The following is a 70,404-nucleotide window of genomic DNA, read 5'->3' as shown; positions in this document are numbered from 1 at the left end:
GTCACCAAGGCCACGGCAGAGCTCTTTGCTGTCCCTGCTGCCACGCCCTGCCTCACGGACCAGTTCTCTATTGAGACACTCCTCTGTAGTTCTATTGGTCACCTGAGACTGCTGATCATCTAAGAATCTACAGTTCCTGGCAGGCCTCTGGCCAGCTCCTCTGGTCACTGTGCAATGGTACACTGACTGATGGCCTCCCTGTTCCTGTCCTCAGGCCACCACGCAGGATTTAGCCTGTCCTGTGACCTTGCTTCCTCCCACTCAGCCTCCTCTCTGCAGTGATGACTGAGATTTGCTGTTCATTGGTGCTGCTGGGAGACTGGGAACCGCTAGGGCCAGACCACAAAGTTGAACATGCTGTTCAGCGGTACCCCTCCCATGGACCGGGGTGGAATGAATTTCCCATCATGCTTCTCTTCTCACAGAGACTGACTTCAGGTCCTTTCTGGGTATGTGGTGTCGGGGAGGCCATGCTACCTGGGGGACTGCCAGTAAAGCTGCCAGCAGGGTGTTCCTCCGCAGGGTGCTGCACTGGGTCCCTCGGAAGGCTCATCTCATTGCCGTGGCCCAGCTGCACACGGCGGAGCAAGGACTTTTCCATGTGGATGTGCTGAGCTCCCCAGGCACCAGGTGGGGTGTTCTGAGAAGAGGGGTCATCTGGAGCAGGTCGCAGGAGAGGATGGTGGGGGCTGGGACCTGGGAAGGGCAGAGCATTGAATTTGCTAGAGACGATTCTAGATTGTTCTGTCCTGAGGCTGGGGAACCTGTGGTTGGCAGCTGGGCTCAGGGTACTGTTGGGGTACTGCAGATCCAGGGAACACATGCCACCTGCCTCCTGGCTCTGCACAACCTTTGACCCCCATCAAAAGAAAGTCCCCTGCGTGGGAACGAGTCCTCCATGCCTCTTGACAAGACAGTTCGGGTCTTCACCCCCGTTTTTTTTTTTTTTTCCTGGTACACAACTTCAGACTCATTGTTATGGTTTTCAAATTAAAGGAAGGCAAAAGCTTTTCAACACATTTGGGTCTGAAAAAAATGGCGAACTGCTTCCCATCATAAGTAAAATAGACAGGATGGCTATCAGAACCAGGAGAGTCATGGCAGGGGAAACTGAGGCCTGGGGCAGAGCAGACTTCTCCCAAGGATTGGTGCATAGAGAGAATCTAGATTGGGAGCTGATGCTCTCGTTCGTGGGTGACAGGACTAGAGTGTGAGGTGGCCCCACACCCTCTAAGACACAAAGCCTATTACAGAGGAAACATTCTCCAGACAGCTCCAACCTTCATCAAAACCAGGATGCTAAGGCTGGGGGATGGCTGGGAGTAGGTAAGAGCATTGCTGTGCAAACATAGGACCTGAGTGTGGATCTGAGCACCCACATAGTAAGCCAGGCATGGGCACGTGGACCTGCACCCCTCATGCTGGGTGACACAGACGGGGTCACTGGGGCTTACTGTCTGCAAGGCTCGCTCCAGGTTCTGTGTGGCACCCCTCTGGGGGGAGTAAGGTGGGAATTGATGTGGGAGTGATTTCTTATTAATAAAGAAACTGCCTAGACCCATTTGATAGGCTAACCCTTAGGTAGGCTGAGTAAACAGAACAGAATGCTGGGAGAAAGGAGCTGAGTCAAGGAGTCGCCATGATTCTCCCACTCCAGGCAGACGCAGGTTAAGATCATTCCTGGTAAGCCAGCTCGTGGGCTACACAGATTAATAGAAATGGGTTAGATCGATATATAAGAGCTAGCCAATAAGAAACTGAAACTAATGGGTCAGGCAGTGTTTAAAAGAATATAGTTTCCGTGTAATTATTTCGGGGCATAAGCTAGCCATGTGGGCGGCCGGGTGCCAGGGACGCAGCCCCGCCGCTCCTATTTCAACAGGGAATGACAGAACAGGACACCTGATATCCTTCTCCGGTTCTGAATAGACTTCAGTAAACACACACACACACACACACACACACACACACAGAGAGAGAGAGAGAGAGAGACAGAGAGAGAGAGAGAGACAGAGAGAGAGAGAGAGAGAGAGAGACAGAGAGAGAGAGAGAGAGAAAGCCACTGAGTACACGGATGACCCCATCTTTTCAGGGCAGCTACGTGAGGGAGAGAATGGCAGTTACCCTCCCACCACATCCTGATGAGAGGAGGGAGGAGGGAGCTGAATTGTTCTCTCTCTCACACACAGATTAGATCTCATCAAGCAGAAGGAAAACAAAGGGATTCCAGGTGAGGTGTGCTCCAGGCTTCTGAGAAGAGCCAGGCCTGAGGCCTTGTACTCCTTCCTCACTTTCTCCCCCGACTTGGGCACAACAGCAGTCCCAGCAAGGCCCCTCCTCTTACCTCTCTGAGCATAGGCTATCTGCCTTAGCATGGTGTTCCCATGCCCGATCTGGATGGCTTCTGACTCAGAGATGGAGATATGGTTGTTGGCTCCTTGTTGGCAGATCATGTTGATGGGATTCTGCTGGTAAATGATCGCAGCGCACTCTTGTCTCGTTCCAGAGTGAGCTAGAGAATAATATTCCATTGAGTCCCCGTGCTTTACATCCTCACTGTCACTCTTCCTCCAGCAGCCGGAAGCCCTATGGGCACCGGGAGCGAGGCAGGCAGGCGAGCCAAGGCCAATAGCTGGGTGGCCTTCCCTCCCTAAGCCTGCAACCATCTCTGCCTCCTGGAACCCCTCCCAAAAGAGTATCCATAAAATCTGACCCTAAGGGAGAGATCGCTAAGTGGTTAGAGCATTGGCTGCTCTGCCAGAGGGTGCAGCACTCGGTACCCACATGGCAGCTCACAGCCATCTGTCACTCCAAATCCAGCCAGGAGATCCAGTTTCCTCTTCTGGCCTCTGCAGGCACTGCATCCATGTGGTGCATTTACATACATGCAGGCAAACACTCATAACACGTAAAATAAAAGACATAAATCTAAAAGCAAAACGAAACAATCTCACACTAAACCATCTAATCCTTACCCTTGACATTTTCAACCTGACCCCAGATGGTCCGGTCTTGATCCTTAACCTTCCTGACCTGAACTTTGAACTCTCCAACCTGTCCATAGAACATCCACCCCTGACCCCTGACCCCCCCCCGAAAAAAAAACAATTTTGACCTCTCATACCCAGCCCTTGACCTTTCCGACTTGAGTCATAGATCATCCACACCTTCCCGTCATAGCTCAGAAGGTGACTGTTTCTCATCCTGTACAGGTCTGGGTTCACCTCTTTGGCCGTATTCATGCCCAGAGCCTTGGCAATATGCAGGGCCCTACAAGGTCCATTGGCCTCCAGGAATCTGAAAATTCTATCATCTGCAAAGTTAATAGGGCAGGCATTAGTAGGGCCCTGGGCTTGCAAGGGTCTACCACCCGCTGGCTGTAGCCTGGGACACGTATGAAGCCCAGGGCCTCTGTCCTGTTTTATCAGAGGGACATGGTGATACAGTGGTCATCTGGAGACCAGATACATGAATGAGGCTCTCACCCTAGCGGCTGGCTCAGGCGTATCAGCACCTGGAGAAGAAATCACTTCTTGGCCATTTAGAGCCTTTGGCTTCTAACAGTGAGTCTGGCCTCTGAGATGCCGCCGTGGTGGATGTGATCCCAAATTCCCCTTGTGCCCCTTAGAATGGTTTGGGGGGGGAGGGGGCTATGGTGTACACTGAGCTGAAGGCCAGGACTCTCTGGAGCTGTGCCTACATCTTGGGGCTGGACGATGAAAGATGTGTCCGTTGGAGACAGGCGACACTCTGCTCCACTGAGCCCCCGGAACACTTCTACTGGAGAACTAGGGGACAGTACATTAGGGGTCCCAGGGTTGCCTGTCTGCTTGGGTCACAGCCGCTGGCTGCCGAAGGGTGAGGTCTTGAGACTGATTCCTTTTGTCTCCAGCTGTGGGAGTTACTGAAGGCAAGGTGGCCTTGGGTACAACATCAGCATTTGGAACTGTGGGCCCTCTGCTCAATGGCTGTCAAAGTCACCCGAGGGCTCTGAGTGAATCCCTGCCTCTGTACTCACTGTGGCTGTGACTTTTGCCTGGACTGTGTCTTTGCTATTGCTGGTGTCTATTGTACCCCTACCATGTGCAAGCCCTAGGCTCTACCTTAGTTCCACTGGCCAGAAGGAATCAAGGGACAGAGGAAGACAGAGCTCAGATTTGAAACCAAGCCTGAACCTCAACTTGCCCATTGCCAAGATGGCTCTTGAGGGGAGTCTACTCTGCCCCTAAATGACAGATTACCGAGACTTGGCTGAGCGGTGGGGTCCTCAGGGACTGCGGGAGCCTCGTCTGCAGAAGTGCTCCCGCCTAAGCACCAGGTTGAAGGGGCTGGGGAGGATACTTTGCCCTCCTTCTTCAGGCGGTAAAGGATTGAGTTGACTATTTTCTTGGGCGCTTGGCACTTCTTTACCAGCTGGCCAATCTTCACAGAGCCACCGACTTCACTCAGTGCCTCTAGGATCTTTTGCTCCAGATTGTCTCAGGAAGGAACAGAGAGAAGAGCTAAGTCAAGCCTGGTCCCCTTGGGAGGCTAGCATGTAAGCTCCAGAGGCAAGGAATATCTGAGAGCCCAGAGCAGAGGAGGCACCCATGACCTGGGCCAAGCAGACAGCATCGAGGACATCACTCAGATGCAAGAGTGTCAGTCAGAGTGGCCCTGGCCCCACAGCTGGATGGCCGGATGATCATGGGGCAGAGGAGTGTGCAGGTTGTCCTGTGTGCAGGTGTGGAACCCCCTGAGGGAAGGAACCCTCAGCTCTCGGATGATGGAGCAAGAAGGAGCAGTACGGAGCCAAGCCTGGCCCAGAACTCCTCCATGGTGTCTAATGCCTGTCCCAGATTGCCCAGGGAGCCTCTTTCTCTCCAGTTTAGTACCCACATAGATGATAAGGGTATTCCCAGGTCAGGAGCCCAGTAGACATGAGAAACAGGTCTCCCTTCCCATGCCTAGTGCATCAAAAACCCTGAAAATCAAAACCCAGCTCAGATATCACCCACTTTCTTTTTCTCCCCAACCCCAGCCTCAATGCCATCTTCCTGATGGCATTACTAATCTCTCAGGTGACCATCAACTCCAGAAGGGTTCCCTCCAGTACCCTCTACCGAGCGGTCAGATGTACCTCTGCTAGCCTCCTCCGTGTTAGCCACCTCTGTGCCCCACCCCAAGAGCCACCCAATTTCCTCATGTTCCTCTGGCCCCTTCTGTTTTCCTGCTTACCCATGTGCCTGCTTTTACTGTTCTTTTTCCCTCTTGAGACAAGGTCCCACCTAATATCTCAGGCTGGCCTAGAACTCACAGCAATCCTCCTGCCTCAGCTGCCTCCCCCTCCAACCCTGATGGGATTATTGGGCTGAGCTTCCACTCCTAGCTTGACTTTGCCTTGTCTTGCAAAACCTTTTCTCTGCTGGGGCCTGTGCCCTGCTGTGGGCTCTCCTGCCTTCCTCGCCCCACTGGCCCCTAAGGGCATGCAGGCAGAGCTTTTTCTGAAAAGGGAAAAGGAAGGGCTGGGTGGAGCTGATTGGCTGGCAAGGATAGTATTAGGGAGTCGCAGTGGCCAGGTGAGGGTTAGTTCCTGGTCTTCTCTGCCTGGCCCTGATCCTGCCACACAGCCCAGTCTCTCCGTAACAACTTTGAGCATAGTGTTAGGGATTGAAAGAGGTAATTTTGGGGGCTGGAGAGATGGCTCAGGGTTTAAGAGCACTGAGTGCTCTTCCAGAGGTTCTGAGTTCAATTTTCAGCAACCACATGGTGGCTCACAACCACCTAGATGAGATCTGGTGGTGTTCTCTTCTGGAATGCAGGCAGAACACTGTATATATAGTAAATAAACGAATTTTTTTTTAAAAAAAGTTTAAAAACAATGAAGAAAAGTGGCAAAGTAAATCCTGTCTACAGTCTCACAGTCTTGCCTTGTACAGTCCTGCACAATAGCCTGGTCTAGCACAGCCCCATAGCCTGGTCTAGCACAGCCCCATAGCCTGGTCTAGCACAGCCCCATAGCCTGGTCTAGCATAGCCTGCACCCAGGAGAAGAGCAAGAACATAGAATCAGGGCCAAATCTTATCAAAACAAAGTCCCCTCTCACAGCTCAGAGCCCGAGGCCTGTCACAGGCCTTAGTGACCTCATCTATGAGGTGAGAGTGTCCACTTTTGCCTGAGGACTGTTACCATGTCAAGAGCCAAAGCATGAGATGAAGGATCTGGGACACAGGATCCCTGAAGCAAGCTGGCTTCCTGTAATGCCCCTCTTCCTGAGTTCTGATGTCCTCAGAGGACTGCTGCTGTCTGAGCCAAGGAAAGTACTAGAAGGCGTCATAGAAACCCCACCCAGTGCCACCGCTGCTGGGTGGGAAGAAAGAGGCCCGGCTTACCTCCTGTGCTCAGGTCAGCAGCAGCTTCTGCCATGGTCACAGCAACCTCAGGGCACTGTTAGGGCTGGGGTGACCGGCTCCCGTACTGTGGCCAGGTCTGTGACGGAGTCTACAGGAGAAGAATGGCTTCTCAGACCTGAGAGACACCATCTGTTTCCACCCCGGAAACAAGAACCCATCTGGCTCCATCCACCCAGCTTTCTGCAGAAACAGAAAATGAAACTTTGGTGCGGTTCTCGAAAGTCGTGTTGAAATCAGGGTGGACAAAGCAAGTTGGAGCCGAACTGTGTGACATGGGAGAGAGGAGCCTTGGCCTCTGGGGTGGGGACTGCCCACCTAGGCTCCCACCTGGAGGGCAAGACCTTGAGCAGAGCCCTATGGGAGCCCCAGAAGGATGAGAATGGTGACCTAGGAAAAGGCGCCTATTGTTAAGTCCCCTACTTGCCCACAGGGCAGGGCTAGTACTGCCTACCCCCACACCGTCTAGAAAAAGAGCCCCTCACTTTTATAACTTCTCAGAGAGGTTAGTGATCTTCCAACAGCTCAGACGTCACTGTTCCAATTACAGACGAAGAGATCGAACTCACAGCTCAACCTACAATATCCCGGCATCTGGGTCCCAGCTGCAGGTGGGGGCTGGGGTGCACAGGGCAGGACGAGAGCAATAAATGGAGACCAGAAGGAGGTATGGGTGTGCCTACAAAATGTTTGCAAAGCAAGCAGCAGGTGGTAAGCCTCCTCTTAAGGAGCCTGGAAGTCACCGGACAGGCCAGGACCAGGCCACTTCCACACAGCCGATTCCATGAGCCTACGCCTGGGGAAACTTTAAAATTTCCAAGTATTTTTATGACTTCCAGGGGAAAACCAGAGCCTGCAGAAGCAGCCAAGGAAAACAGCAAACTGTGCCGCCCGTTGCGGCCCAAAATAAATTGGTCACCATTTTAACCGCTCTCAGCTGAGCCCTTTCAGGGACTTTTCTCAGGCTCCCTAGAGGGGCTATTCGGAGACAGGCCACCAGGTGGCGCCTACGCATAAACTGGCTCTTGCCTGAGGGTCTCGCTTGGTCCCTGGACAGTGGCGCTGGGCTTCAGGACTTGCCTGCCCTGCTGGCTTCTTTCGTCAGCATGCTTTATTTCCCTACCCTCCTCTTCCTTATGTTAGCTGTCCTAAAAGGAGCTGGAGTCTAGTGCTTCTCAAGCTTTCTACGGCCAGTACCCTTTAATACAGTTTCTCATGCTGTGGTGACCCCAACCATAGAATTATTTTCGTTGTTACTTCATAACTGTAATTTTGCTACTGTTATGAATTGTAATATAAATATCTGTGTTTTCCACTGGTCTTAGGCAACCCTGTGAGAGGGTCAGTCTACCCCAAGGAGTCGTAACCCACATGTTGGGAAATGCTGGCCTAGCTGGATTTTTGTCCAGCCCCAGGAGTCAGCTCCCCACTGGGCCTCATTCCCTGAGCTCTGCCCTTGCTTGGTGATGGCCTCTGTGTGCTGACACCCCCGCCATGCAGCAGGCCAGGCAGGGACTTAGGGTTACTTACCTGTTTCGTCCAGGACTCTTATATGCTGACAACGTGTGGATGGCCCCTTCCTGTCTCTGAGGTCCCCAGCGTGAAGCCCCACCATGCCTCTTTTGGTTTCTCTGACATGTTCCTGGGGAACAGCAGCAGACTCCACAGTGGGGTCCGGTGGGGAGCCCAGGAAGAGGATGGGCAAGGAGTGGGCTGGGCCTCCTTCCAAAGCTGGCTGGAGCGGGGACCTGCTCCTTTGATGCTGTGGGAAGCTGAGCCTCAGTTTCCTTAACTAGAAAAACAGATAATGAGAAAGAAAAGGCATTCTAACCCACACCCTGCGTGTGCTCGCAAAATTCGCACGAGCAGAGATTATATCTGGTGCTTCTCCACAGCCGGACTGCAGGCTCCAGACTAGGCAAACGCTCTCGCACCGGAAATGGGGGTAGATGAAGCTTAGGTTCTCAAGTACCTGGCCTTCCTGGCTTCCACCAAGTCAGAACCCAACCCGGGGGCTCTGCTGCGAACACCCAGCACTCGCTGCTCTTTTCTCTTTTTCATTTTTGAGACGGGGTCCCACTCTGTCATCAAGCCTGGCTTCGAATTCTTGATCCTCCTAGGTCACCTCTCGGGTCTCAAGACTGAATCATAATGCCTACTGGGAGTTCTTCTCCTTTCTCCTCTTCCTTCTTTTTTTGTTCTATCTATCTATCTATCTATCTATCTATCTATCTATCTATCCATCCATCCATCCATCCATTTATCTATCTATTGAGACAGGGTTTCTCTGTGCAGCTCTGTCTGTCCTGGAACTTGTTCTGTAGACCAGGCTGGCCTTGAATTCAGAGATCCACCTACCTCTGTCTCTCAAGAGCTGCGATTAAAGGTGTGTGCCACCACTGCCTGGCCAGAATTCTTACTTCTAAAGGTTTGGATTATCTTATATTCTTCGTCTTTGTTTAAGAAAACTTTCAAGATAATTTCCAATACTGGAGTTACACTAGCTTCCTCAGCAGTAGACTAGGCAGATGCACCTTTCTTTCTCGTGCATGGAGCAGGTGGCAGGAACCCGGATTTGGTGCAACCACCCAGCTTCTTTTCAAACTGTTGCTCTGCCATTTGTAGCCCATGTGCCTGGGCTTGCCTTATGTTTCAGAAGGGTTGCTGGAGTTTCACCTATCACACGTGCATTCCTTCTCACAGGAAGGAGTAAAGGACAGGTATCCTTGGCAGCTTCAGGGGTCAGCTGAATACAGAGCTATCTGAGGGAGCATCTGTAGGGAGATTGCCCAGATCTGATTCCTGATGATTGACGTGCGAGGACCCAGACCACTGTGGGAGGCATCACTCCTAGGCTGCTTGTCCTGGGCTGTCTATGAGAAGCTGATTGAGCATGAGCCAGGAAGCAGCACCCTCTCTGGTCTCTGCTCCAGGTTCTCACATGGCGTCTCTCTGGGACGGGCTAGGACGTACAGGCTGAAACAAACCTTTCCCTCTCCAGCTGTTTGTTTGTTAGCTTTTTTACAATGTTGATCACAGCAGCAGAACCAAACAAATGCAGTAGGTAGCCCCTTTTAGAGAACACATCTTGCAGGCTCCACATACATCCTAACCGACAGGACTATGATGCTGACACAAAAGGAATTCTGCGAAAGGCGGTCTGTATTCTGGACCACTGTGTGCCCAGATAAAATCGGGGTCACAGTACTCCAGATCACAACAATATCTATCACAATGGATATCGGCAGAGACCCGGGTGTCCTTGCCAATTCAAGGCTCTTCCTCAAAGACAGAGCAAGGACATGCCCCTTTGTGTCTGCCCTGAGGTCATCCCCTGCCTCACCCAGCAGTGCCCAGCCTCTTTCTCTAGCAGACGCTAAGCTGAGTCCTAAGAAGCTGCCTTCGCAGCTCTGCACACTCAGAGCCTCTGGTGGGGTTCAAGGCCAATGGGGAAGAAAGGAAGGGGCTTCCTCCTCCAGGCTAGGAAGGGCCCTGAGATACAAGATGACCGGCCAAGCTGATCTCCTTTTTCTCCTGAAGAGCAAGAGTACACTCCTTCCAAATGGCTCCTGTTTTTCTAGAAACTATTAGAACTCTCCGCCCAAAGCTGGGGATAATTACATGTTACTGATCCCAAGTCTTTAGGTTTTGTGATCTCTCTTTTAAAAGAGATATATTTTTACCACATACTGTGTTGGCGAAACCCATCTCCTTCCTCCCCATAACCAGACTCTGGGGAAGAAGGAAGGCCGCCAGCTAGGTTTGGTCGGAGATCAGACATGGAAGACGACAGAAAGTGGACTGCCAGGTGTCTCTGGTCCCTGTCTAGAGCAAAGAAAAAAGATCTTTTATGACATGTGAGATGACACCCTCTTCAAGTCCCTGGGGGTGCAGCTCCTGCAAGATAGAGCAATTCGGTATCCTCCTCTGTCCACTGGAGTTGGGCACGCGTGGGCATCTCCACTTGTTAGCCCTGGGCCATGAACAAGGCTCTGCTCTTTATGGGTCTCGGTTTCCCTTTGACAGTGGGATCCCACAGTTTTTACCCTGGGGCTGGTTGCACCAGGTCTCTTTGGGGAGCTAAGGATGTGGTATAGGTCGCTTGCCTTTCTATCACCGTCCCCAGCTGTCTCGCAGAGGAACAAAGCCCTATTTGTCTGGTCATGTACCAGGTTAGACCACAACTGGCCATCTGCCAGTTTAGACACCTGGTTTGTGTCAGCAGTGTGTGACACCTGGGTTGGAAGGCCAGGCACCCATCCAGGCTCTCAGAGAAGCCATTTCCCAGGGAGTCATACAAGGCTAGAGAAGGCAATAGGGATAGTCATCTGCAGGAAGTGGGCCAGAGGACAGGGAAGGTGGTCACTGGTCAGACCTCGTGTCTGAGGTTTTATCCCCTTCCTCACCGCTGATCGTGTTTCAGAATCTCTTTTCCATATTTCCCATACCCAGGCAACTGCCCTATACCTGACTCATACCTGAATTTGAATTTTATAGTTGCAACATCGTGTTTGACTTATTTTATTTTTTTGTGTTGCTTTGAGACGAGGTCTCTCTCTCTTCCGGCTTCAGATTTGCAGTAAATCTTCAGCCTCAGCCTCTAGAGCACAGGGATCACAGGGATACACATCTGGATTTCACTGAGTGCGTGTGTGTGGCATGGAGTGTCGGGTGTCCTCTAGATCACTGAGTGTGTGTGTGATCACTGAGTGTGTGTGTGCGTGCACACAGAATGTCGGGTGTCTTCTAGAATTCTCCACTTTATTTTTGAGACATGATCTGTCACCGACCGCAAAGCCCACTGATTTGCCAGACTAGCTGGCGAGCAAGTTCTAGGATCTCCACATTTTGCCAGTCCCAAACACTGGCGTGCTGGAGCTGCAGGTGTGAGTTGCCACATCTGCTTTTATGTGGGTTCTGGGGATTTGAACTCAGGTCCTTATGCTTGTATGGCAGGCACTTTACTACCGAGTCATCTCCAGCACCCCCCCCCCCCCCATGGACTGTTAAAAAAACCCAACATTTTATTTTACAAATTATCTGCCCACTAGAAATTCACTTCGTCAAAGGTGGCCATGGTCTCCTCGCCAAGTATCACTCTTGGGAATGCTTACTGGGTGAGAATATCCCACTATAAATTCTCTTCAACTATAGCTAAGTATCATGAAGTTTTCATGACAACTAACGGAACGATTAATGAATTTGACATGATGCTTGGGTTTCCAGACGGTTAATTAAACATTTATTGTGGTATTTTTTTCTTCCTCTCCATAGTTTGAGGTCCAAACTCCTCCCTCTCTCTCACCTGTGGGTGCTGTAGGATTGGAGGCACTCAATCCTAAGTCACTCACTTGGGCACCTAGTAGGCACACAGCCAGCACTGGCTGTCCTTGGCTGGGCTAGCTCCTGGCTCTGCCTTAGTGTTTGTGGCTTTGTGAGTGATCCAGAGGCTGAAGGGACACCTGGTGACCATAAAGGTGGCTGATGTAGGGACAGGTGGGGCGCCATGAGCGGTGGCAGACCAAGCTCTTTAGGCTCCTCCCAGATTCTCTGAGGAAGTGTGCATTGAAGGTGGGCGGCCACGTGCCCTGGTCCAGCAGTTCTCCAAGAACTGAGACGTTCACACAAGCTTAGGTAGCCCTGGGTAGAGGCCAAATGGCAGCCACCCCTGGGGCTTCCACCTCCGTATTGACTGACTACCGATGGTTTAAAAAACCCAGGGCCTCAAAGATGGTGCTACATAAAAGTAAACCATTTCTGTACTGGGTACTGTATGTGTGGGGGTGATAAAATCACCTTGCAGTTCTTTTAGGGGTTCTGTGTGCCCTGCCCCAGCATCCAAGAGCCTTGTGTTGAGCCTAGCATCCAGAGGTGGGGTACCCATGTGCTGCCAGGCCTTTTGGGCACTGAGGGCCAGAAGGGCTTGGTGTCAAGCACTCCAGGGAGCGGCTTACCCTACAGGCCACACTGACATCAGCCTGAGGTTGGGCTTCACCCGCTAACAGCCTGCTCTTCCCCTCCACTGGCGTCAGGGGCAACACTAGACCTCTCGCACACAGCCTGTGTCTCAGACTTTGAGACCTTACCTGAGCTTTCCTCAGGTACTAAGTGATCGTTTCCCAGGACAGCAGAAATGGTAATATTTGGACAACTCTTTAATCCCACCAGTCACCCCCTTTTACTGGAGCCACTTGTGGGAGCAGGGGTTTCTTCTCATACCGCCCCCCCCCCCCCCGCCCCGCAGCACCATCTGATCTGAAATAGAGAGGTTGAACAAACTGTTTAAGGGTCCGCAGCAGCTATTGTAGCCTGTCTTCCCTCTATGTGCCCTGGGCTTTGCAGAGGATGGGAATGGGCTGGGAGAGCTACACAGCTAAACCAAAAACAAATAAATTAAAAAAATAAAAAAGGGAGAAAATTTACTCTCCAAAGAATTGTAAAATTTATTTTGTATTGCGGCTTTTCAGAACGCCATCATTGGCACCAGAGATTATAGATACATAAAGAACAGCTTCTTCGGGCCTGGGTACAGTCTCCCGCAGTGGTGTGCTCCAAGCATGGAGAAATCCCAGGTGCTGACCAGGAACAGAAGGGGAGTGGGGTGGGGACAGCTGCATTCCAAAGCCAAACAGCAGTGCAGCAGGACGACGTGCTGGGGAAGAGCTGTCGGGGGACACAGGTGGTGTGGCCCACCACACTCTCGTGCAGTGGCATTTCCGGCTCTGAAGTCCAGAGCACAGATCACTTTCTCTCACCGTTGCAATATTCTGGAAACTGGGGTGCACATAGACGTCTGTCACGCAGGTCACAGCAAGGACCAACAAGTGAAGGGGTCTGGTTTCTGCCCGGCCCTAATTCCGGCTGCACGTTGGGTATGGGGTCATGTCTTAGCTTTTTGCTGAAAACAACAGACTTCTGTAAAAGCTCCTTTTGCAGCATGCTGACCCAAGTCCTGCAAGGCTACCCCCACAGATCCGGGCTCACACAGGCTTGAGCGCTGCCAAGCCACCCTGCATCCTGGGCTCTGCAGGACCAACGGTGGCTGCTCTGGAGCAAACACTTGACATGGGAACCTGGGACAGAAGGAGCCGAGAGTTCACTTTCTCAGAACCCCTTCTCCCAAGCCACCAGCTCCCTCTCTAACCAGCCATGTCCCAGGACCTGCCTAACTTACCACGGGAAGACCAACACCTAGAGGAGAATTCCCAGAGCCCAGGGTCCCACGGACAGCAGCCTGCATGTTAGCTCAGGACACAAGGTGTTCTGATTTTGATACGCCCCTCCCCCTTTAAGCTCCTACAACCCACATCCAAAGGACCCCACTTTTCAACCCTGGGGTTGCTATCAGAGAACCTGCCCCTAAGCCAGACTGGTCCAACAAGCTTCCGCAACAACCTATACAAAGAAGCACGGACAGTGAGTTTTGCCCCAGAGGACAGTGGGCACATACACAAAGGACGTTCACGTGTCTAGATTTCCCCCTGGACGGAACCACATGCAGTATTCCACAAAAAGGCTGGAGGGCCAGGAGGGGCCTCACCAAGCAGGGCACATCCATGGTGCGGAAGGGACAGGAATGACGGGTACAATTAAGGTCCAGCAGTAGCCCTTGGTGGACTGGCCCTGTGAATGAGACACTGGACAGGAGTGCCCCCACCCTGAGCCCAGAAGGAGGGCACTTCCTCCGTAAGGCATCAGACATTATGCAGGGAAACACAGGGACACCTTGGGGAACAGCAAACTCTGATATCTCTGTGACATTTCAAAGAATCCTCTTTGAGAGAGGAGCCAATTTTAGGTCAACCCTTCCTGGGGAAGCTGCTCTCGACACTGACAGACATGGAGATTTTCTGTCAGGCAGGTCTGCAGAGTTCCAGGCTCAGGTGGGTACCCTATACTTAAAAAAATGTGTACAAACAGGCATGGTGGTCTGAACTCCAAAAGATTTTCAAGTAATAAGAAGTGCTGTATCTAAGATATAGGCCCTCATCTCTTGTTTACACCTCTGTGGATGGGAAGGGGTGGTGGGGTCACCCCCATGAACTGCAGAGACTCCTGAGGCATGCCCCTGCTGAACCCCAGGGCACCTCACTACACACACCCCCTTTTCTCTTGTATTCCCGTAGGACTGGACAGCTATCCTTATCACACCTCATGCAGACAAACGCTCACCTCAGAAACAACCGTTTCCAGGTAGAAGGGAATGGCGCCAGTGAGAGAAGGCAAGGCATTCTAGAGCCTGAGGTACGGGCTCGTGTTGGCTTCCTGGGGGGACATGGGCAACTGTCCCTTCCCATCTTGGCTTGACTATTAATTGGCTTCTTGAAGTGAGAAATCAATAAGGTGAACATAGATTGTCTGAGGTCGAGTGCTAACACCCTGGGCCTTTCCTGCATGCCGGCATAGACCTGCATACACACCAGCCTTGGAACACTGGTGTCCAAGCCCCTTCTGCAGGAAATTAGCCGCTGGGTCCCCCTCAACTCCCACCGCCGCCCGGTACCAAATGAACAAAGTAGTTCTGGCTTTGGGGCACACCTTACCCCTTCCACTGAACCTTCACAGTTTTTATGCTTTAAGAGGAAGAAAAAAAAAAAAAACTAAGATTCCTTCGGTAACAGTTTATTTTCATATTGGGAAAGGCATCTGAAATCAGGTGCCTCTGTGGGGGCAGTCCTGACTCAGCTGTAACCCAGAGGGACGATGTGGGTCCCCCTTCGGCAGGAATGTGTAACTGCTCACAGCCGATCTGGACAGAAGCATTCGACTGGCTTGCAGGTGCAGGACTCTGGGAAGCCTGCCTTTCTTGCACAGGGGGCCCCTCTGAGACCCGGAGGGGAACCTCCACTGCTCTGTTCAGACTGAACTCAACATTTCTCCTTCAAGTCTCAACACACTCTAGAAGTTTCCATCAAACAAGCACTGATATATTATATTAAAAAATAGTGCAAAATCTCAACATTTATATAAATAGCTCTAAACCTCTGCTTTGTAGGTTTTTTTTTCTTTACAAGGTAATACACACTTTCGGAGTTGGCACTCAAAAATTTGCCATTTTTTTTCTCTTCTAGTTCAGAAAACAACTTTTTTTTTTAATAGGCCTCTTCTAGTACAAAAATACTCCTGCTCTCCCACATACAGTGTCTCTTATCTTATAGATATTTATATATATATAATATTGCAGATCTTAAACAAAGGTTTTGTGCAAATATGTCTTTAAAGTTAAGTGAAACCATCATAAACAAAAAGAAATTAAGCATTCACGCACGGAGCTCAACTAAGAACAATGAGAAAAGACTAGTGGAGGGTTTTCTCTTCTGCCTTCAAGACGCGGCTCGACAAAGAAACGTGGTAATTTTTTTTTTTTGCAAGCTTTCTGAGCTTCTGCATTCAGACCACACAAAACATGTAAATATTTATACACATAGAGGAGAGCTGGCACATGCCAGTGTGTCCCCTGCCTTCCTCTCTCTTCTCTCTTAAGTGCAGAGTGTTTTTGCCATTTTGCCTACAGGTGCCCCGGTTCCCACTCTTAGAGGGGGTGACCTTTTTGTTTTTCCTTCTCCTTGTTCTCCAGGGGGGCAATGTGAGGGTGATGGAGCCGGGTCCCCTCTAGCAGGGAGGGCGGCCCGTGACTCTGCTGGTGCTGGAAGGAGGACCCTGGATAGTGACCGATGACCTCACTGTAGGTGGGGGGCGGCCCCTCCATGCGCCCACCACTGCCGTAGCAGGTAGCGCTGATGCCCGAGTTACTGCTGGGGGGGCAAGGGCCTCCCAGCATGGTGCTGTCCATAAGGTCGCTGTCGAAGATGGTCCGATTGGGAGGTGCGCGCACAGACTCTCGGTTCAGCTCCAGCTGTTGTTCAGGGTCCCGGAGCTGGAGGGTGCAGGGACCCTGGTAGGGTGGGGGCTCCTCCCCATCAGACAGTGAGATGGTAGGTGGCAGGGCAATCTCCTGCTGCAGGTAGGGGTAGGTGGGCTGGAAACGGCTCCGCTGGACGAAGGGGGGCACAGCCAGGCGGTCAGTGGGTCGAGGAGGGACATAGACCTGCGGCTGGAGGAGGGAGAATAAGGTCAGGGAGGGAGGCAGACTCAGATTGGATCCCCAGATTCAGAGACTGAGCTGTGGGCTCAGTAGGGGCTGCCCCAGGTAAACCCCTGGAAGCCCCTAAAAACAGGGCCAGCTGTAGATGCTGCTGGGGACCCCCCTGGAATCAGGGAGTGTGTGTGATGCTGGACAAGGTCCCAGCCTCTGAGAGCAAGGGGTACCACAGGAGGGAAGGTGGGGCTTGGTCTTACCTCTGACATTCCGGCCGACACCGTACTCTCTGAGGGCCACAGGCATCCTTCCTGTAGAGTGGAAAAGGGTACAAGATCAACCAACAGTGGATGGAGCCGTTGACACAAGGTTCCACCCATCCTAGATGCAAACTTTTTGTCCTGAAGTTTTGGGCTCACCCGCTTCTCATCCTCCACCCTCCCACATCTGTGAGGGCAAGGACAAGTCCACCATGGCCTCCTTGGCTTCTCCTGAAGCTCCTGTTGCTGCCCTGTCAGGCTTTCCAAAGCACACACCATCTTTGAGGTGGTACCTGCTCTCAAAACCTGCAGGCAGCTTTCTCTGGGCATTAGAGCAAATCTGTAATTGGCTTAGAAGGAAACCCAGCATGGCCTTCCCGCCTGCCTTCTCTTCCAGAACTGTTTGTTCCCTACAAGATCTTGCCTAGAATGTTTAGGTTCAGCACCTGAACATGTGGATACATACATTTGGCTGGAGAGGTGAATAAATTTAATGTTGAATGTGACAATCACCTGACCCTCAGGGTACAACAGAAAGTGACAGGTGCCACCACTACCTCCCCCAACTCATAGAAACCAGGTAAGGCATGTCTCAGCATGCTAAGCACATGCTACAAGGCCTTTAGACTGTCCACGCCACTGTGGGACCAATTTCCTGTGGATGTTCAGTGCCCAGGTCTCTATAGAGCAGTGGTTCTCAACTTGTGGGTCGCAACCCTTTTGGGCGCCACACATCAGATATCCTACATATTAGATATTAGCACTACGATTCATTCAAAATTACAGTTATGAAGTAGCAATGAAAATTATTTTATGGTTGAGGTTACAACACATTAGGAACTGTGTTAAAGGGCCACAGCGTTAGAAGGTTGAGAACCACTGATCTTGAGTCTCAAACATCTTTATCAATCAACAGACACGGAGTCATTTGTGTGATGATTGTCACTCATAAGCTCATGTCCTCTGCTGTGGGATCTCGGGGGGGGGGGGGGGAACTGAGCTGCCCTGAGTGTAACTTACTCAGGTGTAATTCCCAGCTTGGGGAAAGGATACCTTAATTTTGACTTCATTGATATGTACCTACAGAAATAATACACTCGAATACTCAAAGGCTACAATCTTGTCAAATAGCAGCTGACATCCCATCATCACAAACCAGGTGATGAACACACCCTTCTTTCATTCTAACACTGCTCTGGACAGCTACTTCCTAGAGTTTGGGGAAGAAGTCTCTCCCTGAGCGTCAGAGGCTCGCAGTTTACCCAGTGGCCACTAGGCGGTTCCGGGGACAGCACCTGCAGGCAGACATTATGTCTCTTTCCTATAGAGAATGGCCCTGGCTACCTTTAAGTTGGACAAGCCAGACCCACAGGTGTCTCCTCCCAGCTCCCCCCTGCTGTCCTCACCCCAATCACTGGAGCCTCCCTCAGCTCTCCCTCCCACAAACAGCCTCATGGTTCACTTGCCTGGGTACCTCTGCGTTCTGGATGGTGAAGGCCTGAACTAGCCTTCCAGGCCTGTCTTGCAAATAAAGTCAGGCGCACACTTAGGGAGATGGGAGCTGAGATTCTGACAGGCCTCACAGGCTGCAATCCCAGGGTCCTGACTCTGCTCTGTCTCTGCTGACCCCCACACAGGGCCTACTCCTTCCTACCCACATCCTCCCCTAAATCTACTGAGATTCTTTTGCATTTCCTGTGGCTTTCGGGATGAACAGTCAGCCCCAGCCACCCTATGCCACTCCAGCAAACCGCGGCCCTCACATGCGCACCTCCGGACCTCCGATCCCAGCTGCCCTGGCTAATCTTTACTGTCAGTCTGTCCTAGTCTGTCATGACCTAGAGTCACCTAGAAGGAGGAATCTCCACTGACAAACTGCCGGAATCAGAGTGGCCTATTGCCAGCTGGTGAGATACCGTCTTGACTGATGACTGAGGAGGAGGGCCCAGCCCACTGTGGGTGACACCATCCTTGGGCACGCTGAAGAAAACTAGCTGAGCATGCGCTGGAGAGTGAGACCGCAAGCAAGGCCCCTCCTTGGTTTCTGCTTCAGGTTCCTGCCTGAGTTCCAGTCTGACTTCCCTGAGTGATTGAACTGTGACCTGGAAGTGAAAACTGAAGTACCCCTCTTCCTCATCTAATGCCACCTTCGGTCACAATGTTTCATCAGGGCAACAGAAAAGCAGACCCGAACACTGGCTCTTTCCCTTCCTACACACAACCGCGCCTTCCCTGCCCACCGTGGCCTGTCTTCTGCAAAGCCGCAGTTGTGCCGGGAGGGGCTACCCTATCCCCCATGCGAGCATCTAGTGTGGTTCACAGCTCATGCCTACGTTACAATCACTGACCACCACTTACCCATCACTTTGTGTTCCCTAACCCTAGGGCTTCAGGCGGCTACTGTGGGGAGGAGGAGGACAGTCCCAGCCAGGAGTGACGAAGGCTCTTCCTTGCTCCCGACACTGGCTAGGAGCTGTGGGTGTGGGCTGCTGTTCTGTGATTACTTCTCACTTGGGTTGCCCTGGTTCACCACAGCATCTCCACAACCTCTCCCAGGAACAGGAGTCTGCCCGCCATTTCCGCGAAGCGTCAGAATAGCATTTCCGTATGCATGAACTCTCAAAGGCTAACTAAAAACACTGTATCAGAAAAAATAAACTTGGAATAGTTTCTGCTTTGTTAAGCCCTAATAACTCACAGACACTAACAGGCAGGGTTGAGTGCCAATAAAACTTTATTCACAAATCCAGGCATACAGTCTTTGGGCCAGGCCAGCTGATGAGGCCTGAAGATGCCCACCTGAGTCCAACTCCAGACTGAGAGCTACTACCTGCCCAGAAAGTCCCTTCAGGCTGCTTCTAGGTGGGCATCTGATGCTCCCCTCAGCTCCACAGTGACAATCGTTCCCTCCCTGTGGGCAAGTAGTCGCCATCAAATTTTGCAAGGCAAACCTCTGGCAGGTGAGAAGCTGGGACCCACCCTGATGCAGGCTGAGAAAGACCTGAATCTTTAAAGCTGGGTCTGGATCTAGGCCTGAGCTCCCACTCACTCTCGCTGACCCCTGGATCTGGTCTTACTATAGTTTTGCCTTTGGCCCCAGAACACAAACTCTTGGCAGGCTGGGCTCCATGGGGAACAGGAGACCTAGGCCAAGGGCTGATGAGAAGATAAAAGCCCGGCTTCATCCTAGCTGAGCTCCTGGTCTGAGGTTAACCTCACTGACAAACCACGCTCCCCAGGGGAGCCTCCGCTGAGGAGGTGATACCTACAGCCAGGTGCAACGTAACAGGCACAGGCTGTGAGGGGTGGACAGGAAGTCAAGGTAGGGACCGGGTGTCTCAGTGGACACCTGAAGGACAGCCTGTGCTTAGGAGTGGGCATGCGCATCTCCCCTGCACCTGACTCTCATGCTGATAACGTGGGAAAAACACTCAGAGAGCGACTCGGTCAGTGTGAAGGCAAGGGCAGGAAACAGCTGAGGCCTTCAGCCAGGCAGGTCTGGGTTCTGCTGTTCTGCGCCTAGGGAGAGGTGACCTGCACATGGGCAGGTGTACTGAGATGTAGGAGAGGACCCCCAACTCCAAAGTCACCGTGAAAAGTAGTCATTGCCAGAGACACCCAAGGGGCAAGGCCTGGAGGGGCGGGTGAGCCCAGTGAGACACACAGAGCCCAGGCAGACAATTGTACCCAGGTCTCTCTGGGAGGTCACAAGGCCTGGAGACACCTCAAATGCACTATGTCAGAAAGAGGGAGTCCCAGGGGAACGTCACCTTCTGCTCCAGGCCTCCCCTGGGCTCCCTGTTTATGCAGCCAGGTGGCTCTGGGGACAGAGTGAAGGAGACACTCTCCCTGTGGCCCAATGTCTTGTCTGTCTCAGCAGCTGAGCTCAGGTGTCCATGCAGAACAAGCTCCTCTCCCTCTGCCATCTGCTCCCGGTGCCCCTCTGTGGTCGCATTTCACACTCTTGGCTAACCACACCCCACATGACGCTGCCATGAAAGCTGTCTGGCCTTAGGCAAGTGCTCCACTTCTCTTGAGCCCCAGTTTCTCCTCTGCGAGGGAGTGAGCCCTGGACTTCACTCGCGGCTGGTACTACTTGCCAGGCAGATGGCAAAGCCTGTTGCTAGGTGACAGAGATAACAAATGAGGCAGGTGAGCCGGGGCATGGCAGGCAGGATTCCTATACGGCAGGTGCCGGTTCTGCCCTCAGGGTGTGGGTCTGCCTGTCTGTCACGGCGCTTGCCCCATGAACTGGTGACGCACTGAAACAGGGCCTGACGTAAGCGGAGATGCCCAAACCTGCCAGCGACGGCCCTGCTGTCTCGGGCGATGGCCAGTTCTGTCTTGGCTTAGCTCTTAGACTCTAGTTGCCTCTGCCAGCCTGGGACATCCCCCAAAACTGGGGCACTCTGCCCAGCGTGGCTGATCTTGTCCCATCCTCCCAGCACCTGCTGAGCCATCCTGGAGACGACTGTCCCCACTGTCCCCTGGGATTATACACATGCTAGCTCCCTCCTGCCACTGCCTGCTTGCCCAGAGAGCAGCTTCCTATCCTGCCTGCACTGTGAACCGCAAAGGGGCTACGTCCCCCTTCCCCTCACTGTCACTGATGGTGAGCACCTGAGGGCAGGACAGAGGCTCCCAAAGGGGTCCGATGTCACAGTCAAGAGGGCAAGTGCCACCCACAGGACCACCCACAGGAGACGACTACTCAGGAGTGGCTCTGGAGTCCAGTGGGATGTGGCTGGGTCCAGGAAGTCCCTGAGGCTCACGGTACTAATGGATCAGTACTAATGCATAAGCTTGTGTCAGCCAGGGTCCCCTCTGGTACAGTATGACCGTTCTCAGTACTGCAGAGGATGGTTCTAGGATCCCCAGAAGTAGCAAGACCAGTTTTGCTCAAGCGCTTCACTAGTATGCGTGCGTGTGTGCGTGTGCATGTGTGTATACACACACTTGTTTGCATAGAGACCAAGTAGCCCCTCTGGGTACATTAAGTTACTCTAGTGACTGACTGCCCCCTGGTAGGATGTAAGTAAATGACCTGCAACTAGTTACCCAGCATCACTCAGGCTAACAAGGGGCTCGGCACACACGGGGGCGCTGGCTTCTTGGGCTCTGAGGATGGCTGAACTCCAAGACCCTGAACTCTGACCCCAAGGCGAGCTGTACTTGGTCCTCCCTCCTTCTCAGGAGTGCCATGTCTCCAGCTATAAGACTGGACCTCAGAGCTGCTCCCTTGTAGCTCTCACCCACAGCGTCCCCCAGATCCGCAAGTCCCTTATGTGGTGTCCCTGCCTGTGTATGATCCTCTGCCATCCACAGCCCTGGGATGGTCCTGGCTATCTTCTGTGCCAGGGGAGCTTGGGCACACAGGGAACCCTCAGCAGAGAGCTGGCGGGTGAGGAGGTGTCACGTGGATGAGGTGGCCTTCCAGCCAGAGAAGCCTGGTTTACCGTGCCAAGCCTGAATTACTCAGGAGGAGCCTTTCCCGGCTCATCACACCTGAGGAGCCAGATGAGACTCGGGCCCCGGGAAGAGGCCTCTCGGGTGTCCACCTGCTTCCATGGCCTCCGTACTGGTGGCTGGCATGTTGACGAAAGGACAGGACTGCCACCTCCTTCTATCTAGGTCACGGCCACAAGACTGGGGGAATCCTTCCCACACCTCTGTCCTGGTGGGCACCCAGTCAAGCACCAGCTGTCCCTTTGCTCTGTCTTCATCTGGCTTCTCAATGGCCTTGGGAGGCCTGACCTGTCTCTATACACCCTAGCTGTCTTTCCTTAGCTGTCTTCCATCTCCCCACAGCCCTGTATATAACCGTGGAGGTTAAGATGCCTTGCAAGGCGGAGTTCCTCAGAGACGCTTTGGGGAGCCCACAGAATTGTACCTGACACTTCCTGCTCCCTCTGGGAATACAGCAGAAGCCTCTCGGCTGCTGTGGTCCCGGGGACCGCTGGGCATTCAGGCTCAGGCACAGCGTCACATCTGCCCTGAAGGTGCACATTCCTTCAGCCCAGACTTCCAGTCACCCTTGGGGCCCAGAGCATGCTGCAGAGCTGGATCCACCTAGCAGTTCTTGTTCTGTGACGGGAGGAGGCCAGGAGACACCCAAGCAGGGCACGGTGGTTGTTCCCTCAGTGCTCAGTGCAGATAAAAACCCAGGCCGCAGCCCCAAGAGTCACTTACTGAGGACAGTCCGTCGTCTCTCCTCCTGGCCTGGCTGTGCCGGCTGATGAAGGAGCGGGCGGATAGCTTGTAGTGGTTCAGCAGGCATGTGATCACCACCACCATTACCATCATCACCACCACGATGACCACTATCTGCACGAACTCCAGCTCCGCTGTGGGGCAGAAAGATACGGCAGACTTTAGGACCAGGCGGCCTCCAAAGGCTCCCATCGATGTAAGGCTGAGAACTCAGGCCCAGGGAAGACAGCTCAGAGACCCTGTCCAGGAAGTGGCCTGGCACCAACCACGGACATGCATGAGGACACAGTCTCAGTCCTCAGAGATGCCAGGCATGGTCAGGGTCTCAGAAAGGAATTTGTGTTTTAGATCCCTTGTAGCCAGGGTCCTTGATGTGGGGAAGAGGGAGCTCATGAGGGCCAAGGGAATACTGGGTAAAATGTGAACAGAAGCAAGGGCAATACAGAGCATGAACACACACAAGGTCAGTCCAATGCAGGGCTCTCCAGTATGCTAGCCACACTCACATACCCCAACAAGCAATGTTTCAACCTTCCCACCCACAAAACAACAAACCAATGCTCTTACACACCCCAGCCCTCCCCGCCACCAGCATTTCAAACCGCCAGCGTATCCCAAAATAACATCCCAAGACTCCTACACACCCCAGCTCCCCACCAACTTCCCACCCTCCTACACACCCCCAAACAGCCCAATATTCCAACCCTCCAACATCTCTCCATTTCCCAAACAACAGCCCAGTGTTTCTATGTCAACATTCTTCCATACTAACACCCAAACCCTCCTAAACACCCCAAAATAGCAGTCTTATACCCCAAGGTTCTTCATCGCAACTTTCCAACCCTTCTACACTCCCCCAAACAACAGCCTAGGGTATGTACATCCTGTATACTCCAACACCCCATGATGGGATGACATCTCAAACACCCCAGTCCTTCTATATCCCTCAAAACAGCTTACCACTCATGCCCACACATCTACACAGCTCACCGCTCTTACCCACGCATCTACACAGCCCAACACTCATGCCCACACATGTACACAGCTCACCACTCATGCCTACACATGTACACAGCCCAACACTCATGCCCACACATATACACAGCTCACCACTCATGCCCACACATGTACACAGCTCACCACTCATGCCTACACATGTACACAGCCCAACACTCATGCCCACACATGTACACAGCTCAACACTCATGCCCACACATGTACACAGCTCACCACTCATGCCTACACATGTACACAGCCCACCACTCATGCCCATGCATCTACACAGCCCAACACTCCTATTCACGCATCTACACAGCTCAACATTCCCACATGCACCCCCAACATTCCACTGCAATTCTGACACTCCAGCAAATACCCCAGTAAGCCAATGGGCGGACCCTGCTTCACACCTCAGACACCCCAGGAAACACAAGACAATTCACACACAATACACAGCCACACAGATAACTCGTGAGCACACACATCACACAGCCACACAAAGGATACCCTATAGTCCCACACACCACACAGGGTCATGGCCAGAGACTCCTAGCAAAGACACAGCTCTGATATTAAGGTCCTCCTTTGTTTTTCTTCCTGTTTTCGGTTTTGGTTTATCTCTCCCCAGAAAGAGGAAAAGCCCTCAGGTACTGGGAAGGGAAGAAGCTTTTTTGACACTGTAAGTGGGCAGTTCTGCTGAGTCTGGTGGCCGAGACTCAGCAGCTGGCCGCAGCTGGTACCAACAGTGCGCTCCCTCCGCCCCCCGCCCAGCAACAGGCAGGATGCCAGGAGCACTACAGGGCACTGGAGTCGGCAGACCACAGTCAACCCTGAAGGCCCTGCTGTAGGTGGGGGCACAGTGATATGCCTCCCCGCCTTGGAGGGAAAACTTGGGGGGAGCACTCCCTGATGCAAAAGACGGAAGGGACCCCAAGGCAACAAGTTCAGTTGCAAGGGTAATTTAGTTCTGTGCTGACCAGAGACAGGAACTGAGGAGGGGCTGAAAGCCACCTTATGCCCAAACCTCAAACCCGAGCAGGATCAACCCTCTCCCATTGCTTCCTCATTACCCTGATCAGGACATCAAACAGCACACTCAAGGTGGGCACTTTACTGGGAATGGATAGAAGCTCACAGGCTCTCTCAGTCTCCCACTGTCCCAGGCTATCCCCTCAGTCCCAGTCAGTCCCCAGAATACCTGTTCCCCACACCCCACAGTTGCTCACCAGACCCGCAGGTCCGTCACACCACGGGCCACTGTGTGTGCTATGGCAACCATCTAGGCAGGACCCACTCCGCTGCTGACAGTGTGAAGCTGAGACTGACCTTCCCCTGACAGTAAGCGTTTTCTCAGGCCCCATGGAAGGGCAGAATCTTAAGGTGAAACACAGAGTCGTGAAGGAGATCACAATTCCAAGTGGCCACAGCTGAGACTCCAAACCCAGCCCTGGGTTCAGCTGGAGCTTCTGAACTAGGCCCATTCTCACCTCACCCTGGAGGAGCCAGGTGGGGGTATGGTGGAGAGGGTTCTGTTGGGGTTCACCCATGCCTCAAATAGGGACCCCCTCTAGTGGTCCCTACAGAGCCCGAATAGGGCCATGGTGAGGAAGGCCAGGTCACTGCAGGAGAGGCAGGGCCAGGGCTAGGCAGCTAGGCCTGAATGTGCTGGGCACTCACGTCTGGCCGAACCCAGGATAAAGCTGTGCATTCAAGGGACACAGGGCCTGCTTTGTGCAACACCCACACTCCCCCAAAAGGCCCTCAACCCCCCCCCCCCAACTCTGCACTCCTCACCCTGGCCTGAGACACCCCTTCTGGCTGTCTCCGGGGCTTCTGCCCACATCAGGCCAAAAGGGAGCAGAGCGGGGAGATGTAGGCAGCCTTTGTTCCTGCCCTCTGGCAGCCCGAGGGACTGGACAGGCTACTACACTCCTCCTGGGGTGGTCTGGGGCCCTGGGAAGACTGGTGGGACAGGAGCTGAGGCAGCAGGGCTGGCAGAAGCTGACAGGATGTGGGGACAATGGACGAGGCCCCTGCAGGGCCAGTTGGGTTTGACAAGTCTGGGTTCCTGTGTCCAGAAAGTGGGATAACTGCTCCCTCAGTGAGGGGAGGACTCTGTGCACACACACGTGACCACCTGGTCCCACGACTACCAACCTGAAGCAAGACCCAGACCCAGAAAACTCATATAAGCCAGGAGAAGGAAACACGAATCCAAAACAAGAATCCGAGTCCATGGGGATGTCTATATCAAGGGCTTGTGTTAGATGTGGCTGGCCACTGGGCAGGACAGAAAATGCCCTCAGCAGGGCAGGGTGCCTAACACCCTCCGAAGCAAAGTAGGGTGTTGGGTTCAGAAGAGAGAAGAGTCCTGATACTCAGGACACAGGCAGATACAACTGGGGAAGAGGACAGCTTCCTCAATTCACAGGGGCCCGGTACAGCCAGACGCATCCCTGGCAAGGCCAGACAGAGAAGCAAAACCACAACGTCCGGACCACATTGTCCATAGCAGAGCTGAGAACGCACTCTCTAGATTAAAAGTGAAGTAAAACCAGGCATAGCCACTCACGTCGCTCATTCCAGTACTTGAGAGGGTGAGGCAGGAGGATTGACACCAGGTCAAGAGCAGCCTTATCTACACTTTCAGGCAGGAGTGGAAAGGGGTCATTCTGTGTGGAAGAAGGAAGACCTCCACAGCTGGTCCCTGATGCTGACAAGGCTAGCCTTGGCTACATGAGAACCTGTCTCAAAAGGAGACAAACCGGGCATAGTGGTGTACACTTTTAATCCCAGCATGGGCCCGAGCTTGCTTATGTGCCAAGGAAGCTGCACTTCAGTTCAGGCTGGTTAAGGTAAAGGTGGCACCCTTTCTGATAACATTTTTATGCCTACTCTAGAGGGCTAGATGGCAGACTATATGTACTATATGGAGAAGAACTGGGTTTCAATTCCAGCCTACAGCTCCTTCCCATGCAAACTGGGGGTGGGAAGCAAACGGGCCCCGCCACCTGGTCTCAGGGTAGATGTGCTGCCCCCAGCCTTCCAGTTGAGAGTGGAGCACAGGGGGGCTGGGCAGATCCCACCGCTGCAAGCCTGCCCCTGGGTCCCTCAGGGGAGGGTAGCAGCCTCCTTCCCAGTTAACAAGCAGCCGGCACCGGCCCTGTCTGGCCTCCAGGCCGCACACACAGAGGAATTAGGAATTGGCACCGTCTGAAATTTATGAAAATCTAATCTCGTTAGGCCCGCCTAGTGGAGACCTGGCGGGTGGCCTCATTGTCATTCTGAGGAGCCCCAGTCGCTGGGGTTCTGGCCACTCCATCAACATCCCTCCCCCACTGCCTGCTGTATTTGAATATGAACTGGCTCCCCCATGCCCTTGGATTCAAGTAAAATTAGACCAGACATCCAAGGAAAAGCTTTGCCTTTCTCAGGTGCCCTTTCAACCCTGCCCCCTCCCCCCCCCCCCCCCCCCCCCGTGCACTTATTTCTTAGTGTAAGAACTTTCGTGATTTTTTTTTTTTTTTAATTGCGTTTCCTCTGAAGGATTGGGGAGCAGGCATCAGGCTCTGTCACATTTTCTGGTTGTCAGGACAGACTGCCTGGCTCTGCTAGGTACCTAGCTCTGGCCAAGTGATCTTGAATGGCGAGGGGACACCCCCTAACCCCCTGCAATTTCAATCACTGCCACACGGAGAGCAAAAGGAAAAGACACATCTGGAGGGTTAGGAGGGGCCTTTCGTTCTGGGTAGCTTTTTTTTTTTGGTTGTTGTTTTGTTTTTCTCCCTTCTAAGACAGGGTCTCACCATGTAGCTCAGGCTGTTCTGGAACTTACTATGTAGACCAGGCTGACTTCCAAACTCAGAGAGATCTACCTGCCTCTGCTTCCCATGTGCTGGGGTTAGGGGCCTGCACCACACACCTGGGTTGTTCTGAGACAGGTTCTTAGGTAGCCAAGGCTAGCCTCTGACTCAATATATAGCCAAGGCCATCTTTGACCTTCTGATCCCTGCGCCTCCACCTCTCACTGAGGTTACAGACACCAAAGCAGACATAAGAAGTGAGCACCACACTCCACAATCCTGGCTTTAGCAATCCTGACAGATGATGTTCAAACTCAGTCTCTGCTATTCTGATGCCCTGCTCTAGGACTCTCTCCTCTGACACCTGTGTTCTGTTGCTAGGCAGCAGGCAACATGTCCCCATCAGGACCCTTGCCGCTTCTAGGAAGGTTTTTTTTTTTTTTTTTTTTTTTAAACACTCACAAGTTTGTTCCCATGAGTACTTTCTGGTCTTTGGTCAAAGGCCAGCACCTCAGGGAGGTGTCCCCAGAGTACACTACCTAAAACAGTCCTTTGCACCCAAACTAGAGGACCCATTCCCTCCTGTGAAAGGGTTGGCAGAAGAGGTTGAAACCGCCAGGGAGCCAGATGACCATCCCAACAGCAGCCGAGGCAGCATGAGAAGCATGGCCATGGGGCCAGGGACACTGACCAGAGGTCACCAAAGAGGTTGAGACAACTTTAGCTTTAAAAGCCAAGGGCTGGGAGACGGCTCATTTGTCAAGCCAAGAACCAATCCAACCTGTGAAAAGCCAGGCACAACACCACACCTGAAATCCCAGCACTGATCCCTGGCGCTCACCACCAGCTAGCCTCGGATAACTAAGAAGCCAGGCTCCCAGTGAGACCCTGCCTCAAAAACTCCCGAGAAACAATCCCAGAGGTTGGGTGACCTTTGGCCTCTATACCTGAGCTAACACCCCTGTATTGCATGTGCAATGTGTTCTGTTAAAAATAAAGGTAAAAGTCTCCTACACAGATAGATACCACTTTGAAGGGACACAGGGATCAGCAGGTACACACAAAATGACCATTATGGGGACCCAGAGCACACCTTGCCCCCCCCCCCCCCCCCCGCAACAAAGGGGAACATCCCTGAAAAGTATCTGTAACCTGATAAGCCTCTTTGCCGACACAGCAATCCAAATCAGACCAAATCAATCTGAATTAGAAAAAGCCCAGGTTTAATGGGTTAAAAGCTCCCAGATGATTTCCCCATCTCCCCACCCCCAGCCCAGAGAGGAGAGGGAAGAGAGACTAAAACACCATGTGTCTGTTTTCTGGGGCCCAGTTTAAATACCCTGTGGAAGTGGGATTGAGGTGGGTTTTCCACCCGAACATCCCAGACCCTTTGGGTATGTGGACGCCAGGGGTCGGGGTGCAGCTTCCACCCGAACATCCCAGACCCTTTGGGTATGTGGACGCCAGGGGTCGGGGTGCAGCTTCCACCAGAACATCCCAGACCCTTTGGGTATGTGGATGCCAGGGGCTGGGTTGGAGCTCCCCCTAGAAGAGTCCCCTCCATGGAAACACTTCTGCAAATGACAGCTATGAACACATTCAGTTACATTTACAGCGTCCATTTCCAAAGTAACCCAACTTCGTCTCTCTGCTGAGACGGTCACTCATGTGTGACGAGGACTGTTGAGGGGCAACGTCTGGGATTGAAGGTGAGAGAGGTTGGCTGTTGCACCTGTGCACACCCTTGGCAAGGCAGGAAGGGGCACCTGGCACCCCCAGGTTCCCAAAGGTGCACTCAGTCAGCTCATCACGTCCCTTAGGCCTCCCCTCTTTATCTGGTCACATCGTATCACCACCCTGTGATGGCCAATGGTCCATGGCCGAGCCCCAACTCAGGGAGGATTCCAGAGACATATGATATATATTATACATTAAGATTATATATATACATATAATATCTCTTCCATCCATATCTTCCACCCATCCCCACCCACCCATTCACCCATGTTTACATCTGTCTATCCATCATCCACCCATCCATCTACCCAGGCTCTCATCCACTCTCCATTCATCTTTTCCTTGCTGGAGTCAAGACTGGCATTTTGGGCCCTAAGAAGCTCTACTCCCAGACCATGACACCTACACATCCCTGCACCTCCTTGACAGGCTCAGTCCGCTCCTCAACTAGACTGTGACTGGGAAGCCCTGGGCTACCCCTCGTCTGGGCAGGAATCTTAAATGGTCAGGCACACCTCCACCCTGCATCCCTTCGGTCAGAGCCCAGCAGGGAGTGGACAGCAAGAGCGCCACAGGGGCCTGCTACTGAAAGAGGGGACACCAATAGGCACTGAGAGCCACGGAGTGGAGGCAAGGTCAGCTCTACACTGCCAGCCTGCTTTGCTGGCTTCTCTTCTGACTTGCAAAGGACGGCCAGGGAGAGGTGGGCTGTCTTCTTCCTCAGTGGCAGAGGGCGTGGGCCAGGTTCCCCACTAACTGCAGAGAAACAGAGACCCAAACACAGGCCTCCGCTAAGCTGCTGAGGCACGCGGGAGGCAGCCACGCAGAAGGCCAGCCGTGAGCACTGAGCGAGATCTTATGTGCAGACGAGGAACGGGACTGTGGAATAAGGAGTCCAAGGAAGGTGACAGGCCTGTCTAATCACGTGAGAGCCTTGTGATTAAATGCTGCTTCAAAGGGGGAAGGCAAAGCCGCACCTGTTATCTTCCTCGCTATTACCCACATGGAAAGAAGTAATGGGCTTTTTTTTCTATTGTCACCCGCATCGAACGTCTTTAAACACCCGCTGTCAGCACAGTGTCAATCCTGTTCTTGAGTTATTGGCAGGGCAGAGAGAATTCATAGTGAGAGAGTGCCTCCATCCCCATGTCTGGGGCTGTACCCAAAAGATTTAAAATAGGTCAGGTGAACCTGGTTCATTGGGCAAAGGCGGCAAGTCTGATGGGCACAGTCTGGCACCGGCTGTTAAAAATCAAGATTGCTCACAACCTTTCAGCCCCGCAATTCCAACTTCCACAGTGGCATACAACAGAATTAACAGTCCCCTGCTGATAGCATACGTGGTGTGTGAGATGTTTGTGTGGGGGAGGGAGGTCACACTGTGAGAGAATTAGGAGTCACTTGCTGATTGCGTATGTAAGTGTGTGAGTGTGTGTTGGGGGTCACACTGCATGAAGTATTTCTGAAGTGGACAGCTAGATGTCATCCCAATGTCACCCAACAAACCCGGTGGACACCATTATTACAGGATTCCATGGTGCTAGTCAAAAGATGGTACCTGTCTGTCTGAGGGTCACTCAGTAAGATGTCTGGGGCTTGACAGTCCCCACCGTGGGGGATGCTCTGTATATTTAGGGGTGCTGAGCAGGGTTCCTGGACTTTGCCCACCCACGAGACGCTACAGGCCTGATCACCTTCCCGATGACATCTACATGTGGTTCCAGATGCTCCAGATGTGCCCTGGGCACAGGTCATTCTAGCTGAGACAGGCTCATAAGACTGCCAAGGGAAGGAGGCAGCTACGGTTGGACAGGAAGAAAGGGACACATGACAGAGACCCATTTTACAGAAAAACAAAGAAGATTAAAAACTGAATTAAGAATGGTAGCTTCTGCAAGAGCAAGACTGTGTTTTTATCTTCTGCATTTCTCCATTTCTTTTTTTTTGCTTTAGTTTGTGTGTGTGCACACACATGCAGGTAACCTTGGAATCTAGAGGTGCTGGGTCCCCCGGAACTGGGGTTACAGGCAGTTGTGAACCACCTGACACAGGTGTTGGGAATCAAACTTGGGTCCACTGAAAGACCAGGGCCCACTTTTAAGCCATCTTCAAGCCTCGTGTGTGGCTTCTTTGATGTGGGCTTAGGAGACTGAATTCATGTTCTCATATTTCCCTCTGGGCATCTTTTAAGGCCCTTTTAAGGGAAGCATTCACAATTTATTTATTTTATCTTTCAAGACAGGGTCTCACTATGTAGATCAGGCTGACCTCAAACTTACAGAGATCCACCTGCCTCCCAAGTGCTGGAACTGAAGGCCCGTCTACATTCATCACTTTAAGACATCTTAATGGCTTTACTCAAAAGATCCTCTGTAAGTAACCCATGTCTGTTTGTGGATGTCAGTTTCTGAGCTTTGGCCAACAGCAGGACGCACGATGCCCTCGCCCCGGGAAGTGCCTGTGTTCCCTGGAAACCAACAATTACTGATCTTTAAGGGCCTGGCATTTCCCGACATACGTCGGGACTTCAGCATCCAGGAGAAAGGAAGTGAGCCAGAGCTCTGTTTCCAAGGCTTTGGAACAGGAGGCACAGTTCTGAGGTCGGGGCACAGTGCAGTGTGTATTGAACCCCTTCTCAATGGCGCCTCGTTCAGTCCCAGGGGCCTCACTGATGCCTGCTAAGTGCAGAGGAGCCACGGGTCAGCTGGGAGGAGTTCCAGCTCTCACTCAGGAGTGGCCGCCCTACCTCTCAGGACCAGGGAGGGGCAGCTATTTTGGGTCCTGCCTGGGACAGAGGAGGGGAGAGGAACGGACCAAAGTTAGAGACCCTGGAAGCAAGAGGGAGTGTCCCAACTTTAGATCTCTCCAGTGGCCCAGTGCTTGATACTGCGATTTACAGGCTCCTCCTCTGTAATAGGATTCCCCAAGCACCTTCTCCATAAGGTGCGGTGACAATGGGGCCAACAACTGTATATAAAGTGCAATGCTGCCGTCCTTGCAGGGGACACAAGTTCAGCCCCCAGAACCCACTTGGGACGGTTCACAACCACCTATAGCTCCAGCTCCAGGGGGACTGAACATCCTCTTCTGACCTCCTATGGTACTCACAGACAGACACACAGACACAGAGGGGCAGATAAACTTCTTTAAGTAGAAGAATGGAGTTCTATATGTCGCTATATGTGATAGGATCAGCTGCTCAATGAGGGCCACTGGGAAGCAGGACTAACACACCTACCTGCCCAGTGTCTACCCAATGAAGGCAAGTCCTTGAGATCCACCAGTTATCCATCACCTGTGGCCTCCTGATGGCTTCACACCTCTCCTGCAGCCTGGGTCACCCTCTCCCTGCTGACTGGCTCATGCTGTTCTGGCAGCCACTTCCTTGTTTTTTGGTTTTGTTTCCCCTGGCAACTTTAAACTCTTCCGTGAAGGGCTTACTTTTGTGACCACCACCTGTTCCATCTGCTCGGACTTCTAAGAAAATGGTTAAGCCAGGAGTGACAGTCCCTTGGCCGTCTGGTGGCCCCTGTCCGTGGTGCCATTCTGTCAGCATGGAATCTGGTACAGCAGGCACCCACACTTGGCAGGAGCCTGGCAAGCCTGAAACATGTGAAGAGAAGGTCTCATCGCCCCTCAAGACCCAGCACTGGCTGCCCAAGAGCCACTTCCTATGACCACTATGGCACAAAACCAGACCACGGCAAAGAGACTCCTGGAGTCTCTGTTACCAGCCTCTCCTCCGTGTTGGAGGCTATGGTAATGCTCGAAGGCCAGTCAAGTAGCAAGGACCTGCCACCTAGGAGTCCCGCAGTGACACACAGACTACACCTGCGTTCACCTGGTGTGACCCCAGACCTTCAAGGGCTTGCTTTCAAGTACGAACACTTTCCACTCTTGACCCCGTCTAAAGAGAAAATCGTGTAACACTTCATTATTTAGTGGGGGTGGCAGCGTGCATATGGGGAGGCCAGAGGACAACCTGCAGGAGTTGGTTCCCTCTTCCCACCTTGTGGGTCCCAGGGATTTAATTCAGTTCGTGTCAGGCTTGGTAGCAAGTACCCTGCTGAACCATCTCACCTACCCTGGAAGCTTCCTTTGTACTTTAGGGAATATTAGGAATCTCTGGGCACATAGGGATATAAAACAAGTGTATGAATCAAACATTTACTGCTAATAAAACACAAAGAGGTTTATTTAAAAATCATTCTTTGGCATATGTACAATTTTGCTATCAATCAAGTATGAAAGCAATTTGCATAGTAATGAGATGGGCATGCTTATTTATTTTATATAAAGAATTAAATCCTGGGTGAATATCTGGTCCTGGAGGATGGAACATCTTTCTGGAGGTGACTGACGTTTTGGTTTTGTAACAGTGGACACTGAGAAGATAGACGTGTATGAATATGTACTATAAAACGGTAGGCATTTGGGGCCATTGTTGAAATTATTGAAAATCCTGTCCTAATTCCAAATCAGAATTCATTAAATGACTTTTTTTCCTTTTTAGAGAAACTTGGGGTCTGGAAAGTGGGCTCCACGGTTAAGAAGACTGTTGCTCTTCCAGAGGCCTGGGGTTCAGTTTTTAGCACTGGTATCAGGTGACTCAAAACTGTCTATAACTCCAATTCCAGAGGATGTGACATTATCTTTTGATCTACACACACACACACAGAGAGAACACATTCATACACACAGACAAAACACTCATATCCATAAAATAAAAATAAATATATTTTAATGTAGAAGGAGCTGCGGGCCACTTCCCACTGCTGAGCTCCGGCCACCGGCTAGCTTTACCCAAAATAATTACACGGAAACTGTATTCTTTTAAACACTGCTTGGCCCATTAGCTCTAGCCTCTTCTTGGCTAATTCTCACATCTTGCTTCTGTGTAGCACCACGAAGTGGTGGCTTACCGGGAAAGATTCAGCATGTCTGACCCGGCGGCTGGCTCCATTCCGTCTGACCAGCTATGCTTTCTTTCTCCCAGCATTCTGTTCTGTCTACTCCACCTATCTAAATCCTGCCCTATCAAAAAGCCAAGGCAGTTTCTTTATTAACCAATGAGAGTAACACATAGACAGATCATCATTTCCTCCATCATTTTAAATCTTAATATAATCCAATGCAAAGATATACTAACTTGATAAATGCTGAGGAATGATGGTAAGGAAATATTGGAAGCCTTTGTTTCCCATAACTAAGCTATCCTGTTTCAATGAGAGCAGAAAACAGTATGTTCAGCAGAACATTGCAACTCATGACACATGACGCTCGCAGATCTGAACTGAGGCATTTGCAGGCAGTGTCCGCTGGCAACATGGGGCACGAGGGCACACACCCTGTGAGACCCAGTGGGGCAACACGGAGGAGCATGGTGAGTGACACCCGAGAGTCGCTGCACTCTGACTGAGTTAATTTTATTCAGAAACCCGTTCCCGTTGCCAGATTTTTCACAACCCCCAAATCCAGTTACGCAGCCTCACATGGGGTGATGACCCAGTTTATGAAGCTATGGCTTCCCAACCTCCAGTTCCCACGACCAAACAGTGCTCCCCTCATCCAGTTGGCGTGAGAATACCACAGGAAAGCCGACTGCAGGCTGCCTGGCTCATGAGAAGCCTACAAGACAGAGTTTGCTGCTGGAAAAGGAGACCACGTAACACCATGCAACCCTCTGTCTCCCCAACATTTGTACACTGGGGTCCACCCCCCCAGGTGTACTTGGAGGTGAGGCTACAGTGTTCCTAAGGATGGGACCCTGATCCCAGGGAGCTCAGGGCTCCTCTCTCTGCCTCTCCTCGTCTGTACAAGTAGGAAATCAGTCCTCGTCTGGACCGAAATGTGCCGGTTGTTAGCACCTCTGTTCTCAAGACCTCGAGAAGATCCTTGTCTGTTGTCTGAGTCACGCAGTCCCCAATGTATTGGTCTAGTGGCCTGAGATGACCGGTGCACTGTGTAGACAGAAATACGGCCGTTGGCTGTGCAGTGGACGCAGGAGTCTCTGCATCAAGAGGTAGACAGACACAAGCCAGGGGCACGCACCCACTTCAGTCTGCATGTACTGCAGAGAACTACCTTACAAGAAAGACTTCCTCCTGTTGACAGGTCTGTCACTCCTCTGAGTAGTGCTAACCTGCTGCCAGGCTCAGGCTCCAGGGCACAGGGACTTGGCTTGAGCCCCAACATCCCAGCTGAGTTCACTTGTGCTTAGATTCATTTGGACACATGATCAGTGATCTACAATCTCCTACATCTACTGATAACATTAAGAGTGTTAACAATAGGCAGGTGGAGGGGTCACCATCATTTTACATGACTGTCCCTTCAGCTCTTCAGGCTGTGCCTTTGACCTCTGGTTACTTCATGTTAGGGAGAAAGAGTCTGAGACTTGCTGGATGGTGGGGGCGCACACCTGTAATCCCAGCACTCAGGAGGCAGAGGGAGGTAGATCTCTGAGTTCAAGGCAGCCTGGTCTGCAAAGTGAGTTCCAGGACAGCCAGAGCTGTTATACAGAGAAACCCTGTCTTGAAAAACAAAAACAAACAAGTCTAAGACTTAGAGAGGCTTGTCCCCGGGTCACACGGTTTAAAGGGGACACAGGGGCCTGGCGGTGCAGTCACATGATCTGTAAGTGAGCATGTGACTGGTGAGGTGAGGCATTTTGCCAGCCGCCATTACTCTCAGGCCAGCCTCGACTCCAGCTTTTCCCTACCTCCAGTCTCCAGAAGCAGCAGCAGGAGGCCAGTGGCCCCAGTCTCTGGATGAACACTGCACTAGGTGATGCGAGTCCTCAGGATAACCTGTCACCCCAGGCTGCACCTGGTTCACCCTCCTATGTAGGACTCAGAACCTGGGGAGTGCCTGGGGCAAAGGTTAGCCCTTTCTCTCTGACAGTTTTGAGGGTCCCCTATACGCTGGCTAACCATCAAGGAGGACTGGTGCCTACAGGAAGAGCTGTGTCTAGGTTGGCAGGCTCGGAGATGCCAGCCACAGAGCACACGAAAGGGTTCCAGAGTCTATGAGTTCCTCGCTCCTAGAGCAGCTCTGTCCGCTTAGGTTGGTCTGGGGTATAAACTTGTGGGGCCCTCCCCCACGCCTCCAACTGTCTGTGTCTCTTCTTGTTCCTTTCCAGGCAACTTGCAAAGCCAACCCCAAGAAGGAAGTGCATAGTCTCCCAGCTGCCCACAACTTGAAGCCTCTTACAGCCCCAGCTGCTGTTTCCTTTCCACACAACTCCATAAGCAGGAAGTTCCCATCCCAGGAAGGGCAAGGCTCTGCCTAGTCTCCAAGGAAAGGGGAAGCTGCAGAGATGCCTTCCTCTGCGATGGGGTGGGGGCAGGTGGCACTCCTCTGGGTACGAATGCAGACACCGGTACCACCCACTCTAGGGTCTGTGAGCAGCCTAGCACACTCACAGGGAGCTACTGTATCAACCTCCTGAGTGGCTTGTGGAGTACCCAAGCTAGGACTCATGTCCTGGCCATCCCAGCACCAGCTGATACACAGCAGGAAAATGGACTCCAGCATTAGGTAACAGAGCCAGCAGCTTGACTGACCAGGAGGGGACAAGAGTGACAAAGACGTTAGCTACATGTTTATTTATGACCTGTGGTGGCTGATATACGACAGGCAAATTCAGTTTACAGGACAATGGCCGGAATGGGGAGCAAGTAAGAAACAGTAGACAGAAACCATCTCAAGACTGACCCACGAGGGCTCAGCAATGGTGGAGATGACCTCTCCTGATCTCAGGATTCAGAGCTGTGGGTCCAGTCACAGGAGATTCCACCATACACCTCACACCCCGTCATGGCTTCCTGCTCCATTCCAAAGATGGGTGCCAGGGGCTGGGATGAGGCCCCCAAATATAATATTTCAGATTCTTTGTATAAAGGGGTATTAGGAAGCTGGGGTGATGCTTTCGACCAAACAAAGCCAGGGCTGTGGAGACCTTGCGGATCCCCTCTCAAGAGCAAAGGTTTTATATGTCTTTGTCATCCTTTTTCTGTCTGTCACCCCCCACTCACCCCATTCCCTCCCCCAAATATTCCTACTCCAGCAACTACGGCGGTTTTTAACAACCACGGGTGGGATTGTTGGTGACTGCCCACTGCACATTAAAACCCTGGATGATGCCCCCCCCCCCCATCACGGTACCTCTCAGTTTCTTTACGGCTCACACTCCAGCCCTGCTGGCCCATTTGTCGCCCCTACCCAGGACCTTTGTTGATGGTTTTGCCTGCTAAGAGCATCCTCATTGAGTCTCTCGGTCCAGCTACACCCTCGATCCTCATCTCTCTGCGTCAATGGGAGGCCTGCTTTGGTTAGGAGGAACTCAATAATGTCTGTTCTGGGGTTTCTCCATATCTTCCTGCCCCTTCCACACGGCAGCTGAACCTCTTGGCTTCCTGGAGGACTGACTACTAAACAGAGAGTAGCCAGCACCGGGAGCTTCACAGGCAACAGCTCACCTGGCGGCCATAATTATCTTTATCCCTCTGCCTGCCTGGTTACTGGTGTTCGTGTACCGCCTGCCAGGAATTGCTTCGAGAGAGCCCAATCCGTCTCACCTGCACTGCACCCACGGAGCTGAGCCCCAGAAGCTAAGAGTGATTTTGACATTAAGGGCTCCACCGCCAAAGTTCCTGCACCAGGAGCAGAGAAGTGCACAGTGCTAGGGTGGGGGATAGGAGAGGGGGTGTTAGTGAGGAGTTAAAGGTCTTTCAAAAGCACTGATCACCAAAGCAGAGGCTTCCATTCACCCCAAGCCCCACGGAAGCTTTCTCTGCAGACAACAGTCAGGCGCAAGCTAAGGCACCTTCCACAGTGAAGGGTCAGATAAGCACCCCACAGTCACACCCTGGAATACTACTCAGCAATTAAAAGGAACCAGCTGCAGCTTCGCCTGGCAGCCCGGGTAAACCTCCAGGGAATTACGCGGAGTGCGAAAAGCAATCTCCGAGAGCTATACACCGTATGATCCCATTTATGTAACATCCTTGAAATGACAAAATTATAGCGCTGGGGAGCAGATTAGACGCTGGGAGGCGAGGAGGAGGCGTGTGTGGCTGTAAAGGGAAGGACGCACAGTCTCCGGGACGGGACTGTTGTGGGGCTCAAGGGTGGCGGCGACACAAATCTGAGATTAAAGGACACGGAGGAAACGCACACAGCCCCAAAGGACAGCTGCTCAGTGCAGAGCTGGAATGGTGGACTCCCCGCCTCGGGGCTGTGGCCACAGAAGGTGCTGGAAGCTTGGTGGTAGGGCCACTGCCATCTCAAATTAAGATTTTGGTTTATCCCTCCCTAAGTGAGTGGTCTGGGAAGGCACTAGGACCACCCTGTAGAGGGTATCCCCAGCAACCGTCGCTGGGGTCCAACCCAGCCAACACCAGGACGGCAGTGTGCTATACAGTATGGGCTATACAAGCACAAATGCCAATTGGGAGCCCCCTCCCCTCTTTGTCCCATCTCCTTCTCATACCCTTCCCAGCCCAGCCTCCTTTCCCTGCTCCATCCTAGCCTTCCCCCCTCTTCTTCCCGGTCTCTCCCCTTCTCTCTATCCCAGCCTCCCCCTCTTTCCATCCCAGTCTCCCCATCTCAGCCTCCCCCCCCCCCCCGCTCCCCTCCCAGCACCTGCCATCTGGCTACTGCAGGCAACCACATGGAACCAGCCCTCGGCTGTCATCCTTCAACTTGAAGTCTGGCTCCCAGGTTTAAGGATTTAATTCTAAGCACACCATTTAAAATTTAGAAACGCAGAGGGAAAATTCTAAGTCACCTGGAGGTGGTGGTTCTTGTTGTCTCTCCAATGAGAAAAGTCCCTTCAGCCTCATTTCTAAAGGTGAACAAGAGCCAGCAGTGGTGGCTGGGGGGCGGGGAGGGTGTGGAGGCACGGGGGACGACGACTTTGAGGGTTTCCTTCCCTCAGCCATTGCACCCTGCATGCCATCAAATACTCAGAGTGCCCGAGCGAAGCGTCCACCTATCAGCCACGAAAGCACTTCAGGTGTGTCCAGTGCCCACGCAACAGTTACAGCACTGTAACACTATAAACTGTCAGTGTAACCCCAGCACAAGCAAAGGTCCCCCGACTCAACGCGCCCTTGCACCCCCTCCAGGGACAGATCCTCCCCCAGCTTTCAAGTTATCTCTCAGGGCAAGCTGTGAGCGCTGGGGAGAAAGACTGGGCCAGCGGTGGTGACCAGGGACAGCCTCTCTGAGCTGGGGAAAGATGAGGGTGAATGGGGACGAGAACAACTCAGAACTGGAAGTGCAGACATCCTGAGGCTGGAGAGATGGCTCAGTGGTTAAGAGCATTGCCTGCTCTTCCAAAGGTCTTGAGTTCAATTCCCAGCAACCACATGGTGGCTCACAACCATCTGTAAAGAGGTCTGGCGCCCTCTTCTGGCCTTCAGGCATACAGACAGAATATTGTATACATAATTAATAAATAAATAAATAAATAAATATTTAAAAAAAAAAAAAAAAAAAAAAAGAAAGCCCTTGCTCCTGGGGCATGGGACAAGGAGACAAGGAGACAGCTGCTTAGGGGCGGGGCAGGAGGGCTTCCTGGTGGGGCGTGGTGGCGACCTGTGTGTGTAGTCAACGCACAGACAGCTGAGCAGGGAGAGGATTCGCATACAATGTGCGCTGGAGTCTAGCTTACAGATCAGTACTGCTGGAAGTCTTACATCCAAAGTCAAACCCACCCCTCAAGTGTCCACTGCGAACCTGCCAGGTCCCCACCAGGCTGCCCCTTCTCTAGCTCAAATGTAAGAGAAAATGCTGAGGCCAGCTGGCATTAGGGAGTCCTTCAGTGATCCCGGGAAAAACACCCCTCCTCTATGCCGGGGGTCTCTGGGGTCAGAGGAACCAGTAGAGGCCAGAAAGGAAAGGAGCTGTTCAGAGGAGTCAGCTCAGCAAGCAGAGCTGGTGCCTAGATACAGGATGCCCACGCGGGCATCCTCACTTGCACAGAGCTCAGAGCTTGGCTCACACCAGGGAACCCAGGCGGGGCTTCTGCTCATCAGACACACCAGTGCAAGGTGCCGCATCCAGCAGGCTCTCTGGACAATGCCTGCCTTTGACCTGTGCTGGACAGGCAGGGACAGCTGGGCTGAACACTCCACTTGCACCCAGGGTGGAAGCTGGCCGGTCCCTCTCCAGAGTGACACAGCAAGCTGAGTCTTGGATGCAGTCACCACAAAAGTATTAGGAGATACCCCTGCCTTTTGGCATCTCACCCTGTGGGAGACAATCTTCCCACTCCAACTGCTCCCCCCATATTGCCCAGCCCCTACCCACAACTACCCCACATGATTATATGACCCCCAATATTAGGCCACCTGAGACTTCTCTGCCTTCCCTTTATCTCCAGATCTTAGATGCCCAGGGACAAGGGCTCCTTCATCACCAGCCCACCTCCAGCCCCTTTAGTAGCACACAGGGGCCCGTTTATTTGACAAGGGAATGTGTGGTGGCCCAGGCTCCCAAAGCCACCCTGCTTTTCTTGGCACTCACACACACACACGGCCAGGTATCGCCAGGCTGAAGCACAGGTTCCAGTGTTTAAAGGTATCGCTCGGCACAGTGTCTGAGCACTCGGGCAGGAGGCCAGCTCAGCCGTCAGAACTCCGTGGGACCTCAGGCAGGCCACCCTGGCTGTCCTCACAGGAGGTGAGAAGTGCCAGTCAAGTTCCCTTCCAATCTCAACACGAAACCTCTGTGGGCTGGGGGGAGGGGGGTTCCGTCCTGCATCTGTCCAGATGTTAGGGGTCTGATGCCAGCTAAATGGTGCCCCCCCCAAGTTCAGCTTTCAGCTGACACCCCCACAACCCAGAAAACAAAAGGATGGATAGATGTGTCCCCATGTTGAGATGCCCCTAAAGCAGACTTCACCCCCATCCAGAGTCCAGGGGCCCACACCAACAGAAAGCAGTTCATCCCAGAAGGAAAGTTCAATGGAGCTATAAATACTTCAGCTAAAGGCTGCTGGGGAGCCGGGCTTTCTGCTTGAGCAGGCCCCGCTGAAAAGGAAGGCGGCTCGCCAGATTTGTTCCGAATTATGAAAATAGATGTTGTCTCCCCGCCACATCTGTTTTGCCTGACACATGAGCAGCAATTCGCCTCCTAAATACAGCAGTGCCCAGAGCCAGCTTCAAACTTGGTTTCTCAACTACAGAGAAGAAAGGGGGGGGGGGAGTCATCCCAGACTTTGCTCAACTCCCCTCCTGGGGTGTCTCTGAGCTGGGGTGGCCTCCTTCAGCTCTCCTTAAGCGAGGTGAGGCAAGACTGCTCATGTTAGACGGAGCAGGGGTCCCTTGCCAGTTAGGAAGAAGTCAGTAGACACGAACATCATCAGGTGCAAATAAGCAAACAAATCAAGTTCCTCCGACTGACCGACTCCACCTGAGGGTACATAATTTTTAATTATTTTTACAGTTGATTTATTTTATTGGGGGGTGAGGGAGTTGCCAGGGCACACGTGCAAGCAGAGGTCAAAGGACAAAATTGTAGGGATCAGTTCTCTTCTTTTGCTACATGTACCCCGAGAATCAAACTCGGGTTGTCAGGCTTGGCAGCTGGACCACCTCGCCCACCTGAGGGTGCGTTTTTGATATGGTGAACAAGGCCAGTTTAGGGAGAGGAACAGGCATACTATCCCACGTCGGCTCGGTGACTGGTCGCCATGAGCCTAATCCACCAATCACGCCAGGACAGACCCTTTCATGGCACAGCAGTGGTGGCCAGCGGAGCACCCAGAACTCTGTGGGTGGCCCAGCCTCCAAAGGCACATGCCCAAGGCGGTCCTGGGGGGCAGGGACAGAAGTGTGGGCACACACATGCCTTACAGACTAGTAGGTGCTGTCTGTCTGTCCTGGGCTTTGTTCCTTCCGTTTCTTCCCCTCAAAATACCTGCTTTTGGAGTTTTCACCTTAAAGATAATAATTATAGGGACCAGGAGAAAAACCTCAGCGACGTCTCAGCTTAATCACAGGAAACTGCTCTCCCCTCCTCTGTGCTGCCCAAGAATCTATTGGTCTCTGGGCTGGGTGGGGAGAGGATAAGGAAGCAGAGAGGAGGAAGAAGGACCTCAGCTTGGGAGCACACTGCTATGACAAGCTGGCTGGAGCTGCCCTCACTCCCTCAAGTCACACCCACAGCTGTGCAGGGAGTAGCCGCCTCCTGCCTCCTGGGTGCTGGGGTGCATAAGTGGGCTTCAGGCCTAGTGAGACCACCTCCTTCATGTGGTAGAAAGAAGTTCAGGTCGAGGGGTCCCTGGCACCATGTGTAGAGACATCCTTCCCACCTTTTGTGTCCCCAACTGTGTAAAAAACCAGAGGGAAAATTCATGCTGCAGGAGGAAGGTGGGAATTTACGCTCACGGCAGGGAGGACGGTTTGGAGAGGGGAGTAAGGGTCTGGCTGGACAGGACAAGGCAGGCCTCTATCCTCAGCCTTGGCTCTAAAAGAGGCTTGCAGGGTCAGCTACAACCCCAGCCCTGGGCCTAGGCAGACAGCAGGACCTCAGCTCCACTGGGCTCCCAAGTCCATGGAGAGCAGGGCAAGGAGGGGTTGGAAGCCTCTCCTCTTCACGAGGACCTGGGGAGAAGGCTGTGAGGGAGGTGCAGATCTGGCTGCTGTGGCTCTGAGGGACTTGACTGGGGCCTGGGTTCCTTTGGCAATGGGCAGCTGGGTCCCCAGAGCCTCTCCACCAAAGCACCCACCCCTTTTAATCCCCGGCAACAATGGCCCAGTCGCTATGGCAATGAGGCTAATTAATGACTTTATTTGGCAGAACAAAGCTTCGGGCCCATTTAAGTAACCCCAATATTTACTTCCTTATGAAATCACTTTCTGTGTCTGTGCAAGAAAGAAAGGAGGGGGGAAAGGAAGAGAACAGAAGAAAGGCAAAAAGAATCGCTCAGATAAGTTGCAGAAGAGAATGTGGGCCCTGCTCACCCTCAGAAAGGAGAACACTCAGAACGTCCTAGCATGCCCCCTCTCCTAACCCACCCCGCTCCTGGGTATAAACTGGCAAGGGTCAAGTAGCTGTGTTATAAACGCCGAGACCCTGCCAGCAGGCAAAGTGCCCTCATGTAAGGGATAAGAGGAGAACATTCCGAGGCGGGGCAGGCAGTCCACCGGGAAGCGTGGCGTCTGCAACCTTCCACTTAGTGTGGGCAGAGGGAAAAGTCATTTCCCCCGAGAACACACATCTGCGGGACGTCTAGACAGTCATAAAGAGGACAATTACACAAGAAAGACGCTGTACAGCGCAGTCCCTTGGCCCTCGCCAGGGCACCGTTGCACTAACTGCCCAAGCAGGCAGAAGAAAAAAAACAACCGTCTGAAACAAGAAAGGCCGGTGTGGGCCGGCGAAGGCCGAGCCCACAATGCTTCGTGATTCAGTGTTCTGAAATCCCACTTGAAATAAGCCGGTAAATGAACCCAGCCAGGTCTCTCCCCTCACACAGACCAAATATTCTGCCGGCGTGCAGTCTAGACACACAACAAAAGACTTTTTACAGCTTGCAGAGACGCGCTGACAAAGTAGCCATTTACAGACCCCGGTGGCTTTCTCTGGCTACAATTTGTCAGATGGACTTAAATGAAAATGCTAAGTTATGGGTCTGGTTTGGGTCTGCTGATGGGTGGGGAGGGGGAGCGGGCTGGAGAGAAACATGGGGGGGGGGGAATCACCTGACCGCTGCTTTCTGGACTGTTCTCCTGGCAAGGCTCTGACCAATCCAGCTGTGCTGAAAGGGCTCTCCTACCTAGGAGCCACAGGTCAGAGGTGGTAGTGTCCACTTAGAAGTGGGTATTAGGCCAAGGGTTCTCTTGGCATGCATAGGGGAGCGCATATTTGACCAGGGGGAGGGGGAATAAGAGGAAACTTTGGGGTGCACCTTCCATTTTGTGTTTTGTTGATGGGGGTCCTTCCTTCTTCTATTGTCTACAGGCATTAGAAAGAGTTGTCCTTTGTTCCCCATAAGGAGGTGGCTCTGGTGTGTCCTTGGGACAGACTTACGGTGACCCTTAAAGCCCCTCTACTTGCTCATACTAGGTTAAAACGAGTTAGAACTATACCCTGGAGGAACTGGGCTTCAGCATAGGCCACACCCAGATACCACCACCACTTCCTAGTAACAACCTGACAGCCACCAGGGACAGGGGTCCCAAATAGGGGCCTCGAATTTCTTTCCGTTGGGGTTGTGGCTCTCTGGGCAAGACTTGTGGCTGCCTGGTACCCAAAAAGGGTCATTCCCTCCTGCAGCCTCCTCTGCCACATACAAGCCATGCGGAGTCCACGGTAAGAGGCCTCTGGGCCTTGTCTGCTCTGTGCCCTGCCCTCCTGACTCCCGAATGTTGGCATGCAGACATGGGCCATGTACACAGATCAAAGCCCCACTCCATGACTGACAGGCTGTGGTCCACATCCAGTTACCTCTGGTCTCAGTTTCCTCAACTGTGAGCTCAGTTCCAAACACCAGACGGCTGTCACAACCACTGCCCTCACACGGCCGGCTCCATGTGAAACAACAGTCTTCCTTGTAGGACTGGGCACAGAGCCCTCTGGGGTCACAGTTAAAGTAGGTGACAGGAAGCACCTGCCTCAGTCCCCAGATGAGGAGGCAGGGAGGAGGGCAACCCAGCATGCTGAGTGTGAGACTGGCCATGGTGAGGGAAGAGCTGGGCACAGTGAGAGCCTCGAGAACTTCCCGGCCCTTGGGCACAGAATCCCAGGAGAGGATCCACAGAGCCATTGGTAAAGGAGGCCGTGCCAGTCCTAAGGACCCTCAGGGAACCGCTTCTGGACAGGCCCCTAGAAGGAGAGCCACAGCCCACAGCCTCCATGTTCTGGGACAACCTTGAGTGCTTTTCTGGGTTTTGTTTGTTTGTTTGTTTTGTGGGGGTCTCTCCTCTCCTCTCCTCTCTTCCTCTCTCTCTCTCTCTCTCTCTCTCTCTCTCTCGTTTCTCGCTTTGTAGACCAGGTTAGCCTTGACCTCAGGGATTCACCAGCCTTTGCCTCCAGAGTGCTGTGACTAAGGTATATGCCACCATGCCCAGCTATCACACTCTTATTTTTAATGGCTGCTCCTCATATGTTCTTCCTGAATCCACAACCATGGTCCTGCTGTCTGAGGAAAGCACCCAAGCTTCTCTAGACAGATATGCAGGTTCCTAGAGCATCCCAGAGAAGGGCACAGAGGGACCCTGGGGCAGCTGTCCACTCTGTTTAGGGACTGAGCAGGAGTGGATCCTTTCTTATCCTGACTGGACTTGCCCCAGGCTCTCCAGTGATGGAGAAATAGCTTCCATAGCCTGCTGCTTAGCAGTTGGGCTCCAAAGCCATAGCAAAGGGGACTTGCCCAGAGTGCCCCAAGCAAGCCGATAAAGAACTCGCTCAACTTTTGCATCTGTAGGTCCTGTTACACAGACCCCTTGTCTAGCCACCCGGGCAGACAAAACTAATCAACTACCACACCTTTCTCAAACAACCCAGCCCTGGCTTCAGAAGCTCCCCCACAGCCAATACCCAGGAAAGCTCTTGGCCAATCAGGCAAATAAAACCTGTCTGGCAGGGTTATCCTCCAACACAGGGTCTCCGGCCTGAAGGGAAGCGATGAATTATTCAGGAGACGAGGAAAAACCCGGAGGGACACGTTCAGGATCCATTTCAGGAGCAAGTGAAACAGTCGGTTCTAGGAGTTGTCTACAAACCCCACAACACCCTATCTATCAAGCAGGACCTCGCTGGTCTGCCATCTCCCTATGCCTTGGGCCGTGAAAGACCCAGGCTCGGGGTCTCATCCATCAACGCTAAGGCTGTTTCTCTGGGTGGCCCAGGTCTGTCTCTGGCCTCTGCCTTCACCATGACCTCAAACTTTCCCTTGAACCTGCCCCAGGGGCCCATCACCAGCACCCTGGAGCTTGGCGGATGACCCCTTTTTGCCCCTTGCTCCTGTGCTATCGACCGGCAGCTGCTACCCTTTTCTGCTTCGAACCCCACAACATTCTCTAACACTTGAGGCGCCCCAAGTCCCTGAACTCCTGTTCTTCCTTGTCCCCCATGGGCTTGGGAGCAGCAGCGGCTCCTACGACACTGGCTTACATGGTGATGAACCCTGTAACGCTCCAGCCCTGTGGACATCTCCTGGGCACGGAAGAGCTGCAAAAGGATAGGCGTCTTGAGAAGACAGGTGACCAAGGACCTCATGTAGTAGGTGCCACCCTCTGCCTCCAGGTGGCCCCTTCACTTCTGGGAGCTGCTCTTAGGGCGGCTGGCCATGGCGCCATGGCCTCAGAACCTATCTTCCTCACCCAGCAGGTAGCTTCACCACCTTCCAGCCCGGCTCAGACCAATCAGTTTCACGTCTGGCCCTCTTTTCATTATGATGGTGTCACGCTGGGGATGAGGCCTCTGTGCCTGGACTGCATTAAATGCCAATTCCTAGGATGCCTGCCCTTAGGAGGAGAGCCTGTGTGCACGCGCAGTGATGGCAGAGGGGGCGGAGGGGGTTGTCGGACTGTGGGAAGTTCTGCTGGGTGCCCGGGTCCTACCGCTCACTGAGTGCCACTAACACCCTACACACATTCCTGCTTCTGAGAAAGAAGTCTGTGGATATTGCCAGAGCGTTGTGTTCCTAGCAAGGCAACTGAGGTTCAGGGCAGTAAGGACCCTGCTGTAGAACCAGCTGGGAGGTCTGCCTCTCCCTGGCCAGCTGTGGCTCTCACGTGGTACATGCTAGACCTTCTTGTCACCAGCGGGCACGGTGACTTGGCCGAGCTGTGGTTCCTGTCTCACTAGGGACTTTTTCCACTTGTCTCTCTCTTGCCAAGGCCTCAGACATCCTGGCCTCCCCTGACTGGGCAAAGGCAGGCACAGAGTGCCCGGAGTTCCTCTGGCACAGCCCTGGCCCGACACTGCCTTTGGGCCTTTGTCTCGGCTGGCAGCCTGCCCCAGACTTATTGGCACAGGCCATGGGGTTTTATTTAGCCAGTGTCAGCTAAGTAGTGCTGGGCACACAAACCCAGTGGGTGTCAGCTGGACTGGGCTGCACGGGGCGTCTCTGTTGGGAGTGGCCTGGGTTTGGATGGTGGGCTGGTTGCATGCTGGGTTACCACCACCTCCTTTGACGCTGGCTTCTCTGGCCCACTACCCATCCCCTTCTTGTCTCAGCCTAAATCCCACTTGGGCTCACCCCCAAACCCTGACCCTTCAGAACTAAAGGAAGCAAAGACGTCTAGACTGCCAATCTCAGTGTGAGACAAGGCTTTGTGTGGTGGGGACTGGGCCTGACCTCCCCAGGGAGAAATGCTGGTTGGCTGGTTGGGAACTTGGCATTATGGAGATGACTGAACCACTTCTGGAACACCACACACAGTCTGACCCTTCCAGGGCGGTGACACGGCCTTAACCCAGTACAAGGGCTCAGGCTTGGTTGGGTCTTTGGGAACTTGGGAGCCTGGGATCTTCTGCCTGTCTCCGGTCAGTCCTCGTAACAGTCCCCACGCTCTCTTAAACGGCCACACTAAAATTCAGTCAGTCAGGCGCAGCCAGGCAGCTGTGACAGACCAGACTGAGGGTCTTCCTGACCAGTCAGGGAAGGAGCCACAGGCTGGTCCCTACTGACCCTTGGGAATCCTGACCTTTGGAGTCAGGCTAGCATCACAAGGTGTTCTCACTTGTTCTACAAGCATTTCATTTAGGATGAAGGCCTACCCAGACGGCCTGGCTCTGGTGCAGAAAGGGCTTCTGGAGATGATGGCCACACTGCCCAGCAACAGCTAACTAAGGTCTCCCCAGCTGCTCTAAACCTGAGACTCACTCCCTCCTCAGCAACCCAATGGACACTTGCATTACCCCGTTCAACAGAGGAGGCTGAGACCCAGGCCAGCCTCAGCTTGCCCTGCTTCCAAGGTAGGGGCTCCCTCACCAGGACACCCCTAGCCCACTGGGACAACTTAACCCAGTGGATAGCGGAGCCACAGAAGTCCCTGGAGAACTTCCAACCACACACATCCAAAGGAGCAGTGGTGTCTGGGACACTGACAACTTGGTGGGGACTTGTCTTTACCCCACTAAGAAATGGCCACGAGGGGGGGGGGGGTCTGGAGAAATGGCTCAGGGGTTAAGGGCTGCTCTTCCAGAGGGCCTGAGTTCAATTCCTAGCATGCACATGGTGGCTCGCAACCCCCTGTAATGGGGTCTGATGCCTTCTTCCATCATTCAGGCGTACACTATAAAATACATAAAGAAAGAGCCGTAGGAGAAGACAGGCCTGCGCCCATTCCTTGTGCCACCCCTCCCCCAACTTCCAAGGGTCACTTAAACCCTTGGTAGCTTATTCACCCCCTGTGGTGACTCAAGAGGCGGCCTATTTCCCCAGGGCTGCCCACGTGACTCACTCTCTGGGGCAGCTCACGTGGAAGCCCATTTCCCTGTGGCCAACCACTCTCCACGGTGGCTCATGTGGCCGTCCGCTCCCAATAACAACCGAGTGACAGCCTGTTTCCTCACGGCCACCTCACTCCCTTGGCTATCCACTCCCTGTGACCACACAAGGACAGCACACACCCCGGTCCCTCGCTCTCCTGGCTCCTCCCTAGTTCCCAAATCCCCAGGGCATGCCCTCCCCCAGCCCCAGGGCAGCTACACCTGAGAATCTCAGAACTGTCCCAGCTCCACTTGACAACGACAGGGACACTTTGACTTTTGTCCTAATCATTCACCAAATTCTTTGAATTTGGAGTTAAAGAAGGAGCACTCTGTTGTCTTTATCGCAGTAGGAAGAATCAGGCTATTGTCACTAGGGAGGGAGGGACACACTAGCCAGCTCTGTCTGGAGTCTGTCTTTTGAACGGTCACTTGGGCACACTGTGCCCATGTTCACAGCACAATGCTTTGGGTTCTTTTTTCCAATCCCCTCTAGGTGATTTGACGTGCATTTCAGGAGGGAGAAGGGTTTGAGGGGGTCGGGAGTCGAGTACATACTAAGATCCAGGGAACCCGAGCTCTACGCCCAGCAGGGATATAACCCAAGGCAGTGAGGGCTGCGTGTCTGTTCAGGGAACAATGACAAAGAGTCTTACACAGACACCAATTGTGGTGATATTCTGTTTGAGTGGTAACAAATAAAGCTTGCTTGAAGATCAGAGGGCGGAGCTAGCCACTAGTTAACCATAGAGGTCTGGAGGTCTGCACAGACAGACAGGAAGTGATATGGCTGGGCGGAGAGAGGAATATAAGGAGGGAGGAGACAGGAACTCAGCCCTTTTTAGACTGAGGAGTTAGCAAGGAAAGACTGGCTGTGGCTTGCTCCTTTGTCTCTCTGATCTTTCAGCACTGACCCCGCTATCTGGCTCTGGGTTTCTGTTATTAAGACAGTTAGCACTCATGTAACAGCACACGCATTTTCAAATATTTTCCATTTTCATGGACACCTGGAGCCAACTGAGCATCAGGTATATGTGCAACTGGGGAGCCCACTGCTCTGCCCTACCCTAGGACACACTCAGAGACGGGGTGCAAATCTGGCTTTGAGGCTCATTCGTGACCGAGACACCAGCTGACTCTGGCCTCACTGCAGCTCTGTGGCTCCTCCCTAGAACCCGTAACCTAAGAGAAGGGCACTGAAGCCATGGCTTCCGAGTGCTGCCCATCTCTCTACCACGTTTCCCAAATAGTGGCACACCTCAAGACTGAGACTCTGGCTTGATACCCATGGTAAGTGGGAAGCATCTACAAAGAGACAGACCGAGGGGCCCAGCCCTCCCTGCAGGATCCTGAGAGTTGGGGTACACACTCACAGTTCTCCTCGTTGGCTTCCTGGCACTGTGTGTACTCACAGAACCTGAGGTCTAGCGCACAGTGAGCGTTCAGTAGCTGAAACACAATTCAAGCACACAGTGGCACTGGAAGCTTAATGTCATGGAGGCTCAGAGACACCTCACTAAGGCCACAGCTTGGGTGCCAGCATCACCCACCTCATAGAATTACGAACAAATGGGGACAAAGAAATCCTGACATGACTGGGCCTCCAACCTCACGAAGCCTGCTTCTCCCTAGGAAGAACTCCTACTCACGCCTTTGAACCCTTTCTAGCATCTCCCGTAGGAATTTTCTAACTTTCCCCACTGAAGTTAGACACCCCTCAAACATTCTCCATTTCTCCTTCAATCCAATCCACAGTTTAAAAACAAAACAAAACAACCAGACTCATTTCTGACAGATGCCCTTCATCTAACCCTCATAGGTCTCTGAGGAGAACTGTCCCATTTTAGAGACAAGGATGCTGGTTCTGAAGGACGTTCTCCTTGGGAGGGGACAGACTCAAGCCCAATGGTGTGCCCCTATCTTAGGTCTCAATTGCTCCCTAGGGGCTTGGTGGGCATGCCTGCCCATGCCTGACAAGGACTTCAGCAGGGGGTACCTGGCTCTTGAGAGCAGCAGGTTCTCATTAACTCACCGGTGCCTGGGACCCCTGCACCTGGCCTCCTTCAGATAGCACCGGCGTCCCTTCAAAGGGACCAGAACACACAAGGCCTGTTCTGGAACCCAGGCTCAAGGCCTCTGTCAAGCAGCAGGTTCTGGACCAACACTGACAGCTAACATCAATTCAAACTGGGAGAGTCCACTGACCAAGTACGTAACACACTCTTGCAAATACGATAGGGTGCTAGGGCCGGCCCGTGGGGACCCTGCCACCTACCAGGCACAAGGTATAACCTAAGAACCTCCCGAGCGTGAGTGTCCTCCCTGGTAGGAGGGCACCCCTGAATACATGATGCTCAGTTGTGTCTCGGGAACGCAAGGGCTTCCTAACTGCTGCTGTTGGATTTCAAAGCTTATGGTGGCCAGGTATTCAGGCTCCAAGATCACCATCTTCCTCTAAGTCGTTAAACGGAACTGCAATCAGAATTCACGAGACAAAAATCAAAGCACAAAGCAGCACCACAATCCCCAGACATGCCCTGAGCAGCACACCCAGGATACCCCCCCCCCCCCCCCCAATGGGCCTGGGAGCAAGCCAGGGGCCCTTAGCCAACATCTGCCTATCTGAAGTCGGCCCCACGCCTGCCAGATCCAGGCGTGTTGGCATTCCAGTCAGCCAGCCTCAGTGCCCCCGTGGGCTGCAATAAAAATTCCTAGACAGGTAGTCAGGTCGGAGGCCAGCGCAGGATGAGCAGGGAGGTGGAGAAGTGCGGGAACTCCCTCCTTATCCCGCAAGGGCTGGGGTGCCTGGGTGCTCTCCTGGGTCTGGACTGGAGTGCAGGATCTGAGGCCTGGCTGGGAAAAAGTCTAGGCTGGCTGAACCTGTCATGCCGTCCCCACAGAAAGGGGGGCGGAAGAGTGGGACTAGGCAGACCTCTGCTTTACTTCTTCCCAATGGGCCCCCCTTGCTCAAGGAGGCTAGCCAGCCAGTCACACTTGCCACTCAGACCCTAGCACAGTGGACATGAGATTTTTTTTCCTACTCCAGAGAGAGGACCTTACACAGCCCCATTTCCGGGGATGTTACAGTAAGACCACATGGTGGAGTCCCTGGATCCTATGGGTACAGTGAAAGCCTGCTGTTGTATCCTGAGACTAAAGTGACCCCAAGCACCTGTAGGAATTACCTGTGCTGTCCTTCTGCAGGTGAGGGAAGTACCACACCATCCACATCTGCACGGGTCTCCAGCCCCCTGCCCCATGTAGGGCTCTGGCCTGGGCCAACTAAACTCCCTCCCCTTCATGGTGCACAGACGCCAACCACAGCCATTCCCCAGAGATCTGACCTGGTGACCCTGACTTTCACAAGGCTGGGTGACCTGACCGGAGAAGGTCAAATAGCAAAGGTTCCTTTCTAAGAGGAGCTCTGCTTCTCCAAGCGCGGTGTTTTCAGAGGGGGTCTACCTATGTAGCCCCAATTGGCCTTGAACCAGAGACCTATCTGCCTCTGCCTCCCACGTGTTAGGCTTCATGTGGGTGCTTCTAAAAGACCAGGAGGGGGGCTTGGCATCCTGGACACGACTCCCATATGTCACTCACAGCCTTCCCAATGTTTGCCATTTCCAAATATCCTACTAAAGGAATTAAAATTGCTTAATATTTCCCAACTGGAAAAAACCAATTTGGGTTTACTTGGTTGTTTTGCTTTGCTTTGAGACAGGGTCTCACGTAGCCCAAGCTGGCCTCAAATCCCCTATGTAGCAGAGGACGACTTTGAACTCCTGATCAATCCTTCTGCCCCTCCTGTGCTAGGATATGAGGTGCACCCTATGCCACGCCCAGTTTACCCAGGGCTTCAAGCATGTGAGGCTAGCTACAGTTCCTGCCCATAATTAGATTCTTTTTCCCAGTGTTCTACCAACTGAGCTGCACGCCCAGCTATCCAACTCCTTTTTACTCCTAAGTTTTCCTTAAACATGGAGCCTCACGAAGCCAGCACTGTGTGGGCCATGTTTCCTTGCCCACACCTAACAAGCAGAACCCCGAGCATGGGCCTGTTAAGAGTAGACAATATGGCTGGAAAGCATCTCCAGGGGACCAGGCTATCCTGTCTCTGGAGGCCTCTGGGGACTTTCTCGGTAGGGCGGATACCTGAAAGTTTCTGGAGCCAGCCCAGCCAATCAGCAGCCTCCTGCCCTTCTCCCCATTTGTAAAATGGATGTAGGTGTCCCAAAGGGTAGCATGTGACACTGCACCTCGCATCCATTGGGGACAAGCTACACGCCGTCTGCACAGCCCTGCAGATGGTGGGACAAATGACCTTCACATCCATTCCACAGGTGATGAGCTGAGATCCGAGAGCCATGCCACAGTGATACCGCCTTTTCCTAAGGTGGATCTTAGTCTGTCAGAATCGCTTCTCCGGAGTTCCTTGGACAGCCACGCCCCAGCCCAACCCCCACAAGATAGCTAGCTCCATCCTGTGGTCTAGGCTGTCTGGGAGCACAGCAGTTTCTGAGTTCACCACCTCTGAGTAACCGCTTCCTTAAGACATGACTCACACCTGTCTGGGGTCACCCACATCCTCACTCCCTGCAAAGGTATGCAGGCCAGGTGAGGCGGGTGCAGGCAGAGGTGCTTCAGGCTGCTGCTAGTGGCTTTCGGAGTCCCACAGTCCCAGAGGAGCCAAATCCACCGTGACTACAAGGCTCTGCCTTGTGAGTCCCCCGGGCTGATGTGGAGATGAAGGCCTTGGCCTCGGGCATGGGGCTCAGAGGCAGGCTGCAAAGTGTCTCTCATGGGGAATTCTACTGAGTTCATTCCCTAGGGCCCAGGCTGGCCCTTGCAGCCCTTCCGCCCGTCCAAAGTGGCTGCTCCCTGGGTCACTCATACTGCAACATCATGGTCTCAAAGTCACGAGGCTGAGTCAGAGTTGACGAGCGTAGCACTGTGGGACCCACAGGCCTCTGAGGACAGGTGCAGAGGAAGGTGGGATTGGGACCTTGAGAGAGAGAAAACCTGGCAGAGGAGGCTAGAGCCTTCATACTGAGAGGGAAGGAAACTAAGTGTGTTGTGTGTTGGGGGGGGGGGGAGTATGGGAGAGAGGGAAAGCATGGACTCGGGTGGACTCGGGTCATGCTTCTGCCACAGCTCTGAACTTTCAGGATGGACTTGCTAGCACCCTGCCTGCTGCTCCTCTCCGCTTTGTCCCTCGCACCCTGTGGGTCACAGTGACCCGTCCTCCAGTTACAACCCAACACTGGACAGTTCCTGTTCTCTCCTGCTCCCAGCCACAGGGATCACTGCCCGCTGGCTCGGGGACCCTTCCAAGAGAAGGGTGCGGCGGAAGGGAGGGGGGCGGGGAGCTTTCCCAGCCAGCCAAAAGGATCACACACAGACCCATCTGGAAAAGGCTGAGAGGGTAAAGGGACAGAGAGGCCTCAAATCAACCACACCCCTGACACCACGACAGGTGGCTCTAAAACCTTGGCTCTGCCGGGCAAGCCAAGCCCAGCTTCGGGAACCCTCAGCCCAGGTTCAAATCTGCCTTGCAACTCTGTGCTGAGTGATCCCTGGCAAGCAAGCGACTTGGCTCCTCCTCCTCGTGTGCACTGAGGCTGCCATGAGGATTAATGAGGTGGGGCGTGCCAAGTGCTGAGAGCATCTGCCACGGCTAGGGTTTAAAAAGCCACTGCTCGCCGTGGGGGGAGCGCCTAGATCAACCTCCAAGCAGACAGGGCTGTGAGAAGCCAGGGTTGTTTCCTCAATCCTGACGACGTCTTCCAGGGTCTCCCCTTTCTCGCTCTTATTTTTGAAGCCCCTCCCCCCCCCCAGCATCTGAATCTATTCCAGAGCAAAGCCCTCAAGCGTCTCTCTAGACTGTAAAGGGTAGAACTCGACATCTGTGCAAGAAGCAGGCAAGATGAAACAGAAGCCTCTGTGCGGACTCTGGCGTGAGACGCCGGCTTTCAAGAAAGGCAAACAAAGTGTTATCAGGCGATTGTTGCACTCAGTGGGATCTTACTCCAGGTCTCTCACTTACAGCAGGGGTCTGGAGGACTAGAGAGCTGAAAGTAGGGTATGCCACCTGCAGGGAGGGATTCGGCAAGACAGCCTGCGAGTTGTTAAGCAACAACAGTGACAAGGAGGGCAACAAGGGGCCGGTCGAAGGGCCTGGTGGCTTCTAGAGGGAGCAATCCCCCTCCCTGCCAGGACTCTGTGGCCTCCACGGCTGTGCATCCTAGAATGTCAGTGACATCACTGCTCAAACACACTCGAGAGCACACCAGGACAACCACTGGTGTAAGGATCTCAGCCCAGTGAGAGGATGCTATGATTGATTAGCAATGTCTGCCAGGAGCAGCAAGTGGAGTACTTAATCGAATGGCAGGTACTAGACAGTCCCGATCTATACTTTGAAAGAGTCACAAAGCAGACCAATAAAGTCACCAGCAAGTCTCGCACTACCAGGCCAAGAACAGAACAGACCCTGCTGACGTGCTCTGTGCCTGGCCTGGGCTGAGAGCTGCAAACTTGAGAATACCGGAGCCAGGAATGCATACTATAATGGAGTGGGTGACCCAGCGGGAAATCATCAGAATTCAGGAGAGGAAATCAGCCAGGAAAGAAATCACATAGGGAGAGAAATACGCAGGTAATTATCAACTCTTGGATCCGAACTTATACTTGGAGCCTCGATTCGGGGCCATGGGAAGCTGGCCGTATAATTACACCTCTGGGCCACGTGGCAAACAGCTCTAATTATCTCCTAGATGGGACCAAAGTGACCATTTTAATCTAGAGCCCAAAGCAACTAGTAAAATTAGGCAGCAATCGCGCGGCAAGCAAGTTCACATGCCTGACAGCTGTGCAAGGACCGGCCACAGCAGACATCTAATAATTATCATCAGAGAAACGGGACAGGCAGGGTAGTGACTTCTTCCACAGACCGTACTGGGCGCCAGACCCACTCAAGAGCACATTTAGTGGGTCTCCACCGTCCTTGCAAAGACAACGACCATGTTCAAAGCCCGGTTCCGACACCCCTCATATCCTCCTAATCCCATAAATAGATTAGAGAAACAGCTCCCTCCTAAGGCCGTGACCCCAGGGCCACTGAGCTTGGCCCCGCGTGAATCACCAGTGGCTCACCGTGACTGCACTCCCAAGTGACTGAACGATAAGGAGGAGGCGCAGACACCAATAAATGAATCACGCCTTCCACAAGACCAAACCTTTGGCTTTTGCAGACACCAATTACAAAGTAGAAAGAAAAGAACAAAGAAATTACTCAAGGTGTTTGCGCAAAGTTGATTCATAGGTTCACAGAATTATTACCGGCTGAATTGTTTGTGGAAAGGCAATTAGAGCCGTGACCAGACGAAGCTCACCAACCAGGGAGCCGGGGACTTGCAAAATGGGAGCGCACGTGCGCATTCCTGGGGGCTTCCAGGTTCGGGGAGCCCCCTCCCTTTTCACCCTCTGACCTTGAGTTCTGTAGGTGAGCAGACAGCCACCTGGAGTGTGGAGGAGCTCCGGTACAGAGTCTGAGCAAGTCCAGACATACTGGAAAAACTCAGAGACTGCTTGCCCTTCTTTGGCTGGAAGGCTAAGCATGCAGCCACCAAACCCTAACACGCCATCTCAGCCACCACCCACAGGAGGCTTAGATCAAAGGTTCGCTTCCTATTGTGGAGCCTGTCCTAAATTAGAAAAGGGGTCTCCCGAGAGTCAACTCAAGGGCTGGGGTTGGAACCGCACCAAAAAGCTTTCGCAGTCTGTGGACTTGCGGTCCCCTGGTGGGGGGCCTGATTTGAGAGAACTATTGTACCGCCCACCTGTCTCCTGCTCCCAGGCACAGTCCCACCTGGCACTGACACTGGCACCCCACGGCCTCTCATTGACCTCTCACCTCTCGCCTAACGGATGGCTTCTCTAATCGCTCAGCACAGGAAACAGGCAGCTCGCCCAGCAGCAGGAGCTACACACGGCAAGGCAAGAGGGCTGTACCAAAGACTTCCAGGCTGGAGACTGCAGGAGAGCTCGGTCCTGTGGGACACGGTGGCCCGGATGGTGCTTTGAGGGACCGGAAGCAAGTGGGCCCAGGGTGCTCCTCCTGGAGCCTAGTCTTGGTGGAGGGGGTGAACAGGTAAGCCAGGACCACTGGGGCTGGAAGACCTCTCGGGAAGGACAGGTTGTCTTGCCCAAATTTGCTAACAACAACAACAACAACAAAAAACCCAGATGTGGCTTTCCACTACTCTTCTGCCTAGGACAGCCAGGAAACTGGCTTTAACCGTCCAAAGCTTAAGGCAATTTGAGCCGAAGCAAAGGATTTCATAGACCGACCCCCCCCCACCCCGTGGGAAATTTAAACACACAACATTACATGTTTACGTATATCCACTATAATGCATTTGGGACTATGTTACAGACAGGAAGGAAAGCCATTGTGAGCGCCAGTCAGACGGCTCAGCTGGTTAAGGGGCTGCTTGCCACCAAGCCTTAATGCCCTGAGTTCAACCCCTCGGGACCACAGGGTATGAGGTGAGAACAGACTTCCCCATGTGCGTCCTTGGATTTCCACACCTGTGTGTCTGTACAGCGTTGAACCTAGACGCCCACACAAACCCGTGTCTGGATCGTCACTTCTACCGTGAACTCTTAAAGTCAAGGATGAACACCTTAGCTCCTGGATCCTTTAGGGACCATCTAAATGAGAAACTATTGGTAGCAGGAGAGGAGACAGCGGCCACAGGCAGACCCTCACATGTCCCTTTACAGAACACTGCCCCATGCTCCTGTCAGCCGTGGGAAAACTGGTGTCCAGCACAAATCCACACGCTCTCCCTCCCGCTGGTTATCTGCCTGTTGCCCGGCTCTGTACCAGTATTGATCAGAGTCCTACCTGTTCAGCGGGGCTAAGTATGGCCTACTGCCACCACGAGTATATGTTTTAGGGACGGGCAAGATGTAGCAGTTTCTCCAAACCCCAGACACGTGACTCTCCAGATCTGGGCTGCGCCTGTCCATCCCTGGGGAATCCAGTACTACTATCGAGGGGAGGAAGGGGGTCAGATGCCGACAGTTCCTCCAGTGACAGAGGAAATGAAGAGGCCTGTTCCTGCCTTTGTGAGAAACAGATAACCTATGAGAACGCAAAGGCTGATGGGACAGGACTAAGGGGGCTAAGGCTACAAGGCTGCCTTGGGCAACTCAGTGAGATATTGTCTCAAAAACAAACAATTCCTTTTTTTTAAAGGGCTGGGGAATGTAGCTCAATGTTAGTGTTTGGGATCACCATCTAACCCCTTGAGTAAGTCCCAACAACCCAAAACTTCCCTCAAACTCTCAGGGATCCAATGGCCTCTGTCTCCTGAGTGCTGGGATTAAAGGTGTAAGCCGCCAGACCCAGCTCCAAAACTTAAGTCCAGCCACGCTATGCAGGAACCAACTCCTCCCTCCCGGGCCTAGCAGGTCAGCAGCTCTCCAGGTCCTCTCCCAGCATCTTCGTGTAGGAGATGGTATTGTATTTTTGTCGTTCTGGAACCTTAGTAGGACTGCAGCAACGGGGCTGGTTAAGGACACATCTGGGTTGTGGTGGGGAGGCTCGCCTGCTGATTTCCTGCACCTTGAATCGGCTCTGAAATCTCTGAGTTGGTGGGTAGGAGGAAGGTACAGCTTCCTGCCCCAAAGACTAGGAACTTCCGAGCGTTAGGGATAATCTGTGCCGGGGAGCACAAAGCAGACGTCACACCTCGCTCCATTTTACAGAGGGCTAAGTGGAGACACAGGAAGGATCTCTCTTGTGTTTGCCTCAGAACTAAAGTTCTTCAACGCCGGTGCCTTGACCACATCCTGATCTGCCTGGAATATTTTGGAAGCCTGCTTATTCAAACAGGCAGGAATGAACGCTGCAGCTCCTAGAAACTTCAGGAGCCAACACAGGCTCTCCTGGCCCCAGTAGGAATCAGTGTCTATTTGGGGTGATGGGTATCATGAACAGACCCCAGCATCTGCCATTTCAAGACTGTCACCTGCACATCCTCCTACCCTGCCCACTTCCTGGCCTAACCAATGCTCCTGAGGCACCCATCAGGCTGGGGGAGCATGACAACCAACAGACACAGGCCACAGCCTCTCTGAGATTGGTGACTGGCAACATAGACACAAAAAGGCTACTGTACAGACATCAAGTGACCACCAGGTCAGGTGTGAAGGTTCAAAGAGAGGGGACCTGGAGCCCAGTGAGGACTTTCCCAATTTCCTCGGCCCTGGATCTGGCTATGCCTTCCTGCTGGGATCGTCTATGGAATATTCTACAGCTGTTGTGCCGTTCCCAATTGTCACAACACCTGAATGACACGGGGCACAAGCATGGGGCAAATGCTATTAAATGCCAGAAGGCGTTCTGTGCTCTCTGGGGACATCCGTCAGTCCTGTGTCAAACTCAGCGGTAACACGCTGGCTGGCGCTGGTGTCCTAGCAAAGACTCCAGCTCCCCACACAGCCCAAGGGGCAAACTCATTTCCAGGGACCTTGAGGCCTGGCCAAGGGAAATGGCCCTAGCAGCTTACAGTGGCAGCTGACTGACCAACAGACAATACAACAGGGGCCTACAATCTTACGGCTAACGAACCCCTACAACGGGAAATCTTGCGAAGAGCACTGAGTGTGGTGTGGGAGGCGGAATACGTGTAGAGACTATCTGGGACCTGGTTTGGAGGCTCAGCTGAGCATCAGATCCCAGCTGTGTGACCTGGGACAAATGCTCAGCTTCTCCTCTCAGATCTCAGATCCCGTTCTTCTACCTGTAGATTGGTGGTAACAATAGCTCTCTCACGGGGTTGTTTGTAAGACCGAGGGAGGGAAAAATTCGTCACTAGTACCTGGCACGCAAAAATCTCTCCAGATCCAACCAGCGAAAGGAAGTAAACATCTACCAGTCACCCTGGGAACAGAGGGAAGCCATTCTGCAGCTCCCAGAGAGCTGACGCCCCAAACTTTTGCAGGTTCCACCACCCCCCACCTCCGCCCATGGTGCTGGAGCCATGCTATGAGCCAAGCAGCCCTGGGAATTTTCCTCAGCCTGGTGAAAGTGGCTTCTGCCAGTGACTGACAAGACCCTGGCAAGACCCCCACCCCACCCCCACTCAAGGTGTCAGGGTTTGGCTTTGTAGCATCATCGGATGGGGAGATGAGACTGTCAGCGCTCTGGGTTGCCATGGCTTCCTAGAGAGGCGCAGCCCACTTTGGGAAGAAGGCAGGGAGAACTAGAACAGAGGCCCTATTCCTCACACTGAAGAGCAGGCCTTTGTAACTGAAGCTAAGCGCGAACCCTAACTTCCCAAACTGTGGGCCTCTTACCGACCCCTAGACACCAGTCTTATGAACTGGACCCAGTGGGTATCTGGATGTCACAGGGCAGCGTTGATTTCACGGCTCAAGTTTATGCCTTCCCACTGCCTCTGCCCTGGCCCCAAAGCTGCCGGGATTAAGAGACCCCTGCTGGCAAGTCCTGAGACACTGTCTGGGCCTCCTGCACCAGGGCAGGCATGCTGGGGGTTCCCGCTAGCTCTGCGGTGGGCCTGGCAAAGACAGGATAGTGACAGCAATATTCAATTACCCACATTCAAGGTCAGCATCCCAGGTGGGCCTGCGGATTCCAACATTCCCAGCTGGTCTGGGGATGGGGAAACCTGCCCTTGGCAGAGTGCCAGGTTGCGACCATCAGAGGACAGGGCAAAACAGTCACAGCTAATCGGAGCCCACCACCACCCCTACCTCAGAAGAGGCCACCGTGCCAGACAAGGATCTCCAGATCCTTGCCCCATTTCAGTGCAGAGGGGTTGTGTGACACATTGTGTTGGAGCACATGACAGACGGCAAGGCAGCATGCAACAGCTGGGCTTCTCTGTCCCTCTGATCCTTGGCCACTCTGCAGGAGAGGTCACTCAATGGTAGACTATGTCTGTGTGTGTGGTGGTGGTGGGGGGGAATTTGTAGGTTTTCTTGGTGAGAGAAGAAATAAAATAAAAGCTGCCGGCATTAGAACCCAGGAGCAGCAGAGGCAGTGGTTTGTCTAGCAAGGTCGTGGGTTCCACCCTCAGCCCAGAAAAGAATCAACCCCTCAATCTATCTAGGAGTTTGACACCGACATTTCGCCACCCAGGCCCTCTGTAAACGAAAGGTCTAGTCCGCATGGACACGTGCATGCGGTACTGGTGGGCTTAGAGGAAGGGGAAACCTTCCAGTTAATTATGTATTTGTTCTGTAGTGCTGGAGATGGAACCCATAGCCCCTCACACAGCAGACCAGTGCTCTTACCACTGAACCACACTTCCAACCCACAGTGGCCCGAGGGAGTGCACCACAGGCTGACGGTGCTGGCCTCTGAAAGCACCATCCAGGGATGGGGGGCACCCCGGTAGCTTCTTCAGGCTTCCCTGGGACACACAGAGAGCAGACGTGTAGACACGCAGCTCTATAAGCGCGTGGGCCGTGCCTGTGTTATGTATGACTTTCAGAAAGCAAATTGGAGGCTTTGACCCCCTGCTCTCAGCTTGGGCATCGTCAAAGAAGCTGATGTTGTGGGGAGGGACTCAGCCTCCCGGGCCTGCCCGTGGACGGCGGCACCCCAAGAGAGAAGGCCACACCACACGGCAGTCTGCTTTGACATTATTTCCTTACTTTTAAATAATCGGTTGCCTGGGCCACCGAGTCAGCTTTTGCCAGCCTCTCCCTCTCCCGAAGCCCCTGGCTGCTGTCAACCTCTCTTTTTGGGTTTAACCACCCCCCCTCCCCCCGTAACCCCACCTTGCTCTCTTCTTTACAAGGATAGCAAAAAAAAATGCAACTTTTTGGGAGAGGGGACTTCCTTGCTGTCCCCCTAACTGGGAGGGAAGGCAGCAAGGGGCAGGAGCGGCGTGCAAGCCCGTGCCCACGTGTGAGATCATCCCCAGCAGTGCACCTTCACAAGACACTAGTCTGGCCCGTCTGCTCCAACGACAGTCACAACACGCTGCTCCCTGGCTGCCTAATGACCTACAACCCAGACAGCAGGAAATCTGTGGGTTAGAAGTCCCGGCGCAGAAGCCCACGAGGGAAACAGTTGCTGGCCCATGTGCACCATTCACCCTGGACCCAGAAACACCCTCCTGTCCTGGAGCCAAACCCTTCATCAAACACCGGCTTAAGCCATCTCCTTCCCCTGTGGTATATACACAATGAGCGCCCCCAAAGCCGAGCGGATGAGTGGAGGGGCAGGTGTCAACTTCAAGGACAAATGGCTGATTTCCGGAAGGTCCCTCTCCAGCACCCAAGTGTCTCTGCTGAAACCAGAAGTGGTTCCCAGCAGGGCATCTGCAGATGGCTGGAGACCATGTGTCACAACTAGGAGAGAGAGGGGTACTGGCATCTGGTGGGTAGAGGCCACCTGCACGGGCCAGTCATCTCTCTCCCAGCCAAGTTATCTGGTCCAGTCTGGAGGCTGAGTCACCCCGGATTCAAACAGTGTTAAACATGAGTGGTGTGCACCAGACAAGCCAAAAGAGGGACAGCTGGATGATCTGAGTGGCTAAGGGTTCAGGATGGTGTGCGGGTAGGGGATGGAGGGGGGTACGTGTTTATGTGAGAGCATTTACGTAAAGGGGCGCATGCCTGCGGAGGCCAGAGAAGAACGCCCAGTGCTGGGCCTCAAGCGCTGTTCACCTCACTTAAAAAATGTTTTCAGATATTTATGTATTTATTTCAAATGTGAGCGTGCCCGTGCATATGTGTGTACAGGCTTGTGTGTGTGGGTGTGTAAGTGCACATATATCTCTGGAGTCCTGGGCTTGAACTCAGATCATCTGTCTTGGCAGCAATTGCCCTTACCTGCTGAGCCATACTGCAGACCTCCACCTTATGTTTTGAGACGGGGTAACTCACTGGCCTGGACTACTGTGCTAGACTGGCTGTCCAGCAAACACTCGGGCCTCCACCTCCCCAGCACGGGGGTTACAAGTGTGTGTCACCAACCTTTGGTGTGCCCTGGAAATCACTTTAACCACTGAGCTATCTTTCCAGCCCTGAAATGGTTTGAATTAGGGCTGGGGAAGGAAGGGATCAGTGGCTTAAGGACCCTGACCAGACAGTGGTATTAACAACTGAGCTGCTCCTGCATAGGACCCAGGGCCCTGCTAAAATGAAAGCCAAACAGCCAGGACTGAGGGACCCCAGCACCCGGTCAGTCCAGGAAGTACTCTTGGAAGTCACAGGGAAAGCAGGAGTTCAAAGTCAGGGGTTCCACTCTGAGATACGGTAGTTCTGGAAAGAGGCGGAAAGTGCAGAGAAAAATGTGTACGCGGGGTAAGGAGTGGGTTTCTCAAAGCTGTGGGCTCAGGTTGGTTCCCAAAGAACTGTTGCAGGTGGGTCTCCTCTGCCACCAAATTCAGGGAGCAGCACATGGGGGTCCAAGAAAAATGACTCCGATCAAGGACGGGGATGGATTGGGGGGCCCTTAAGTCAGGCGTCCTACCTTGGTTTTCCTCATCTCTCTACCTGAAACACAAGGACTCCAAGCTCACTCAGCCCCTCCCGGGTCTGAAACACAGGAGGCCTGAAGAACACGTGGGAGAATAGACCAGCAAGGGGGCTGGGGAGAAGCCCCAGCACCAAAGCCTCTGCTGGAGAACAGGGATCAAAGGCTGTAGGTTAGGCTTCAGAGGTAGGGTGCACTCTTCCAATGAGGAAACTGAGACCCAGGAAGGCTTAAAACTCTCTTCTGAACCAGTGTCCTTGCAAGAACGAACTTCCATCCTGCTAAGGAAAACAGCCTTCCTGTTCCTGCCCGGCAAGAGCTTCCAGGAAACACCAGGCCTTAGGGCTTCCTCAAACCAGACTTTTATTAAAGTGAGCCCCTCCCTGTTTTACTCTCTCTTTTAGTAAGAAGTAGACTGTTCGGACACAATGTGGGGACAGTCCTGAACCAACCCAGGTGGATGGTGGGGGATTTCCAGACATTAACCCTATAGGTGGGGGAGAACACGGGGTATCACCAAGAGTTTCAAGCCATCTTGGTCTCAACCAAGACATTATTTGGGACAATTATAAGTCCATTCTAGCCTTTCAGCATGTGGGTTCCAGGGGACTGAACATGGGTTGTCAGGCTAGACAGCATTCTGCTCACACTACGATTGATTCAATGAAGGGACGAGATTAAGAATGATGTGCTTTGTTGGTTTTTCAAAATCTAGGAACACGGAAAAGACCACAGTGTCCTACTGTGCCTAGACTTCGGAATGTGGTGTCTCCTGAAGTGGGTCCCTCACTTTTGTGGGAAGACAAATCCCCGGAGCTGCGGTCGGCCTCTTACCAGACATGTGTGGACTTATTTTTAATAATATCCCGGTGATTTCATGAACCTCCCGAGATCCCACGGGCTCCTGGGAAGCAATAGGGTTTGACGCCAAAAGAAGACCGCAAACACTGGCTCTTGGCAGGTTCTCCTGACACCTCCAGGCTTGGGGCAGCACAAGGCTGCTGGGGAGAAGTCGGGTACCCCAGAGCTTTCGATTCCAGACTGGGAGACGGTGAGTCAGGGGTGGCATGAGGACCCAAGCCTGCTTCCCCTGCCCAAGTGGGGCTTGTCGTAGGTTATTTTTACCCCTTGTGCTTTACTGTACATTCTGGGGGTTGGGGTGGGGGTGCACAAACTGTAGCAGCTGCCTGCGAAACCAGCTCATGAGTCACCTAGAGACTGCCCTGTTCTGTAGCAGTTGCCCCTGGGCTCCACTAGAGGAAGGATGTCTGGGTTAGGGAAAGGCTGGGTGCCCTTTTGCCTAAAATGCTTTGGGGTAAGACGGGGGAAACTAAACAGAGAAACAAAAGGTGCCCCCCCCCCCAAAAAGCGAGTTAGGGGAAGAGTGCAGATTAGATGGCAGATGGCAACGGGTGAAGTCTCAATTCTTTAACCAACTCAACAGCCACCTGGGTGGGTCACAGAAGGAAGTAGATGCTTCCTAATCTCAACTTCTGGTGGTTCAGGATGTTGACAACGGGCCGGAGGCTCAAGCAAGGCACTCACCACCCTCGGTCTACCATCTCGAAGAAGATCCCAACACAAACAGCCCCAAAACTTTGACTCATTTGTAACCACCATCCCAGCCAGAGTAAGCCAAGCAGTCCAGACAGGCTATTTATAGGAGTCCGGGACAGACATTCACAATGACACACACTGGGGATACGCGGTGGGCTAGACGCACCAGCTCCAAGTCTTGGATTCAGACACCTGGACACAGACGGTCCGCAGATTTGGCTGGATTCGGACCACACTGACCCCGGCCATACGCGCACACCAAATCAGACACCCAGTGATGCAGGGCACTCAGACTCACACACCGGCACAGATCGCGACTCAAATCCACAGACATCCAGAGACGCGCCGAGACTCAGACAGACCGACCAGCGCACTCCACAGACGCACGGAAACCGGTTACATATCACCACGGCCACTCCAGACACACGCCAGGAACCCCAGACACCTCCCGGGCCAGACAGTGTTTCCCCCGCCCGCTCCCCCCGCCCAAAGTTGATAAAGAGCCTAATTGCTCCATCGCCTCGGCCCCTGGGGAAAACGGAATGGAAACTTCCCCGGCACGGTCCGCCTGGCCCTCCCGCGCGGCGCGACGTCCCCGCCGAGCCCCGGGTCCGAGTCGGACCGGGCGGGGCGCGCGCGGCGGGGACCGTGCCAGGCTCGCAGCGCCGCGGGACAAAGCCAGGCCGGCCGCCAGCTGCCGCGAGCCTTCGGGAGGGCGCGCCCCGGGCGCGGCGGACGCAGCTGGGAAGCCTGGGTGAAGCAGGCGCGCGGCTCCCGAGATCCCACGCGATCGCGACGTCCCGGGCCGGGGATCCCACGAGGCTGTCCCGGGGGGGAAAGGGGCTCACTCACTGATCTCCATGCTGGGGAACAAAGAGCGCTGGCAGTTGCACGCGCAGGAGACATTGGGCTGCCCGGCGGCGGCGGCGGCGGCGGCGGTGCCGTTGACCCCCATCAAGTGGTCACGGGCGGCGCGGGGCGCGAGGCGCGGGACGCGGGGGCGGCTCCGGCCGGCGCACGGGGCTCGGGCCCTGCATACAGCGCCCGGCGCTGCGCGGGCTCGGGGCGCCGCCGAGGTCCCCGGGGCGAGCTGGGTCCCCCGGCCGCCGAGCGGGAATCCCGGGTCGGCGGGCCGTGGCCGCGGGCGGCGTGCGGGGCACGGGCGGGCGGCCGGGGCGCGGAGCCGCCGGGCTCAGCCTGCGCGCCGGCCGATCCGCAGCCGAGCGCCGCCGCCCGCTCCTCATTCAAGTCCAAGGAGATCGGGTTGCGCCGCGCGCCCGCGGTCGGAGGCAGGCAGACGGTCTGACGTCAGCGCTAGACGGGGCTGCCGGTTCCCACCGCGCGGGGGCCGCGGAGGGGGCGCGCGCTGCGCCAATCCCCGCCGACGGCCCCCGCACCCTCCTCGGCCCGGGGGGCGGGCCCGCCGCGCACGGGGCGGGCTCTTAAAGGGCCCGAGCCCCGTGCCCGCGTAGACCCGGCGCCCGCGTTTCTAGACCCGGCGCCCTCGGGAATCACCCCCGGTCAGGTCCCCGGGGGTTCCCAGGCCTGCGGCGGCCGTACCCAAAGCAAGACTCAAGCAGTTACAGTATTCTCACCCCGCCCAACTCCTGTCCCTGGGGTCCTCCACCTGGGCTTTTGGGAGGCTCCCGAGAACTGAACCCTTGGGGGGTTCAATGCATGGAAATAAGAGCCTAATGAGCCCCCGGATAAAGACCACCGTTAGTCAGATTTCTCAGGAGATTCTGCAGCCACACGAGGCTCCAGACCCCTCCCGCCACCCCTCTACCCCCCTTCCTCGCGCCCTGGCACTTTAACAGGGTTTGGGATAGACTGGGGCTCCTGTAGACACGCCCCGGATTGCGCCCTCAGGGCCTGCTCTTGTAAATTAGTGCCCAGGCAAGGAGGGGGGGGGGTCACTGTCATGGGGCACCCAAGAGTTACACACTCTCTATCTGCTGCCCCAAGCTTGCCCCCACCGGCTGGCTAGGCTCAGAGTGTAAAAGGGGGTCACGGGAGTGTGCTTTTTGTTCATTAAGTCTTAATTAATTACTCGAGAGCTATGGGAACCCATGCTCCGGCTACAAAGATATTAAACTATTACGTAAGAGGCCTCCCATCCCTAGCGCAACTCCAGCCTCAAAAGTGAAGTGTGCCTCTTTGATCCCTTCCTAACTTACACCAGCTCTGTGGTGCACCTACAGAGAGTAACGTCACACTGTAGCAACTTGGGGAGGCAAAATATTTGATTAGGGTCCATTTTACAGCCGGGGAAAGTGGTCAGCGAAGCTCAGGTTGAGGAGGGTGCAGGAAGTTGGAACCTGACTTCTGTCCAAGCTGGAGGTGAGGGGTACCGGGACAGGTGCCCCTCTGCAGGCCGTGGTCCTTTCTCTTGGGGTAGGGGGAAGCTTTTAAGAGTTCTTGTTATTTTATTTTTAATAGACTGGATGGAGGAGGAGAAGGTGGAGCTGAGAGAATAGTCTAGAGTTTGCAGAGCAGCACAGGAAGCGGGTTCTCCTCCCTACCTTTAGGGACTTTCCTGGAGGATTCACCCTGGAGCCCCATCCTGCCCCAGGGAGATTCCAAGATGCTCCAGCCCATTTGTTTGAAAGAGTAGCTCAATCTTGGTATTTATATATGTATGAATTTTTGTTTATATATATACACTATACACTGCAACCCGCGGTGGACTGATTGATCCCCTGGAACTGGAGTTACAGATGGTTGTGAGCCACCATGTGAGTGCTGGGAACCAAACCCAGGTCATCTGGGAGGATTGCTCTAGCTACAACTCAGTCTTACAGGTACCATCATTTCCGGGCAGGGGCCAGGGCCCAGCACCAGTGATTTCCCCAGCAGGTCTCTGGCATGAGAAGGTCTGGCTGAAATCTGACCCCTGCAAACTGAAGGGGAAGTTCTCATGAATGTTGTCTGGGAGGGTACTGAGAAGGTGGGCTGGGTGGTGAGGCCACCCCGGGCCTGCTCACTTCAGCTATCCGAACTGAGTAAGTCCCAGTTGCACCAAGAACAAAATGAAAGTAACTCCCAAGACAATTTTTTTTTTCCACAGAAAACGTTTGGCCGTGACCCAGACTGGGACAGGGTGTTCACTTGCTTCTTATTCTAACACAGGTGAGGTCCAACCTTGTAGTCTTTTGATACTGAATAGTTTTTAAAGAATCTTGGCAAAGAAAAGAAGAGGGATCGGCCAGTTCTAAGAAGGGGGGAGTGTTTTTTAAACACAAAAGGTGTTACGTAAAATTTTTATAAATTGGAAAGATTTAAAGATTTGAATTCCTTTGCATAAAAGTTTCTACAAGTTGTGTGGGAGGGGGGGCGGAGGGTATGGAATATCAGCCTTGGCAGGCTACCTTTTTTTTTTTTTTTTTTGGTTTTTTGAGACAGGGTTTCTCTGTGGTTTTTGGAGCCTGTCCTGGAACTAGCTCTTGTAGACCAGGCTGGTCTCGAACTCACAGAGATCCGCCTGCCTCTGCCTCCCGAGTGCTGGGATTAAAGGCGTGCGCCACCACCGCCCGGCGCAGGCTACCTTTTATATGAGCAAAAGGTGTTCTTTGTAAGGTCAATCAGACTGCTAACTACACCCTCCCTCAGTAATTCAATCAACAAACAACAAACTCCACCGAAGCTTGAGACCTTGGCAAAGGATTTCAGCAGTAGCTCCTGTTGTGCAGACATCTTCTTGCAGGGGATCGGCTTGTCCATCCATGGGAAATGTCTTGACCATTGGTTGTATCAGAAATAAGAATTAAATTTAAATTTGATTTTTACTTATGTGTGTGTGTGTGTGTGTGTGTGTAACACACATGGGGAGGTCAGAGGATAATTTGCAGAAGTTGATTATCCTTCCATGTGGGTCCCAGGAATTGAACCCAGGTTCTCAGACTTGGCAGCCAGTTCCTTTACACACTGAGTAATCTCACTGGTCTCGCCAAGTGTATGGGGGTACCTGGTGCATCCAGAAGAACACATGGGATCTTCTGCAGCTGGAGTTGCTGTAAGCTGTTTGGTGGGTGCTGGAAACCAAGCTCAGATCTTCTAGAGGAGTGGTGCACGCTGCAAACCACTGAGCCAGCTCTCCAGTCACACGTGGAGGCTGAATGACAGCGGGTAAAAACAACCAGTTAATTCAGTGAATGGAAAAGCAACCAGACTTTCCACTGCGCTCGCCTCCCCTCGTTCCCTCTGTGGTGACAGCTTTGGCCACCATTTACTGGGCGCTGCAGTGTGACCCTACCGCGTTGACCCATCACTTGAGTCTGGTTGGCTTCGTGGTGTCTGATTGTTGGAACAGACGCTCAAAGATTGAGTGGACGTGGCTGTGTGACCTCAGTTGAGTCCCTTCAACTCTCCGACTGTGGTTTCCTCCTCTGCAAAATGGAGCAGCCCATGGCACCAGAATGTGGCCAGATCATAATGGGGGAGGAAGGAGTTCAGAGTCTTGAAAGGGTGTGGGTAGGGATTGGGGTTAGGGGCACGACAATTATTACCCCTTGAATCCTCTGGGCACCCCTCAAGGAGAGGGGAAACTGCTGTCATTCGAGTCCTTTTCACAGGCCCACAGACTGATGGCTTGCTATGGACAGGCCCCTGGCTAAGGCAGACAAACTTCTCCAAAAGGAGCATTGACTGCACCACCCGCGTTTGTGGTAGCCTTTGGGTGTGAGGGCTGCTGGAGAAAATCTAGGACAGGCGATTAAGTCTGTATTTCAGGTAAAGCATGTGCGGACGAATGTAATCTCACAAAGTATCTGGGACGTACCCGCACTAAAGTGTGAGTCTCGGCCGAAGGTCACAGTTACCTGGATGTCTGTGCTTTTTATTGGCTGACCCGGGTGTCCCTAAATGTGCTGAGAATTTGTCTGTGAGAGGCAGGGGTAGCTGTCAAGGTGGGCCATTCTGCCCAGAGGGAATGGGGCAGGGTCGAGGTGGTACAGAGTGGAGGTGGGGGCACTCTTTGTGCCAAGAGTGATGTGTTCCTCACTACCAAGCTGAGGGAGTCCCCCCACCACATCAGCTCTGGCTCCTTTCCCTTTGTCAGGTACCTGGGGTTGATTCTAGAGCCCTTTCCATGCTAGGCAGGTGTGATACCTGAGCCACATCCATACCTATCTTTTTGTTTGATTGATTGATTGAGACATGGTCTAAGTTGTCCTGGCTGGCATTGAATTTGCAGTCCTCCTGCCTCAGACTCCTGAGTAACTGTGCCATCATGCCTGACTTGTTTATTTGTTCTTCAGGCAAATGACTGGCTGCCAGCTCTGTGCCGCCAGCTCTGTGAGCCCACTGGCTTAGAGCTGAAAAGCCAGCCACGCTGGAACCTCAGACACAGGAGCTAACTAAGCTGGGGCCACAGCCCAGAGAAGAGGCTCGTGTGTGGAAAGGTGGGAACTGGTCTGTCCTGGGCCTTGGCCCTTCTGAGCTG

General features: G+C 53.4%; 2 protein-coding genes across 3 annotated transcripts in view; both read right to left on the bottom strand.

Annotated features, from left to right (window-relative positions):
- Zbp1 (Z-DNA binding protein 1) overlaps positions 1 to 6,910 on the bottom strand; it is a 10,215-nt gene extending 3,305 nt beyond the window's left edge. Inside the window, exons 1-6 of one of the 2 annotated variants that reach the window (XM_041641833.1) lie at positions 6,875 to 6,910; positions 6,372 to 6,480; positions 4,242 to 4,478; positions 3,125 to 3,313; positions 2,345 to 2,512; positions 478 to 696 (exon numbers count right to left, since the gene is read on the bottom strand). In XM_041641833.1, coding sequence (XP_041497767.1) covers positions 478 to 696; positions 2,345 to 2,512; positions 3,125 to 3,313; positions 4,242 to 4,478; positions 6,372 to 6,405 — 847 coding nt within the window. In that variant the 5' untranslated portion in view covers positions 6,406 to 6,480; positions 6,875 to 6,910. Of the gene's footprint in view, positions 1 to 477; positions 697 to 2,344; positions 2,513 to 3,124; positions 3,314 to 4,241; positions 4,479 to 6,371; positions 6,550 to 6,874 lie in introns of those variants that run through there. The other variant, XM_041641834.1, reaches the window with a different exon arrangement.
- An 8,085-nt stretch (positions 6,911 to 14,995) lies between these two features.
- On the bottom strand, positions 14,996 to 66,358 carry Pmepa1 (prostate transmembrane protein, androgen induced 1). Its single transcript, XM_041641747.1, has 4 exons — positions 65,817 to 66,358; positions 22,878 to 23,032; positions 16,689 to 16,739; positions 14,996 to 16,443 (listed from the first exon to the last, which is right to left on the bottom strand). Exons 1-4 carry the CDS (start codon positions 65,917 to 65,919, stop codon positions 15,922 to 15,924), a joined length of 831 nt encoding a protein of 276 aa, XP_041497681.1. The 5' UTR covers positions 65,920 to 66,358; the 3' UTR covers positions 14,996 to 15,921.
- Positions 66,359 to 70,404: the final 4,046 nt, after the last annotated feature.

The sequence above is a fragment of the Microtus oregoni genome, unplaced genomic scaffold (assembly GCF_018167655.1).
Source record: "Microtus oregoni isolate MIOR12 unplaced genomic scaffold, Mior012 000071F_ref0000514, whole genome shotgun sequence".
NCBI classification, from domain to species: Eukaryota; Metazoa; Chordata; class Mammalia; order Rodentia; family Cricetidae; genus Microtus; species Microtus oregoni.
This window is presented reverse-complemented; position numbering and strand designations above follow the sequence as displayed.

Coding starts and splice junctions, on each gene's coding strand:
- Pmepa1 (XM_041641747.1), bottom strand. CDS start 65,919: ATGGGGGTCAACGGCACCGCCGCCGCCGCCGCCGCCGCCGGGCAGCCC. Junction 16,740..22,877: donor GAGACGACGGACTGTCCTCA/GTAAGTGACTCT, acceptor TCCACTCTACAG/GAAGGATGCCTGTGGCCCTC. Junction 16,444..16,688: donor TGTCGGCCGGAATGTCAGAG/GTAAGACCAAGC, acceptor TCCCTCCTCCAG/CCGCAGGTCTATGTCCCTCC.